The sequence below is a fragment of the Benincasa hispida genome, chromosome 3 (genome assembly GCF_009727055.1).
Source record: "Benincasa hispida cultivar B227 chromosome 3, ASM972705v1, whole genome shotgun sequence".
Taxonomy (NCBI): domain Eukaryota; kingdom Viridiplantae; phylum Streptophyta; class Magnoliopsida; order Cucurbitales; family Cucurbitaceae; genus Benincasa; species Benincasa hispida.
In genome coordinates, this window is record NC_052351.1 from 19,269,064 (window position 1) to 19,341,152 (window position 72,089).

The window sequence follows — 72,089 nt, forward strand, 5'->3', positions numbered from 1 at the left end:
TGCTTATGCCAATCTAATCTCGCTCTCTCGAGTCTAGATTCTAACCTAGCTCTCTCGAGTCATTAGGTTATTTCTTTAAACTCTCTCTCAAGTAGCTCTAACGGGGTGTTGGGCACAACATAAAACAAGACAACTACATGTGTTGAAGATCCTAAGTCATGTTAACTTAGTTCTTCTCAACCCATTCAATTAGTTTAGCTACTCATGCATGCTAAGAGAGTGAACAGATGTAAAAGGAGAACTTCCATTGTATAAATATAAAGTTGAAGTACAAAATAACAATGCAAGGAAAGAATAAAGAGCCTGGTAGAAATCTCTTGCTTCCCAGGCTTTTTACACTATCTCTCTACTCGTGTTCAAAAGATATTCTCGCTCTTTGATAGTCGGCCCGCTCTCTACTTTTACGTTTCAAGGTTATCTCTCGAGTTTCCCTGAGCGATCTTCCGTTCACTTTTACGCTTTAAGAACTTAGCACTATGATAACATGCATTTCTGTCTGTTATCATAGGTCTATAGTATAAGGATTAAGGTGGGATACCTGATCCTTGTGACACTACGGATATGGCCCACTTTGTAGAGGTTTGCAAGTGTTATAAACTATACAGATGGTAGATCCTGACCATTCATGTGGAGACGTGCAAGCGGGGATGTCCTATACAAAGAGTTTGTATAAGACCTGAACCACGAGATGACTAGACTCTGTATATAACGTCGTTGATACTAGAGATTTGCATCTCACCTAAATGACCATAGGTGACACGACCTTAATCCTGAGTGTTTTGGAAACTCCTGCCTTTGAAGGTGGTCCTTTGATTAGTATGGGTGAGAGTGGCTAGATTGCCAACTCAATATGCCTACCTTTTTTGGGACTTGTCTGATCTGGGAGTTGGGAACTCAATCTACAAGATGGAATTCACTTCTTTCCCAAAGTAGGGATAAGTAGAGAGATTTCTCCCTTAAGGGATGATTCCAGGGCTTGAACATAATGGCCACAGCTTCTCTTTGGAAGAGAAGACTCAGTCATAGTAGGACTAGAACTTATGTTCATTAGAGGGATCAGTGGTACTTAAGGAGATAGATGTAACTACAGGGGCATAACGGTTATTGGCCCAGTTGTACTTACGAGCGATCTGTGAAGGGTTGTCGCACTACTGATCGGTCTTTAGTGGAGTGCCTGACAGTTAACGACCATGACTAAAGAGTTTAGTCAGGTATTCACGTACCATTGGAGCTTCGAGCTACAGGTCCATGAGATTCCCTTAGTAGCTCAATGGATTTAGTTAAGGATCAGTTCTTGGTGTTGATTTGAAATGTTCAAATTGACAAGAGGTATTTTGATTAAATATGATATAATCGGTATGATGTATAAGATACATCTAGTGGAGGATTGATGTAAATGAGATTTACATTAAGTACCATGGAAAAGAAAAAGAACTACAGTTTATATGTTTCATGAGATGAAATATTAAAACTATAGGTTATATAAGTTGGTTATCATTTATATTTATAATAATATTAATTATTGGATAATTAATTCTTTTTCTTTAAGAACCAATTGAGTGGGTGGTTATTGAATTCATGGTAATCATAAGTTTAAAAGGAATGGTTTTCCTAATTTTAGGATTTTTTACAAACTGTTGAAGTTTTCATAAAAAGTTTTGGAGATTTCTCTCTCGCGCAAAAAGGGATCTCATAATAGTCGTCAAGTAAATACATATTTACTCAGCGACGGCTAGAGCTAGCTAAACAATTGTGCAGTGGTGAGCTAAACGATTGTGCAGTATTTACTAACGATCACATAGTTTTGCTAGAAGATCGCTTGCCCAAAATAAACGATCGTGTAGAGTCTGTAGGTGACAGACCGAGCTAAGCAATGAGCTAAACGATTGCATAGCTTTTGCTAGATGATCGCTTAGCTTTTTTAAACAATTGGGCATCGACCTATACGATAGGACTCTGCCATCTCCAACTTGCCCAGTCGCATACACGATCAGTGTTTCCTCCTTTTTCTGCCTCATACCAAGTCCGAACAGAATCCACCCTCTGGATTCTCATACGAGAATACCAAGGTAGCCTTTTTGGTGGTGTCAGACTCAATTCGACACCATGGAGGTGCTTTAGAGGCCGTTCATGTTGTTGTTGAGGAGTTTGTGGCCGAGGCGATCGTTGAGGACGAGCGCGAAGTGTTCGTGTTGTGTTTGTTGCTGTGTTGCAGTCATGTAGATCGAGCGTTCAGGGTTGTTATTGTTCGAGCAGTCGTGTGCAACAGAGCGTGGAGACGCATCTTCAAATGTGCATAGAGTTTGCTCTTTGTTCATCTGAGTTATTCATGTTGTATTTCTGAATTAATTTTATAACCGCTTGTTTGAAGTCGACTGTAAATGTATTGTTCATTCATGATTGTGATTTGGAATAATCTTATTTCCACTACTCATGGAAATCTCGAATCTGATTTTCTTCACCCACTATATCGAGGCAGTCTCAATTCTTAAGATGGTTGACTAGATACACCGACATCAACAACTCTTATTGATCTATCAGTCAGTTCAACAACTCTTGTTGAACTCTCAGTAGTCTCACCAAAAATCTCATGTAAAACAAGCTTGCTTTATAGTTTATGATCCTTGATGTGGTCTTCTTCCAAGAAGATAGCATTTTTCGACACAAACACCTTATTCTCACTTGGATCATAGAATTATCCACCCCTCATTTCCTTAGGGTAGCCTACAAAGAGGCAAACTTTCAAACGTGGTTCCAACTTTTTAAGGTTAGCCACAAGCACGTGGGCCAAACATCCCCAAATCCTAAAGTGGCGTAAACTACCTTTACGGCCTCTCCATAGCTCAAAAGGTGTTTCAGAAACACTTTTCGAGGGAACGTTGTTCAAAATATAACATGCAATTTCCACGAAAAATATCCAAAACAAGTCTGGAAGATTAGCATAACTCATCATAGACCGAACCATGTCCAACAGGGTTCTGTTTGTCCTTTCTGATACACCATTCTGCTGAGGTGTACTTAGGGCCGAGAGTTAGGACGTGATTCCATGTTCTATCATATAGTTCTAGAATTTGAGGTCTATATACTCTCCACCACGATTAGACCATAGTGTTTTTATCTTCTTACCTAAAACATTTTCAATTTCAGCCTTATACTCCTTGAACTTTTCAAGAGTGTCAGACTTATGTTGCATTAGGTATAGATACCCGTATCTTGAATAATCATCTATGAAAGAAATGACATATTTATACCCACCTCGAGCTTTAACACTCTTCGGACTACAAAGATCTGAATGTATAAGCTCCAAGGTTTCCTTGGCTCTATAATCTTTTCCAGTAAAAGGTCGTTTGGTCATCTTGCCTTCAAGGCATAATTCACATACTGGCAAGGAGTTTCCTTCTAAATCTTTTAGAAGTCCAAATTTCACCAACTTTTCAATCTTATTGAGGTTGATGTGACCTAACTTAAGATGCCAAATATGAGCGTTTTCCTTAGGAGAAACCTCTGGTCTTTTTGCAGTTGTCGTTGTTCTGAACATTTCAATACTAAGCAAGGCTTTTATGACTAACGGGCTTAGTACATATAAGTTATTTTCCATTGAACCAAAATCAACCTCCATACCATTCTTGAAAATAAATACTTTACTCTCAGAAAAGGAGACAGTATAACCCTGTTCAATCGGACAAGAAACCGAAATTAAGTTCCTCTTGATATGAGGAGCTACAAAAACATTATCCAGTAACAATAACGTTTCTTGTCTAAAAATAACTTCAGCCTACCTACAGCAACAGCTTAAACAACCTCACCAGTACCGACTCGAAGAGTCAACTCTCCATCTTCCAACGTTTTTCAGAAACTAAATCCCTTGTAGGAAGAACTGACGTGATTAGTAGCACCTGAATCAAGTATCCAGGCAGAATCATCATTCTCTACCAAACACATCTCCAAGACAAATAAATCACATTTACTGTCTTTAGACTTCTTCCTCTCCTGGAGAGTAGTGAGATCAGTGTTAGAACTTATATAAGCTCCAAGTTCCATTTTAGAGAACAATTCTCATCGATGAACTTCATCTGAGTCAGCAATAATTGCTTTCTCTTTTAGTCCATTGACATTCAAGAAAAATTGGAGATTATCTTGAGAACTGACACTACTTGTTTCTTTGTCATCTATCCCTTTTTTATCAAAAAGTGAGAACTAACGTTCAAACAATTCTTGCAACGAGTCTATGATCTGACGTGCAATGACCATGTTCTCAACCATTTTGGCTAATGCATCAAGTATGCTAGCCAAAATGTTAAGTCAAGCCAATGAATTAGCCTTCATCCACACCTCATATGCATTACCAATATTTTGCAGTGCATCAATGGTCGGGACTTAAGGACACTCCTCAACCATGACAATCTTGAGGTCGTTTACCACGAAATATGTTTTAAGAGACTCTTTCCAATGTATGTAATCAGTCAAGAGGAAACTAATGAAAAATCATACATTTTGCTGAAAAAACAAACACGTTGATCTACATTAGATTTTAGCAAATACTCTTTAAAACAAAATCCAATTTGGTTTAGCAAAATCTAAATGAACCTCGTGTAACATTTAGTTTTACAATGATGCTCTAGTGGTTTAGGACAAAAGCCACCGAAAGGTGGTAAATTTATCCCTCCTCTGAATGAAGACACTTTCAACCAGTCATTAATACCAAAACTCTTGTTCCTATAACAACTAGCCATCATTGATTTGGTCAAGAAAGCATTAACTTGCTTAATAATTTCCCATAAGTGTGACCTTTCATTTTAGATCCTAGAGTTTCGCCCCAAGCAGCCAATTCGAAGGGAAAAATCTGATTGAGGCAAAAACTAAAGCGAACCTATCCATTTCTGGAGTTCACCTTGACATTGACCAACCGCACAAACCATCCGAAGGGGGACACTCCCAAGGCGCCACGAGGTCGTGCTAGAAGATCTCACGGTGCAAACCAATGAAGAAGACCGCAGGACATATTGACACACATCCTTCACCCATTTACTATAAATACTCTCTCGGTCCACCTTGATATTGACTCATGCAAACACCATCGGAAGGGGGATGCTCCCAGGGCACCAGAGGCCAAGCATGAATCTCACGACGTGAATATTCAAGGAGAAATGTGAGTGGAGTTAAGATATCGTATATATCTTTTCCTCCCACTAAGTATTTTATAACCTAGGATGTAATTTACTTAGAAAAAACACGGCTAACAATTTTAACTAAGTGACATTTAGATTTGCCCAAAAGTAACTCTTACTTTGGAAAGCTGAACAACTTTTGATCATCATTCATTAAACTCTTTAACGAAGTCTTTGATCAACTGTTGCATGCTTGCAACAAATATATCTAATTTACCTTTCCAAATAGTTTCCCAGGTAGGGGTGTTCTGTTTCTGTCAGCTTAAATACCCCAACCTAGATAGAACTCGCCTTAGACAAAAGATCCCTTATAGATAGATTTAATACAAATTTAATCCTTATGGAAATTAATTTAATCCTATTAAACCGATTCAAAAGATTAAACTTAGGTATTTAATCCCATTATAACCATGAACTTAGGTTTATCTCAATCAAATTTTAAAACCCTTTTCAAACATGAGTTCACCTAAGTTCGCATGCAACTCTTTCTTATTGATTTTAGTTCTAATTTCCATTATAACACATATAACAGGAAATAACTAAAACCAACCACATTGCAAAGCAACACATACAAGGCATTCATAACTCTTATAAATAAGCCTAAGTATCATGCTTCATGCATTGTTCATTCATTACTACTGGTATATAACACTTATATAACAAAGCAATGAACCAAGCATACATGCTCTCATACACCCTTATACTATAACGCTTATAATATAAAGATGATGCATGAATATGCTTAATGCATGCATAAATATAACTCTTATATTTCATGATGCATGAGCACGCTTTCTTGTAATTTCATCATGCCATTAACTATATTATAACACTTATAATATATGATGCATAAATAAAATGCATAACCTGAGGTGGGTTTTAAATCTATATGTCATACATTATGGCATATAAACAAACATACATCTCATGTACATAAAGTAAAAGTTGATGAACCGGGATAATTAACCTCAAATCCTCAAGAAAAAGCTAACTATTACAAAGAACAATGAGTCTACCGGTTCAAACAGGAGAATCGGGTCTTGAACCGTTCGGGCGAAGATCACATCTCCTTAATCGTGTAACAAATCTTTGTGATCGTTTAGCCACACTATAGAAGTATAAATGATCGTTGCTAACCTTTGACTATGCGATGAAGCATGAAGGTCACGCAATTGTGCAGTGCGCATCGTGCAATGCAAGCCTTAAACGATCAAGTAGATGACAACAATGCGGTGAAGCATAATCGTTTAAACGATCGCTGAGCAAACGCAAGGTATCGTATACCGGGTGATCGTGTAGTCAGTGATTATGCGATGAAGCATGCTGAACTACACGATCATTTAGTGCACGTGCCTTTTATTAAACGATGAGCATCAAATACTCTATGCGATCGTTTACCTCAAACGTCCAAACGATCGAGCAACCAATGCTACATAATAGAGTACTCTTTACCCCATCGTTTAGCATTAACTATGCGATCGTTTTGTAAATACTATACGATCGGGCAGAACTTTTCTACATGATCGTTTAGCTTGGGCTAGACAATGCGACCAACTTTTGGTTTTCTTCCTCGATGAGAACTGCATCTCCATGCTTCGAAACTTCATCACGAACGACTCAAACAACTTCAAACACTTTGAATACATACTCGATTACTTGTTAATTATGCAGAAAAACACATGGGCCCTTACAAATTAACACTTTGTAAACTTAAAGAAAGCTTTAAACAGAGGCAATCATCCCATAAACATCCATCAACACATCCACAAACACATTTAACTCTTAAACGTATTACAGAAAAAACTTAAAACCCACCACGACTGTAAAAGAAGTTCAATACAACAATAGAATTTGAAATATCAAAACAACCTGGCTTTGATATCAATTGATGGAAATCACAAACAGAGATCTCCATGAGCAGTGGAAGTGGATCATTCCAAATTCATTCAGATTGAACACAACGATTACAGTCTTAAACGGAAACATACAGATTATGTATATACAAAAATGATAGCGTGCTATAAGAGATTCAAGGGATAGAGTATGCGTATCTTTGAAGAACCATTCTTCAAGTATCCCTCGATCAGTCTCCAATGCATCCAAACAGCACTCGAACGCAACAAACAAAACACGGCCAATAGCACAAACAACAGAATGCTCCTCGAACCCAATCGAGTCCAACTCGATTCATGAACTGAGTTAGAATACTACCACAAGTGTTACCTTGATATTCTCGGTGTGAGAATCCAAGAGTTGTGGTTTCTATATGATCCTGGATTGAGGAAGATAGGAGGTATGCGGTCGAGTAGATGATCGAGTAAGTGGGAGATATGAACACCGTCTATCGCATAGACGATGTACTCGATCATTTAGATAATGGAAGCCTATTGCATAGACTTTGCTACTCGATCGTGTAGCAACGATCAGCGAGTAACAATCGTATAGTCAACTCTTTACACGATCGTTTAGATTCTCAATAGCTATCGCTTAGTAAAAACTATTTTTACTTGATAGCCTATTCCGTGAGAATTTTCATAATGGAACTGAACAACTAATTTTGGAAAACAATTTTCCTTTTATCTCATGGTTACCATAAAACTTCTAATAACCTCCCACTCAATCGGTTATTAGAGAAAAATAATTAACTATTATATAATTAATATATTATAAATAAATATGATAACCAACTTATCATATTATATTTATAATGTATAGTTTTAATATTCCATCTATATGAAGCATATAAACCATAGTTCTTTTTCTATTTTATGGTACTTAATATAAATCATATTTATATTAATTCCTTCAATTAATGTATATAATACATCACATCAATTATATCACATTTAATTGAATTTTCTCTTATTAATTTGAACACTTCAAACTAACCCAAAATATGATTCTAACCTTAAACTCATTAAGCTACCAAGGGGACCTCATAGACCTGCAGCTTGAAGCTCCAACGGTACGCGAATAACTGACTAAACTCTTTAGTCACGAGATCCACCATCCATTAACTATCGAGTACTCCACTAAAGACCGACGGCTGCACTCTTCTCACTACATATATATTTCTGTGTCCATATGACCAATCAACAGTGCGATAACCCTTAACAAATCGCTCGTAAGTACAGTCTGACCAATTTACCGTTTTGCCCCTATAGTTACATCTAACTCTTTAAGTACCACTGATTCCTCTAATGAACAATAAGTCATAGTCCTACTATGACTGAGTCTTCTCTTCTAAAGAGAGGGTGTGGCCACTATGTTCAAGACCCGGAATAAGCCCTAAGGGAGCAATTTATCTACTTACCCTTGCTTCGGGGAATGAATGAATTTCATCTTATGTAACTGAGTTCCCAGCTCCTTAATCAGAAGAATCCCCAAAAAGGTAGGCTAGTTGAGTTGGCAATCTGGCCACTCTCACCCATACTAATCAAAGAACCGCTCTCATAGGCAGAAGTTCCCAAAACACTCAGGATTAAGGTCATGTCACCTATGGTCATTTTAGTGAAAGGTAAGTCTCAGTTATCAATGACGTTATATAAAGAGAATAACTATCTCGTGGTCCAAGCTTAGACAAACTCTTTGTATAGGACACTCCCGCTAGCATGTCTCCAAAGGAATGGTCAGGATCAAACCATTTGTAACACTTTATAATACTTGTAAATATCTATAAAGCGGGTCTATCTGTAGTGCCACCAGGATAAGGTATCCTTCATTTATCCTTATACTACAAACCATTTAGGATATTACTTAGGCATGGTCCACTTGTATGTCTCACATACATGCTTAACTTACATGAAATAACCACAGATCTAAGTTTATTGGATATGAGTAAATGCAAATAAAATAATATTTATTTTATAAATAACAATGTGTGTACAACGAGACCACCGAGAGAATTAGGGCACCAATCCCAACAGGTTCCTATTATGTACATGAAGGACAACCGTTAACAACCTAAGTTATCTTCTCTTCAACCTTTGAATACTGAGTGGAAAACTCGCAGAACAGCTATCCTCTAGGATGTTGACCACTACCTGGGGAAAAGAAAACATTAGAAACGGTGAGCTACTAGACTTTAAAACGTACTATTGAGCATCAATTAAACACCAACTTCTGTAAAACATCAAGGTTTAAAACAATTACTCTCATTATATGAAAACATATAATGCATTCAAACCCTGAAAATTCATCATCAAATTTTACATTGGAAATCCTCTTCATTTAACCTTAGTTGAGAGAGAACCCTTTTGCTAATTTCTTAATGCCAATCCTTAACTGATGTAGAGTAATCTCAATACAATCAGCGTCAATAGTAACTTTCCTACATGCACGTGGTATTAGCCTGAATACCACCATACCTTAGGTATCAAGGGTTCTAGATACCTTCATACCTTTATTATCGAGTTTTCTCATGGTAACATCATAACTCATTCTTTGAAAAAGTAAACTCGACCCTTGAACATCATGCATTCCAGTAAAACAAGTCTTAAATGCATGCTTCATGAAAGATGTTCGTAAGTTAAGGAATGCTAGTTAACGCATGCTTCATAAATCTCATTGTTCAAGAAAATATTAGACTATGCGTCCACACATCAGTCTTCATACTAATGCATGCGTTGGAGTACTACTTTAAAGAAAACATGTTATGCGTTAGAAAATTCATTGCAAGGCTAATAACTCATGTGCAGAACTTTGTTAAGAAAACATCATGAAAACTAGCTCAACAGTAAATCATGCATTGAAAACTCATATGAGAAAACTTTCATAAAACTTTGTCACTCACTGTCTAAGGCTACTTCCTCAAAGGGTGATAGGCTTCTCCTATCTGTGTTTGCCATGTAACAACAGTAAATACCCTTGGTTAAATCTATTAGCTATCTCTTGAGCTTAACGTACATTCTTAAGTTAACATCATCCTTAGATAACCCTAACAGCTTCTATCGTATAGCATACTTTATCAAAGCACGATAAGGACAATTTGCGCTCCCTCGTGAGTGGCAATGCGCTCACAGCGCTCACTTAGGCTCTAGGACACGCCCACGATACCTATGAGTTAAGTTCCAACTGACATTCTCCTTAGCACGTCCAGTCGATGTCTCTTTCCCTCACAACCTTGTGCTCACCTTATACGCACACTTCTCAGCCAATGCTTGCTCGTGCATAACTTCAGTCTGCCTACAGCAATAGCTAAAACAAGCTCACTAGTACTGACTCGAAGAGTCATCTCTCCCTGTGGTAACGTTTGCCAGGAACTGAATCCTTGGTAAGAGAAACTGACATGATTGGTAGCACCTGAATCAAGGATTCAGGCAGAATCATCATTATCTACCAGACACGTCTCCAAGACCAATAAATCATATATACTGTCTTGTCTCCTCTTTTGGAGAGTAGTGGGATCGAGGTTGTTTGCCACAAAATTTGTTTCACATGATTCTTTCCACTATAAGTAGTCGGTTATTTTAAAAGCTTTAAACAGAAATACTAACGAGTTACTGAAAAGAAAAAACACATTGACTTACGTTAGGTTTTAAGCAAATACCCGTTGTAAAACAAAACAAAATCTAATAAGGTTTTAGTTTGAACCCCATGTGACATCTAGTTTTGCAATGATGCTTCAAAGGTTTAGGACAAAAGTCGCCGAAGGGAGGTCAATTATCCCTCTTCTGAATTGAGAAGTTCTCAACCAGTCATTAATACAAGAACAACTCTTGCTCCTATAACGACTAGCCATCATTGATTTGGCCAAGAGATTATTAACTTACTTAACAATCTCCTGTAAGTGTGACTCACCATTTTAGGCCCTAAAGGTCCGTCCTAAAAGGCCAATCCGAAGGGAAAATACGATTGGAGCAAAACCTAAAGCGACCCTATCTATTTCTGGAGTTCACTTGATCTTGACCAACGGCACAAAACCCATCCGAAGGGGGACACTCAAAGGCGACACGAGGGAGTACAGAATAATCTCACGGTGTAAACCAATGACATAGACATAGGATGTTTTGACACACACCCTTCACCCACTTACTATAAAACTCTCTCCGTCCATCTTGATATTGATTCATGCAAACACCATCCGAAGGGGGATGCTCTCAAGGCACCACGAGGCCAATCATGAATCTCACAGTGTGAATATTAAAGGGCAAACGTGAGTGGAATCATAGACATATCAGATACGCCTCATCCTCTCACTGAGTATTTTATAACCTAGGGTTTAGCTTACTTAGTAAAACACGACTAAGGATTTAAATTAAGTGACTTTTAGGTTTGCCCAAGAGTAACTTTTACATTGGATAATTGAACAACTTTTGATCATCATCCATTAAACTCTTTAACGGAATCTTTGACCAAATCGTCGCATGCTTGTTGAAAATCTATCTAATTCACCTTTCCAGGTAGGTTCCCAGGTAGGGGTGTTATGTTTCCGTCAACTTAAGAACCCCAGCCTAGCCAGAACCCGCCTTAGACAAAAGGTCTCTTATAGATAGGTTTAGAAAAAATTTAATCTTTTATTTCAACCAATTTAATCTTATTAAACCGATTTTAAAAGAATAATCTAGGTTACTAAACTCTTTAGAACCACTTGAACTTAGATTTATCTCAATCCAATTTTAAAACCCTTTTAAAAAACTTGAGTTCACCCTAAGTCCGCATGCAACTTTTAATTATTTATTTTAGGTCTAATTTCCTTTATAACACTTATAAACGGAAACAACCACAATGCTAAGCTAACACATGCAAGGCATTCATAACGCTTATGAATAGCCTAAGATCATGCTCAATGCATTGTCCATTCATTGCTACTTCTTTTATATAACACCTATACAAAACAGCAACGAAGCAAGCAAAACATGCTTCCATTCACCCTTAGACTATAATATTTATAATAAAAGGATAACGCATGATAATGCTCACTGCATGCAAAATATAACTCTTATATTTCATGATGCATCGCATGCTTTCAAGTAATTTCTTCATACTCGATTATAACAATTATAATACATGATGCATAAATAATTGCACAACCTAAGGTGGGTTTTGAACTATATGTCAAACACTTTGGCATATCAGCACCATACATCATATGCATAATAAACCAATGTTGATGAACCAGGTGAAATTGCCTTAACCATACAAAAATAAAGCTAACTATTACAAAGACATGGAGTCTCCGGTTCAAATAGGCGAATCGGGATTTGAACCGCTTGGACAAATCATCGCATTTCCAACCATCATGTACTAAGCACCCCGTTATCGTCTACATGATAAAACAAATGCTTTGCTCTATCGCTTACAAGTGCTCCCAGAGTTAAACGATCGTTTAGCATTTACTACACAATCGTTTAGAAAAATATAAACGATCGTTTAGCTATTACTACACGATCGCGTACCTTTATTAAGCGATGAAGCTTGAGGTACACGATTGCTTAGTGCGCTCCGCACAATGCCCGCCTTTTGCGATTGTCTAAACGATTATGATGCTACGAAGCACCATCTCCTAAGCGATTGCTTAGCTAGCACCTCCGTATCGTATACGCACGATCGTGTAGGTAGTAACTAAGCGATGAAAGCTTGCTAACTAACTGATCGTCTCACGCCTCGGTACTAAACGATGAGTATCACATAACTCCCACTACAATCTTCTACCTTCAGTGCCTACGCGATCAGGTAACCAACACTACACATAGAGTATGATTTATCCCATCGCTTAGCATTAGCTAAACGATCGTTTAGAAAATACTACACGATCGTCTAGAAAAATCTAAACGATCGCTTAGTTAAATCCCAATGATCGTTTACCTGAGGCTACACAATATAACCAATGCTTGGTCTTCTTCTTTGTTAAGAACCGCATCTCCATGCTTTGAAGCTTCATCACGAATGATTCGACTAACTCAAACTCTTTGAATTACAGACTCGATTGCAAAGTTAATTATGCCCAGAAACACAGGCCCCTTACAATTAACACTATGTAATTACAGAAAGATTTAACTAAAAGGCAATTATACCCGAAACATTCATCAACTTAACCACAAATGCAGAAAAAAATTAACCGCAAATGCAAAAACCCATCGCGACTGTCAAATGAAGTTTGAAACAGAGTTGTAATTTGGAATATCAGAACAACCTGGCTCTAATACCAATCGAAGGAAATCGAATTCGAGATTTCCATAAGCAGTGAAAAATAAATCATTCCAAATTACAATCATGAATGAACTTTGCAAATTACAGTCATAAACAAAACAAACAGTTATGCAATCAATACAGAAATTACAGTATGAACAATCAAATAAATAAGATGAATGCTACGAACGTTTGTCGACTCGTCTCCACACTCCTTGCTCATGAACGCTCAAACACATAAACCTTGAGCGCTCGAACAACACGACCGCAACACTACACGAATACTTCACACTCGTCCTCAACAATTGCCTCGATCATGAACCCCCAGTAACACGAATGGCCTCTACAGAACCTCGACGGTGTCGAGTTGAGTATGACACTACCAAGAAGGTTACCTTGGTATTCTCGATATGAGAATCCAGAGGGTGGGCTCTATGTGAACTTGGAATGAGATAGACAAAGGAGGAATGAACAATTGTGTACACGATTGGGCAAGTGGGAGAAGACAGAAAACTATCGCATAGGTGATGCCCAATCGTTTAGCTAAAGCTAAGCGATCGTCTAGCAAAAGCTAAGTGATTGTTTAGCTCATCTCTTAGTACTGTGTCTGTCGCCTACAAAATACTACACGATTGTTTACTTCGCTCAAGCTATCGCTTAGTAAATCGATATTTACTTGACAAGCTCCCGTTTCTTTAGATTCTTTTTGCTAGAGAGATCTCAAAACAATTTTTGCCAAAACTTTTAAAAAACTTACTAAAATTAGGAAAACAATTTTTCTTTTATCTCACGGTTACCATGAACCACCAATAACCTTCCACTTAATTGGTTATTAGAGAAAAATATTTAATTATCCAATAATTAATATTATTATAAATATAAATGATAACCAACTTATCACACTATATTTATAACCATCTCATGAAACATATAAACCATAGTTCTTTTTCTATTCCATGGTACTTAATGTAAATCTCATTCACATTAATCCTCCACTAGATGTATCTCATACATCATACCGAATATATCATATATAATCAAAATATCTCTTGTTAATTTGAACATTTCAAATCAACACCAAGAACTGATCCTCAACTGAATCCATTGAGCTACCAAGGGGACCTTATGAACCTGTAGCTCGAAGCTCTAATGGTACGTGAATAACTGACTAAACTCTTTAGTCACATGATCCATCATCCATTAACTGTCAGACATTCCACTAAAGACCGATAGCTAAACTCTCCTTACCACAGATATATTATGTGTCCTTCTTAACGAATCAGAAGTGCGACAACCCTTCACAAACTGCTAGTAAGAGCAGCTCGGCCAATAACCATTATACCCCTGTAGTTACATCTAACTCCTTAAGTACCACTGATCTCTCTAATGAACATAAGTCATAGTCTTACTATGACTGAGTTCTCTCTTCCAAAGAGAAGTTGTGGTCACTATGTTCAAGCCTCGGAATCAGCCCTTAAGGGAACAATCTCTCTACATATCCCTGCTTCAGGAAAGAAGTGAATTCCATCTTGTGGAATGAGTTCCCAACTCCCAGATCAGACAAGTCCCCAAAAAGGTAGGCATGTTGAGTTGGCAATCTGGCCACTCTCACCCATACTAATCAAAGGACCGCCCTCAAAGGCAGGAGTTCCCAAAACACTCAGGATTGAGGTCGTGTCACCTATAGTCATTTAGGTGAGATGCAAGTCTCTAGTATCAACGGCATTATATACAGAGTCTAGTCATCTCATGGTCCAGATCTTATACAAGCTCTTTGTATAGGAACCCCCACTCGCACGTCTTCACATGAATGATCAGGATCTACCATCTTTAGTAGTTTACAACACTTGCAAACCTCTACAAAGCGAGTCATATCCGTAGTGTCACCAGGATCAGGTATTCCATCTTAATCCTTATACTACAGACCTATTTAGGTTATCACTTAAGACATGATCCACTTATATATCACATATACATGCTTAAGTTCACATAAGATAACCAAGGAGCTTTGTTTATTGGATATTAGTAAATGCCATAATTAAATAACACTTATTTTATTCATTAAACAATGTGTATCTTTACAAAACAACGAGACTTCATGAGAATTAGGACACCAATCCCAACAAGTCTTACTCGTCAACTACTCTCTTATCCCTCAGATGCAACTGTCTGCTTATTCAAACATCAAATTTTCAGATTCAGCTTATAGCCTTAATAACTTGAATTTCAGATGTTATTTTGCAAAATTTCCTTCTAACAACTTGTTCACAAACATCTTAACTTTCTTATTTCAAGATTTGAGCCTCTGATTCTCTTGTCAAGTTCAGAATTTATCAAATTTCTCCATCTACTCGAGAAACTTGAAAGGTTGGAACACTTAAGGAAATCTTCAAACTCAGCAAAAATTCGTGAGAATTTCCTTCTAGCAGCCCTGAACCGCCTTAGACACTACTCAAGTTTCACTTTGGCAGTAGCTTCTCTTCTTTGGTGCGGGTAATTTGCTCAAACTAAGCTCCTCATTTCAAACCTTCTTTTATACCCAAAGTTGCATGGTTGGATGGTTTATTACAATGACAACCGATCCATTAAAGCTTGTTTAGGACCTCTATTCCGGCCATTTAGCCCACTAACCAAGTGACTCAGTTGGGCACTTCAATCCTTTAACAACGCATCCCGACCAATGCAGAGGTTGAAATGGCATCACATAGGCTAGTCTTCCTCGCATAGACCCCTCTCTCAGCCAACGCATTTCCAACCCTTTTCTCTTGCTCTCACGATGTAAACACTTGCGTTGACACTTGATTCATACAAACATCTCCCAACTTCTCTAGTAACACTTTAGCACCTATCTAACCAATGCATAAGTTGCGTCTTGTGGCCCACCTAGCCCTTCCCTCAACACCCCTCTTACACTTCCTTAGACAAGCTTGGCTACTCGCATCCCACATGCCTTAGCCTTCACTAAGTTCTTCATATCCCTCAATGCAAGCTTCACACTTAGCCAATTTTCTCTGTTGTAACCTTGAACGCATGGCATGGCAAAACCATCTTCATGCTTCATAATTTCTTTCTACACTTAGTATAAATTTCATTCGAAATGCGTAGCCCCCTTTACAAGCAACATACATAAAATAGAATTAACCATGCATCAATACATTAACTTAGACCTACATACATAGTAGAATAGGGTTTATAGTGATTGGTTGAGAATGTCTCAATCCAATGAATGAATTGTTGACCACCCTTCGATGACGCTTGTTCTAATTCACTTGAGTATTATAGCAATAGAAATAATTAATTAATATGAATGAGATTCATATTAAATCTATAGGGTTCTTTTTTAATTTCTATGTTGAACTTGAATGGATAGTTGATTGCATATTATCAAATAACATATTTTATATATTTCAAAGTTTTGTCTATTTCTCTCACGTGTTTTAATTTTTGATTACAGATATAAGTCAAATTAATAGAGAAAAATGCTACTTGAAAATGTCATTAACACTAACTGGCAATGTAATTTTTTAAAGTTTGTATTTGAATTGGGAAACGTTCTCAAAATACTATTGTCAATTTCATTATATGATTGATGAATCATAAATTGAGAGAACTTATATTTATCTTCTAACAAACATATTAGATGTCAAACTTAGAGGATAAATGATCGGACAATAACATATGATGTTGAAGTCAATATAAGTTTAATTTAGATAATTATCTAAATACTCTTAAGATTAGTACTATAATAGTCCACGAAAATATAACTTCTATGACTGAAGCTAATAAGGAAATTGTTTCCAAATTAGCTTGAGAAGTCGTACTATGGGGAAGTTTAAAAATATCTTAAAATGAAAGAATATAAGAATAAAAGTAAATTTGATTTACTGAGTTCTTGGTGGAGAATAAAGATTCACACCAAGATAGATGGTTATGGATTCACCATAAAAAAATTTCTTCAGTAAAATTAAATTGTATTTCTTGGAAAATACATAATTATGTAGAATAGCTTTTACAAGTCGACACTAGGAAGCTCATCTCAATTAAAATAGTGGGAGATATTATTATGTCATTACTTTTTGTGCTGAAAATGGTGTTTTTATCGCCATATGAGGAATTCAATTTCTCCTAACTTTATTACTACATAATTCATAGTTTATGAATTGTTTTAGTAATAAAGCATATTTTCAAAAGTTGTTTGAAAATATGTTCAGTTTTAAATAAGTACAATTTGTGTGTTAAAAGTTAACACGTCTAACTACAATACTGAAAGATTAAGAATTTATGAATCCATAACAAAAAGACAAATTCTTTTCTCCTTAAAGATACTTTTCTTTGGCGTTTAAAATTGATTATGATTAATTTTAATTACTATTAAAAGTAATTCACTAAAGGTTAGAGTTAAGCTACTTTGCCTGTTTAAAGATCTTGTCTTTCATGCAAGAGAACCATTAAACCTTATTAGATCAAGATAAATGACCAAAGAACTTGTTAAACTTACATATTCTAATCTGAGTGGTTTGAAGAATGTAAAAGTCATCTTAACATCATAAATATGTCGTCAATGTGATTGATGAATGTTTTGTGTATAAGTTTCTTAATCTAATGCAACTTAAGCTTCATTCTCTTTGAAATGTCCAAAAGAAATTAGACTAAAGTTTAAATCAATTAGGTATGTCTATCAAGACATTATGATCATATCATTAAAGTTTGTACAGGAGTCTATTGTACTGCACCTAATTGAAAAAGATGGGATTAGATCCGAACTCAAGCATTATATACAATTTTAGGTAAAATTGTCAAGTAATAGGAGAAATTTGACCCTGCTAGGCTTGGTCAAATTAATGATGAGCTTTGTTAGACATAGTCACATCATTTAAAAGTTAGACAATGTTGCCAAGCTCTGTTTAGGATATGCAATAGAGATTGCATTTTGAACATTATTTCTTCCAAAACTGTTTGAGAAACAATTTTAGATTATAGAAGTGTTGTAAAACTAGTTTACGACAGTTCATAATTTGGGTATTTAAATATACTTGTATCAAAACAAACCCAATAAGTACATAAATATTCAAAGATATGCCTAAATGTAGGTTGTCTTTTAGGAGTTACAAAATGATCTTTTGTACAATTTCAAATAAAAGATGTATTTGTGTAATACTATTTTATTAGGAATGACTAATAAAATGCTATAAACATGTAAAAAGGTTAAATAGTGTTAACGAACTGATTCCAAGTAAAACCATTTGATTGTTAATGTTAATCATTTAATTACATTTGAGAGTCAAATGAATTCTAATTGTTAACTAGATAAGTCTACATTGTAATGAGAGAGTTATGAGATGACTCAACCTCTACAAAGACTTACTTGAAGTCAATATTGCCATGTTAGATGACAAGATGAAGACTTATTAACCTCAAAAGTAGCGGGAGAGTTATGAAATGAGTCAACCTTCACAGTGACTTAATGGAAGTCAAAGTTGTTGTAGAAAATAACATGGTATTTAAGTGGGTTTTATTGGGTTTTTGGAAATTTAAAGGCCCAATGGCATTCTTGTAAATAATGAGCAGTGGTATTTTTGTAATATCTCTTTTCTTCTCCACTTAGGGCACATTAGCGTGACTTTTTGAAAAGAGAAAAAAGGGAACCGCCTAGGAATTTTTCGGTGCAGCAGCAGCCGTATGAAGGACGAGAAGCCGCCTGGGACGAAGATTGGAGTTTGGATTTCGTCCGACCGTGGGTGGTTCGTTTGGCGTGTGTCCGCGACGTGCTCACATGGTTTTAGTCCGCGGCGTGCTCGCGTGGTTTTAGTCCGCAGCGTGCTCGCGTGGTTCAGTGGCTGGTTCTCGTGTGGTTTAAGTCAGTTCCGGTCTGGTGCGTGCCAAGTTCAGGTGTCGCTATCCGGTCTGAGAAGTTCGCTGTGGAGGCTGTTTCTGGCAGAGGTGAGAGATACACGCGGGTCTGCATATGGTTCGCCGGTCAAAGGCGGGTAGCACACTATTTTGGGCTGTTTTGTAGCGGGTTGTTCTCAGTTTTCAGAGACGACGTTGTGTGCGGATCTCTCCCGGTATTAGTGGATACTGAAATTATAGATTGGTGAATTCGTTGATTATCTGTAATTTGTAAAATTCCTTTATTGCTCATTAATAAATTAATTCAAGTTGGTTCTCAAAGTGGATGTAGACCAAACTAGTCAAACCACTATATATCTTGGTATTCTTTACTGCTTTCGATTTATTTTTGCTGATTATTTGCGTTATGTTTGGCCATCTAAGTTAAGTTCAGAAACTCTCACAAGTGGTATCAGAGCTCTAGTTGATCCAAAAAGGTTGTGTGGTAGTGTGTGCTGACATATTCTTTGTTCAGGATTTTTTTTGTTGGAATTAATTTAACAGATGGCTTCGATATCTACACGGTTCGAAGTTGTTAAATTTGATGGGAAAGGTGATTTCGGGTTATGGAGAAAAAAGATTAGAGATATTCTGGTACAACAAAAGGTAGCCAAAATCTTAGACGAAGATAACCTTCCACCAACAATTACAGAAGCTGGAAAAAGAGATATGGATGAGATGACCTATTTGACGATAATTCTGTATCTGTCAGATGGAGTGCTTAGGCTAGTAGATGAGGCTACTACTACAGCGGAGTTGTGGAAGAAACTGAAAAGCCTTTATTAAGTCCTTGTCAAATAAATTATATCTAAAGGAGAAATTCTTTGGATATAAGATGGACTCAAGTAAAGACTTTGAAGAGAACCTAGATGAATTTCAGAAGATTATAGTTGATCTCAACAGTATCGGTGAGAAGATGTCGAATGAAAATCAAGCAGTTATTCTTCTGAATTCTTTGCCAGAATCGTATCGAGAATTTAAGGCAGCTATTAAATATGGACAGGATTCATTGTCCATGGATATAGTGTTGGATGCCTTGAGAACGAGAAACCTCAAGATTAAAAAGGAACGCAAGGATGGAGAGTTACTCATAGCCAGAGGCAAAAATGAGAAAAGAACGGAAAAGGAAAAGAGTCGAGATCCAGATCGAAATCAAATGGGAAAAGCAAAAAGTGTTTCCTATGTCATAAAGAAGGACACTTTAGAAAGAATTACCCTTTGAATAAGAGCAAGAAAGCATCAAGTAGCAAGCATACAGGGGATTCTAGTGCAGCAAATATTACTGATGGGTATGATTCAGCAGAGGTTTTGATGGTGTCCAGGAAGGACATTCAGAATGCTTGGATCATGGATTCAGGGTGCACGTTTCATATGACTCCTAATCGGGATTTCTTGATTGACTTTCAGGAAAATGATGGGGATCAGTTCTGCTTGATGATAATGGTATTTGTGATGTAAAAGGAATTGGGTCAGTTCGAATTGCAACACATGATGGTATGATCAGAATTCTTACAAATGTAAGGTATGTTCCAGAACTCAAACGAAATCTAATTTCTCTTGGCGAATTAGATAGAGCAGGTTATTCTTATAAATCTGAGAATGGAGTTCTAAAGGTTATCAAGGGTTCTTTGGTTAAGCTGAAGGGGACCTTGAGGAATGGTCTTTATGTGTTGGAAGGCACTACAGTTTCAGGTAGAGCCGCTATTGCATCTGGAAAAGAAATAGATAAATCTATGTTATGGCATAATAGATTGGCTCATGTGAGTGAAAGAAGTCTACAAGCTCTTTCACAACAAGGTTTGCTTGGATGAGTTAAAGATATTGAACTCCCATTTTGTGAACATTGCATAATGGGAAAGTCTACCAGAGTGAAGTTTGGGAAAGGGAAGAATTCTACTAAAGGAATTTTATATTATATTCATTCAGATTTGTGGGGTCCTACAAAGGTACCTTCTATGGGAGGTTCGAGATACTTTATGTCAATCATTGATGATTTTTCAAGAAAGGTGTGGATGTATCCACTAAGACAGAAGGATGAAGCTTTTGGAAAATTTCTTGAATGGAAAAAGCAGGTTGAGAACCAGACAGGCAGGAAGGTAAAATATCTGAGGACAAACAATGGTTTAGAATTTGTGAATCACAAATTTGATAAATTTTGCAAATCTAAGGGAATTACGAGGTATTTCATTGTTACGTACACTCCATAGCAGAATGGTTTAGCTGAGAGGTTCAACAGAACAATTATGGAGCGTACAAGATGTCTCTTGACAAATGTTTCATTACCCTTGAAATTTTGGGGGGAAGCTGCCCAAACAGCTTGTTATCTTATTAATAGGAGTCCGTCTTCCGCTTTAGGCCTAAAGACTCCTCAGGAGATATGGACAGAAAAAGCCCCAAGCTTGGATCATCTCAGAGTGTTTGGATGTTCAGCTTATACTCATGTTAAGGAAGGGAAGTTGAACAAGAGGGCACTGAAATGTATGTTTATTGGCTATCCTCAGGGTGTTAAAGGATATAAACTTTGATGCTTGGAAAAGGGTAGAAATAAATGCATTATCAACAAAGATGTGACCTTTAATGAAACAGAGATACCATTTCTTGTCAAAGAGTAGCAGAAATAGCAGACAGTTGATCAGGTTGAGGTAGAGGTTAGAATTGATTCTAAAGCACAACCATCAGTTAGTTCAGGTGATTCTAGTGATCAGTCATCCAGTTCTGATGGTAGACAGCCTCAACTGCAGAGAACTTTGATTGATGAGGGAGCTTTTGGTGAAGAAAGCTCAAGTGGCAGTGACCTACAGAACTATCAGCTTGCACGTGACAAGCCTCAGCAGGTGAGGCAAGCTTCTACAAGGTATGGTTATGCTGATTTAGTTGCTTATCCTCTTACATGTGCAACTGTCAGTATTGAAGCAGAGCCTCTTACTTTTGAGGAGGCAATTGTATCTGATTCAAAGGAACAATGGAAGGATGCTATGGAAGCAGAGTTGTTCTCGTTGCAGAAGAATCAGACATGGTCATTAGTTCTAAAGCCTCCTAATCAGAAACTCATTCAGTCAAAGTGGATTTATAAAATCAAGCCAGGTACAAGAGGTGACAGCAAGCCTAGGTATAAGGCTAGACTAGTAGCCAAGGGCTACACTCAAAAGGAGAGAGTTGACTTTCATGAGATTTTCTCTCTGGTGGTGAGGCATTCGTCCATTCGATTAATTTTATCTATTGTTGTTCACTTTGATATGCTTGTTGAACAGATGGACGTCACCACAACTTTCCTTCATAGTGAATTGGAGGAAATGATCTACATGGCTTAACCTAAGGGCTATGAGGTGAAAGGAAAGAAATACATGGTTTGTCGTCTTCACAGATTCATCTATGGACTGAAGCAATCATCGAGACAATGGTACATCAGGTTTGAAACCTTTATTCTGAAGTAGGGGTTTCAAGGAGCTCATATGATGCATGCGTGTATTGGAAACTATCTCAGAAAGGTACATATACTTAACTACTTCTGTATGTAGATGATATGATTCTGGTGTCTAAAGATTATTCTGAAATCTGTGATCTCAAGAAACGATTGAGTAGTGAATTTGAGGTGAAAGATTTAGGTGAACTGAAAAGGATCCTAGGCATGGATGTGAAAAGAGATAGGGAGAAAGGTTTGTTAACAATTTCGCAGGAGAGTTATGTGCATAAACTGCTTGAGAAGTATAATATGTCTGGTTGTAAGGCAGTTTCAACACCCTTAGCATCTCATTTTAGGTTTTCTTCATCTCAGTGTCCTATTACTGAACAAAAAAGGTTAGAGATGGCAAATATTCCCTATTGTAATGTTGTTGGAAGTATTATGTATTTGATGATTTTTACTAGGCCTGACTTAGGATATGTATGAGTATGATAAGTAGGTTATGTCAAATCCTGGGAAGGAGCATTGGAATACATTTAAATGGGTGCTTTGATATTTGAAAGGCAGTGCTAGTGTATCATTTTGTTTTAGCAGTGATTGTGATAAATCAACACTGTTGGAAGGCTTCACAGATGTAGATTATGCTGCAGACCTTGACAAAAGAAGGTCTCTATCAAGTCACATTTTTCGTTTGTTTGGTAATGTAGTCAGTTGGAAGGTTGCTCTACAGTCAGTTGTTGCCTTGTCTACTACTGAATCAGACTATATTTCAGTGGGTGAAGCTGTGAAAGAGGCGGTGTGGTTGAAAATGATAGTTGATGAGTTATTGTCGCAGGAGTTCATTCCTATCGTCTATTGTGATAGCCAGAGTACTATTCATCTTGCGAAGAATCCATCTCATCACGAACGGTCTAAGCATATCGATGTCAAATTTCATTTTATCGGAGAAGTTGTGGCCCAAAAAGATGTTGAACTGGTCAAGGTTCATACAATTGAGAATTTGTTAGATATGTTAACCAAGGTTCTTCCAGCCTATAGGTTTAAATACCTATTAGATGGGCTGAATATTAAATCTGGATGATAGGAAGATTGGAGAATCAGCTTGACACTTAAATATTCTTGTTATGAGGGAGATTTGTAGAAAATAACAAGGTATTTAAGTGGATTTTATTGGGTTTTTGGAAATGTAAAGGCCCAATGGCATTCTTGTAAATAATAAGCAGTGGCATTTTTGTAATATCTCTTTTCTTCTCCACTTTGGGCACATTAGCGTGACTTTTTGAAAAGAGAAAAAAGAGAGCCGCCTGGGAATTTTTCGGTGCAGCAGCAGCCGTCTGAAGAACGATGAGCCGCCTGGGACGAAGATTGGAGTTCGGATTTCGTCGACCGTGGGTGGTTCGTTCGGCATGTGTCCGCGGCGTGCTCACGTGGTTTCAATCCGCGGCGTGCTCGCGTGGTTTTAGTCAGCGGCCGGTTCTCGCATGGTTCAGCGGGCAGTTCTCATGTGGTTTAAGTCAATTCCGGTCTGGTGGGTGCCGAGTTCGGGTGTCGTGGTCCGGTCTGAGAAGTTCGCCGTGGAGGCTGTTTCTGGCAAAGGTGAGAGATACACGCGGGTCTACACGTGATTCGCCAGTCAGATGCGGGTAGCACACTATTTTGGGCGGTTTTGCAGCAGGTTGTTCTCAGTTTTCAGAGGCAACGTTGTGTGCGGATCTCTCTCGGTATCAGTGGATACTGAAATTACAGATTGGTGAATTCGTTGATTATCTGTAATTTGTAAAATTCCTTTATTGCTCATTAATAAATTAATTCAAACTGGTTCTCAAAGTGGATGTAGACCAAACTGGTCGAACCACTATATATCTTGGTGTTCTTTACTACTTTCGATTTATTTCTACTGATTGTTTGTATTATGTTTGGCCATCTAAGTTAGGTTCAGAAACTCTCACAGTTGTCATATTAGATGACAAGAATTGAAGGGTGTTGACAAGAAGGCAATATGTCAAAGTCATTAATAATGAAAACTCATAAGATATGAATTGATCTAAAAAAGAGACTTAGAAGTGTAGCATAATATGAAGATATAGATCTTCAATGTAAGATTCATGGCAAAGGGTGAAAACCATAGCCACAACTAGTGAGAGAAATTAAACTCTGAGTCAATTTTCTCACTTGTTGCTTTAATAAAGTCTTTATGTATTATTTAATTCATTATTTGCATATGAGATATGTAAAAATAAATTAATTCTTTTATGAAAAGAAGTTCAATGCATCTATACAAATAAAAAAAAATCAAAGAATGAATTGCACAAAGTTTATAGAATTGTACATGTTCATTTAAGAAATGAATTACACAATTAAAATATTTGAATATAAAGGATTTGATAAAAGTATCGTAATTTGTAACTTTGAAAAAATAATAATGTTCTTGTACCGACAAGAAAATTATTATTAAATGCTAGGTGGGCAATTTTTCATAATTAATATTGTTGTCTTATTACACATAAGTAAAATTTCAATATAAAAGTTTTGTAGCCCACTATTTTTGTTCAGCCTTTTTAATTAATTTGAATTAAAATGCATATTTGCATATTTGCACATTTTTACATGTTATTTATTAATTAAATCTTAATTTTATCCAATGTTTATTGGTGAAGATTTCATGACATTTTGGTTTGATTAAAAAAACTAATTTAGTTAGGGTAAAAATAAATAAAATAAAATTTGAGATTTGAGATTTGGTTGCCTAAAGTTTCTTTTCCTTTTAAAGATCAGACAAGTCTGGTAAAATTTCAAAATTAAAATAAAATTTCAGAAAAAGAAAAAAAAAAAACAAATGGAGTAAAGTTTGGGGTTTTATAAACCCATCTTCCTCACAAAAACCCTAGAAGAAAGGAGGAAGAGGTCGAGAATCCCTTCCCCAAAATTTTCGAAATTAAAGAACACCAGGAAATGTTTTAACTTAGTTGGAGGTCGCTCTTAGTAGGGATTTTGTCCCAATGATTTGCATCTCTAACAACGAGCGGCTCTTTGTGTTCTGGACTCGAAATCTTCTGCCTTTTTCTTCCTCAAACATCTAAACAAAAAGGAGGAAGATGTGTTAATAGCTTTCTATTTCTTTTGCTTTTGTTTCTTCTTCTACCTTTGTTATTTTCTTTTTATTTTCGCATATTCTATCATGTCATCAGTTATCTATTTTTACATGCATTTGTTTTAGATCTCTCATTACTATCTGTTTTATTATTTATTATTATTATCTTTCTATTTTATTCATTCTCTTCATCTTTCATGAGTTTTTCTGTTTTTGCTGTTTTATTTAAAAAAAACAAAATAGGTGAGGTAAAAAAGGGTGGAGATTTAAAAAAAAAAAAAAAAAAAAAAAAAAAAAAAAAAAGCAATACCTTGATTGGGAAGTGAGAGTTCTCATTTTAGGGATGTTTGACTCACCAACATGAGTTNAAAAAAAAAAAAAAAAAAAAAAAAAAAAAAGCAATACCTTGATTGGGAAGTGAGAGTTCTCATTTTAGGGATGTTTGACTCACCAACATGAGTTGAGTTGAGTTGAGTTGGTATAACATACCAACTCATTGTTTGGCCCACCAACTTTAAATGTTGGTATTTTACCAACTCACTCAAACTCTCTCTTCTACTCATGTTTTCAATAGTCCTACCCATCGGTCATGGTCACATTTCGAGAACTAACTCCAGGCTCCAACGACCATCTTCGATGACCAACCCCATGCTTCGACAACCATCTTCGATGACAATTCCGGCAATGAAATTCAAACTCCGACAACCACCTCCAATGACAGCTCCGGCGACCAACCTCAAGCTACGACAACCTTCGTGCAACCAACTTCGACAGCCAATTCTGGCCTCTGACAACCACCTCCGGTGACTCAACTCCGACGACCACCTTCACGCTACCAACTCCGACGACCAATTGGCTCCAACAACAAACTCCGATAACCAACTTCGGCTACAAACTTCGATGAAAATCACCTTCGATGATCACATTTGAACAAGCAACTCCGACAACCAACTCAGAGCTTTAACAACCACCTTCGATGACAAAATCCGACAACCAACTCTAATACCACCTTCATGCGACTAACTTCGGGGTTCGACAGTCACCTCTGACTACAATCTCCAGCGAAAATCATTTTTGATTACTAACTTTGATGACCACTTTCACCCGACTAACTCCGAGATTCAAAAACTACCTCTGATGACAAACTTCGACAACCAACTCCAATACACCTTCATGCAACCCAACTTCAGACTTCAACAACCACATCCGACTATAGACTCCAGCAAAAATCATCTTCCATAATCAACTTCGGCTATCACTTCCAACTACTATAAGACTAATGACTGTTAAAGTATGTTGTAGGGTTGTTAATTATATAAAAAAAATATTATTTTATCTATATTAAATGCAATATTTATACATAAAAAATTGTAATATATATATATATATATATATATATATATATATTTATTTAANATATTTATTTAATTGAATTCACATATCAAATGAGTGTTAAGAATATTTAGACGAAAAGTATGTATGTAGTTGAAATGTATATAACATACAACAAAAAAAACCTTTTGGAACATTTTCCAACAAAAATTAGTGAAAATAGAGATTTGTTCTATGATGATTCTCCAAATTTAGAGGAAATGAAAGTGAAATTGTTGAAAAAATATGGTGGTATTCCATTAGTTGTTACGATGATGTGGGAGATTTAACTAAAAAAATTCATGACATAATAAAAATATAGAGCAACAATAGGAAGAAGAAGAAAAAGAAGAAGATGATAATAAAATTCATAAAGAAAAATTAGCTAGAATCAAAAGTTTTGATTTCACTTTAGTTTCTCATTTTATTTAAACTTATTTTTACAAGAAATGTAATAGTTAATTGTTGTTCATTACCCCAAAAGAATGGAAGAAAGAAAGAAAAATTTTAAAAATTAAAAGAAAAAATTGTAATCCATATTTTATTCAAATAAAGATGGGTGGAATTATTGAATAAATTTTTTAAAAAAAACTACATAAGATATACAGATATATGAACTTTATACCCAAATACAGACATATGAACTTAGACCAAATAACTCTGTACTCCAACACAGTCATATAAACTCTAAACATTTTATCACAGCTCTACACCTTAAACAATCTCTTTGTTGTTTTGTAGAAGCAGAGTGCCAAAAAAAAAAAGGGTCTGAGAACTAAAAAGTTGAATTTAATTTCCTTCTCTCTCATTGACGTGACAGTTGGTAGTCTTTGCGGCCTACTGACGCATCCCATCACTCTCTTTTCTTTTCTTTTCTTTTCTTTTTTTTTTAATTTTCTTTTGTTGGTTTATTTAGTTTTGTTTAAATAATATTTGTTATCCTTAACTTCTATTTATTTATGTCTCCATTTCACTTCTTTTCATCTGTTCTATTTTACTTGTTTACATTTCTTTTTTTTTTAGTATATTTTAATGTATTATTCTATTTAATTAAAATATGAGATATTAATTTTGCTGTCAATTTAATATGTGCACCTTAACCTGTAAATTGCATCGTTATTAACCTTTTTATTTTGAAAAAAATTTCAACCACGGAGTTTAAAAAATTTGGAAACCCGATTTATGAAGAAGTCGATTATTTGGTAATTTGAGATCAAATTTCGATATATTTTATTAAATATTTAATATCTTTATAAATATCATTGCTTATTCGTTATTGCTTTAAATGTATTATTAAGTTGTCTATTTTATCAATGTAACCTTACATATTTATATTTAAATCAATGTTGTTTTTTTAGTAAAATTTTTCTAGCATTTACAACATGCTGACGTTTATTTTTAAATCTTTAAAATTAACTTCTTTTGTGTTTTTTTCTATGAGTTTTAATCTCATTTTTTTAAAAAAATTGTTTTCAAGAGCATTTATTCTAAAATTTTCTATGACGAAATCTAGAAGTATTTGAGAATTCGATCTTCTAGATTCTTGAGGTGACGGTTCATAATCTTTGGGATTTCGAGATTTTGAATTCAAGATAAAGCGAATTTAAATAAAATAATCCCTTTTAAAAAATTATTAAAAAGTCATCCTACGACGGATTTTGAGAAATTGTAATAATTTCGAGGTGAGAAAATGTGAAAAAAATTTCTTCGATTGTAACATAGCCCAATTGATATAATTTTTTTACTTATTTTGTGAGATCATTACTCTAAATATTGGAAAAATAATGTGTAAAATAAGACATTATTTTAAAAATCTTATTTCTCTAAATGAATTTCTTTAAAGAATATTTTGCAATTCAAGGTTTTAAAATTTGGCCACCATTTTCTAATGGAGGTGCTAACACCTTCCCCATACACAAATGACTTCCGTATTCAATTCTTGTTTTTACAGACCATTTTTATTTATTTTTATTTAATTTTTTTTAACTTTATTTTGGTGTAGTATTGGTGGTGACTCTTTTTTTCTTTTAAAATTAACCTTTTCGAGGACATCGATCGTTCCGCATCGTCTCAGCCACGTGGCGACAAGTTTGACTACCTAACCAATCACAAATGAATAATTTGAAATGGTATTGTATATTAGATGTCCAAATAGAGTTTTTAAGGACATAATATTAAATTTGTCTCAAGCATCTTACATTTACAAAAATTGTTTGTTAAATGTTCAATGCAATAATAGAATAATAGTGTATCGTTCTAAAGTGAAGTGGATAAAGTTAAGGAAATGTTTCTTAAGACATCTCAAGTGTTGAGGATATATGGTTAATTATCTTCTTTAAGTAGGAGAGAATTAATAAATGAGACTAAATTAACATTTAATATACAGTTGGTTAGTTATATTGGTTAAATCAATGGTAATGCCATTGAATATAAAAATTAAAATTTTCTCAAAATATCTATAGATAATGAGATATTTGTATATGGAGTTTAAGATTTAATCAATGACAAGATGCACTTATTTATTCTAATTGGTAGATCTTATAGGGATTTAAAGAAAACCATGTTAAGATTTATTCTAATTGGTAGAGCATGGTCTACTAGGCAATTATTTTTCTTGTGAAACAATAGTTTGCGTGGCCATAACATATCCTTAAAAATTTGGAAGTTGTTTCAGATATTAATTAGTCTATCACACTTTATGAGATAATAGTGGTGTAAAGACAGAAACTAAGGATATTAGGAAACACCAAGGGTAAAGACAATTTCAGAGAAACCGTCTAGGTAGCAACCAATATGGTTTTATGACACACACACACACACACATATATATAAACTCTCTAGGCTAAAGTGTGTGTCCAGGACTACGAGACATGTCACTTATGCACTAGGGCAAGTGGGAGAACATATTGGATATAGAGTATGCCCTAGGATATATGTCTCACTCACTGGCTTATCGTCTTTAGTGCAAATGGGATATTATTGGGATTTATGTCTTAGAGTCTCATAGTTAATTAGTTATATGATATAATAATTAATTATTTTATATATGCAATAATTAGTTATCCATTACGGAAAAAATCCAAGGTTATTTCATGAGACTTAAAACAGTATGTAATGGATATACAAGTGGATCATGTTTCAAGTAATAATTTAAAGAGTCTATAGTATATGGATTAAGGTTGAGTGTCTTATCTTGGTAACACTGTGGATAACCCATTATGTAATTGTTACAAATGTTGTAAGTGTTACAAATGATTTATCCAAATCGTTCATATCTCATACGAGTGGTGTACCCTATAAAATGAGTTTGTATAATATCGGACTGCAAAATACTTAATCTCTCATTGTAATGCCATTAATTAAAGAGATCAATATTTCATAGGATAATCATGTAATTTGATCTCAATCCTAGGTGAATTATGGACTCCTGTCTATGAGGGCAGTCCTTTGATTTGTAGGGAGTAGCCCGAATCGTCGACTTAATAAGCCTATCATTTTCAGGATTTGTCTGAATAGGGAGTTGGGAACATAATTACACAAGATGGAATTCACTTCTTCCCGCCTTGGTAAATAAATGAGTAGTTCACTTAAGTGCTAATTTCAGGTCTTGAACAAAGGATACTCATTCTTTCAGTGGGCTAAGAGGGACTAGTTTATGGTAGGACCATAAATAGATTGTTATTAAAGGGATCAGTGGTACTTAAGAAATAAGAGGTAATTACAAGGATGAAACTATAACTTGATCCAACTGTAATTACAAACTTCTTGTGAATGATAATGATTAAATCCGTAGATGTAGAAATATTCTAACTTGATCCAATTGTAATTACAAACTTCTCGTGAATGATTGACTTAATGTAATGGTTAATTCCGTAGATGCAGAAATATTCTAACTTGATCCAATTGTAATTACGAACTTCTCGTGAATGATTGACTTAATGTAATGGTTAAATCCGTAGATGCAGAAATATTCTACAGTGCGAAGGGTGTAGTTGTGGGTTTTTAGTGGAATGAATCACAGTTAATGAATGATCATTAACATAATTAAAAATTTTAATTAGTTAATGTCGAATCATCAAGCTTCTAATCTGTAGGTCCATTAAGTTCCCTACTAGCTCACAACGGGTAAACAAGGACCAGTTTTGAAAGAATTTGAATTGTTCAAATATATAGATACATTATAATGTAAAGTTAATTTTAAATGCGATTCAAAAATTAAACTTTGAAATAATAAGGAGATTTATTATTTGAATATGATTCAAATAATCAATATGAATATGATATTAATAAATATGAATGAGATTCATATTAAAACTATAGTTTACGAGAGATATGTGCATTTGAATATGATTTAAATGTACATTTAATTGTGAGATATTTAATTAAAATATTAATTAATTAATTTGATTAATTATTTGTTTTAACTAAAATTAAAGGAAGTGGAAGTTATATTTAATTGATTTTCACTTCAAGTATTAAGAGGTGAGGAAGTTTATTTCATAGGCATTGGTTATTGTAAAGAAGTAATTTTTTTTCACTCTCAAGAACTCTCTCTCTCTCAACTTTTTCAAGAAATTGTCAGAGAAGAGTTCTTCGTGAAAACTCTCATTTACAAAACAACATTCCCCCTCTCTTCTAAAAAGTTGGTTCTCACAAACCGATCTTTGTTAAGAGAATAACATGGAATCACTGGTGGCATCTTCATACTATTCATGGAAGATTGGTTCGTTGAGGAATTATGAAGATATGAAGAAGTTTGAAGAATGATTCTTCAAAGGTATGTTTCTTTTTCCCTCTAATTTCATGTTTAAATTACTATGCATTGACTTATGTTTCTTCTTTTCTATGTTGTAAATTTAAAATAAAATCGAAACAAAATGATCACTCGTTTCCACTGTGGGATTCGAACTGTAAACGTTAAAGAACATAACAAATTTAACAATATATTGAAAAAGAAACTGTAATAAAACAACAAAGTTTATAAGTACTTGCAATAGATAAAAACCATCCATAATAAGATAACGATAAAAACAATTTTCCAAAAACGGATGATTTAGTTAGAATTATGAGAAAATATAATATAAATATAAAAAGTCGGTTAGGAAATTATTTGAAAGATCTAAAATAATTTTTCAAAATAAAAAATTATTTAGATACAATTTCGAATTAAAATCACGAAATTTTATGTTCGATTTTTTGCATGAAAAAATAAACTTAGTTCATGGTGAAAATCTAAAAAAAAATAATAGAGCTCTCATTTAAATAAATTTGAAAAATTAATTACAGTATAATTAAGACGATGTATAATTGATTATAGTGGAATTAAAATAGCTGATGGAACATTTTCAGATTTCTAAAAAAAGAAACTCATGTGTGACACACGTCTTTTACTATAATTCAAAATCTTTCGCTATTTTTTTGAAGGAAAGTTTAATTAGTGATATAAGATTGAATTCCCCCATGGTTATTGATTGAAAATTGAAGATATATATATGAATTTAATCATAACGTTATTATTAGTGTAGGTTAGTGTACCCATGTGGACTCCATTGAAGCCCATCTCATTGCCACCATCATGATGAAACATGTGACGAGGAATCTTTGAGTTGAACTATAGTGCTCAATCCTAATTAACTAGCAACGTGGTTGTGTTATTATTAGCTAATAACTAGTAACTTCAGTTTCTCTTCAAAATCTTTAATCATACTTGTTTAGGTGATTGTTCTGATACCAATTTGTTAGGATACTGATTCTTGGAAATCTTTATTCTGTAACGTGTTGATACAATCTTTCAGGAAAAGAATTAAATGATGAACAACTTTTTTATTAAACGATAAGACTCAATCGAGACCAAACGGTCGCTTACAATGATCACTCGATCGCTTACCCAACACTAAACGATCGTTTATAATTTCTACACGATCGCTTAGTCTTACTAAACGATCGCTTACTAAATCCTCCGCAATTGCTCACAAACCCCTACACGATCACTTACCCAATTACTATACGACCGCCTACCAAATGCTACACGATCGCTTAGTTTAGCTACATGATCACCTAGTAGAAGTAGACGATAAGCGACACACTACGATGACTTCTCCACAACAACGTCTCCCGAACTCCCACTCTCGAGAGCTTCTCTTCCTCACTTCTGAATATTCAAAATTCCCTACTTCTCTTTCCGTTTCCTTCTTCTTTTAAACCTTCATTTCTCCCAACGGAATTGGATGACATTCTTAACTGATTCAACCACCTCTCTTCTATTCTTTCTTTCTTGATATTGCCACATAATTGGGGTCCTATCACTAGTACGACTCTTTTAAGTATTTAAAAAGATGGTGAGAAACTTTTTAACACTGAAACTGATTTGTATGCAATATTACCTTAACTCAACTTTGACACCAGCTCAGTATAAGCATAAAAACAAATGTTGGACATGGAACTACATCAACCATTTTATTGGATCAATACACAACCATATGCATATTTTAATATCCAAATGATCTCACCAATATTATTATAGGCTAGGTAGTTTAACCTTCATTAAAAAATCCAAATGGATTGTTATAATTGGATCATTTGAAAGACTTATAATGAAGTTGTTTTGTGTCAAAATTATCTTTATGTAAAATTTTATTTTAATGAAATTAATCAATTTACGTATATTTTTTATTGAATCAAGTGTGATAATTGCAACACTCATGTAAGTTTAGAGTTAAAATAGATAGAAATTTCGAACAAGTTTATGATGAAAATTATTTTTAAAAAAAACGAAATGAACGAAATGGGATGTTGTTTGAATAATAGGAGTTGTTGAGTGTTGACTTGGTGTAGACCTAATAAAGCCAAAGCGTATGAGATTCAGTCCAACTACTGCTCTCTCTCAAGCACGGGCCGTCGTTTTGCCAAGTATGAACGCGTTGACGTTGCTGTCAATCCTCTTCCTGCCGGAGCAACCGCGGCGGCGTAATGTAATTTATCGACTACAAAAGAAATCCATTTCAAATTCATCAAAACGTTACCGAATTTTCTTTACAGTTTTCCTCATTCCGTAGAGACCTTCTCTTCCCGCGACAAAAGGGAACAAAACCTATCCAATCAATAACAACGATAGGAAGAAGCTGAATTCTTACGCTTAATTGTCAATCTCGGTGACAACGGCTACTAGACGCGGTTAGATTCTCTCTCACTTTCCATGAAATTTTCTTTTACTTGTCTCCTCGGAGTTGTGATTTTTTTTTTTTTTTTTTTTTTTTTTTTTCCATTCAATTGGTGGTTTTCGTTTATGAATTGATTCCTTCTCTGCCTTACTTGTCTCATCCTCGAGCTTTCGATCAATTTTACTTTTGTTTCCTATGATGCTTCTGATCGAAATTTACAATGAATTTTCCGCAATCAAAAGTAGTAATTGATTGAACCCTAGCCCTTGTAAAGAAGAAAGAGAATCTGAGGCTTGAATTGCAATTGAAACGGATTACTAAAGTTTTAGTTAGTGATGATTGCTTATAATCATTCTCTTTTACGTTTGTCTAGGTTCTGCAAAGAGAATCATTAAATTCAAGATCTATAGATCGAACAGGGGCTTGTTCTTGCGGCTAGAATCTTCATGCGAACAGCTTTCTGTTGAAGTCGGCTTAACATCGCTTGAGGTAGTGATGAATTTCATTCTATTAACCTTTATTTTGTAATTACGAATTGAGTTTGACGCAATATTTCTCTGCTTCATTTCTATGTATGTTTGCTTTCATCTTGCGACCTTGGAATGCTGAACTGCTTTATGCATCTTTAAATTGAGTTTCTAGTTTGAAATGATGTCTAACCTATGACGTTGTGACTCCTCGCTTTAATGGCTTGCAGTAATTTGTCCAGAAATTGGAGGCCCATAGATGATAAACTATTCACCATAATTAAATGTGTGCTGAAGTATCGGTAGGAGAGTGCTGGATCAAATATAGGGTTGGTGAAAAATTCCAGACAAATTAAGCTTGAAGTCAGACCAGCAGATTCTGATGGAAATTCTGGCCCATGGAAAGTTGAAAGAGAATGCTGAACAAGTCCAAACCACAGGAGAAGCTGAACATGTTGATGATATCATAACTCACAGACATAAGCACATAGTTACACTAGAGAAATCCCGTAGCTGTGGCTCAGTTCCAATAGTAGACACTAATATAATACCAAATTACTTTTGGAAGGAGGCACAAATTTCAAATTTATCCATGATAAGCAACAACAAGAAATTGATTGATTCTATGAAGCTAGAGAACGTGAAACTAGTTGTTACTCCGGAGAAGTTGAATTTAGGTGATAGGAACCATCTTCCCACTCATTTTCGTTCTCAATTAGTCAAATCCGCAGATGGTGTGGCTCAAAATGGGGACAAGTTGGATTTTGGAGGGTTGCCAGTCACAAGCTCAGAAAATCATCCTAATGTCACATCAGATGGAAAATCTCAAGTTCATGATATTGTTTTCTCTGACTGTAATGTCAAGCCTACTTTTTCACAAGTTATATCTAGAAATTCAAGTGACACCAATTTGCCAGTGTCATTAATTGGATCAGCAGGTCGCACTAGGGATACTTCTGAACAGCCGCACAAACTTCCTGAAAATGTTAGTTCTTCTGTGAATGAGCACAAATCTGATCTTGGAAGTGTTGAAGCCGGAATCCAGAAGTTGGTTGGGGACTTGGATAGCAATTCACTTGAAACTGTTAGAACAGCAATAGCTGAACTCCGAAGTCTTGCCAGGCATAATACTGAAAACCGGATTATGATTGCTGAACATGGAGCAATCACCTTTTTGGTCAAATTGATGTATTCTACAGATGCAATAATCCAAGAGCATGCTGTTACGACACTTCTCAATCTATCAATCCATAGCGACCACAAAATCACCATTGCTGAGGCCAATGTAATTGAACCTCTGATTCACGTCCTTTATACAGGAAGCCCTGAGGCAAGGGAGAACTCAGCTGCCACTTTCTTTAGCCTTGCTATGGTTGTGGAAAACAGGGTAAAGATTGGGAGGTCTGGGGCCATTGGGCCTCTGGTTGAACTACTAGGTAATGGGACTCCTAGGGGAAGGAAGGATGCAACAACTGCATTGTTTTATCTGTCTATGCTTCCAGAGAACAAGGTCAAGATTGTGCAAGCTGGGGCTGTTAAGCATCTCGTGGAGTTGATGGATCCCTCAGTTGGAACGGTTGACAAGACAGTTGCTGTTCTAGCAAATCTTGCTACAATTCAGGAGGGAAAGGTTGAAATTGGGAAAGAGGGTGGGATCCCTGTGTTGGTCGAGGCTATTGAATTGGGTTCTGCCAGAGGAAAAGAAAATGCAGCAGCTGCACTGTTACGGGTCTGCTCGACCTCTAATAAATTTTGCATAATGGCTCTCCAAGAAGGAGTTATCCCACCCTTAGTTGCACTGTCACATTCTGGAACTCGGAGGGCCAAGGATAAGGTACTCACGGTGATAGATTCTGTCCTACTACAATTCCAATTTTGAAAAAGATTATTAATTCGAAAATAAAATTATTATTTCAGGCTCAGGAACTGCTTAACCTCCTCAGAAGGCATGTGCGTAGTAATTGTTGAAAAACACTAATTTTGAGACTCAGGTTCTGCTTAACATCTTCAGAAAGTATGTGAATAGTAACGTTGAAAACCACTAATCTTGAAGTATGCGTAACATTTCGGGACATTAACCTTGGATGATGCTGCTGTTGAAAGGGGGCATGTAAATTTTCATGCCACAATAATGTTACATAAGGTACCTGCCTATAATATTTTCTCCATTTGTAAATAAATTAGGTAAATGCAGTAAAGTTGATTCAGAAAAATGAAGTAGAAAGGCCAGAAGTAATGTCCAACTAATGTCTCGATTTGATTGTTTCATATTGAAAAAATTTCATCTAGTTATGTTGGAAAAAGACTTCTACTTGTAATTCTGATCTTTTGGGTTGCAGACGAATCATCTGTGTCACTTTTAACTCCCCGTCTGCTAGGCAGCTTGTCTCCTCATTGGCTACTGAATGAATTAATATCTCTGGCTGATTGGTCTTTTAGTGCCCAACGATTGGTGTTCACTATTAATTAGTATCTCTCGTGAAGGATTCAGATTATGCCATATGGATGGATCATTTCTTTAAGAAAATCAAATTTTTCTTATGGAAACTTAGTCTTACAGCTGTTAATACTATTGATCATCTACAACGTCATCTGTATTATATATCTATATCTTCATCTTGGTACCTAATGTGTCGAGGCCATTTTAAGTCCCTTGCTCATCTGTTTCTCCATTGATATTATTTTGGAAGCTTCTGGTTGATCGTTGGCATATTCTAATAGCATGTTGACATCATTGCATCTCTTTTGGTGGGGTATCCTTTTATGGTACTAAGATGACAGTTTGGTTGGCCATTTTGCAAGCTTTCTTTCGGACATCATGAGGAGAGCGCAATAGTCATCTTTTTAGAGTTTTTTTTTTTTCATCTTTGGATAGTCTTGGATCTGGTTCTTTCTACAACTTTGTGTTGGCGCAAAAATAGTTTCTAATTAGAAACTTCTTTTGTATCACCTATAGGTGCTTTGGGGTTTTCCCTCATTTCATTCCTTCAATGAAATGTTTTTTTTATCTAAAAAGAAAACTGTTAGGTCTCGTTTGGTAACCATTTTGTCTTTGTTTTTGAAATTTATACCTATAGACACTACTTCCACATCTAAATTTTTCTTTTGTTTTCTACTTTTTACCAATGATTTAAAAAACTAAGCCAAAATTCGAAAACTAAAAAAAGTAGCATTTTTAAAGTTGTTATTGTTTTTGGAATTTAGCTAAGAATTCAATTATTGTACAAGAAAGATGTAAGAAATAGGGAGAAAATAGACTTAATTTTCAAAAACCAAAAACAAAATAGTTATCAAAGAGCCCTTAATTAACATATAATTTTAGTCAATTACTTCATTGTAATTTCCCATAACTTACTGTGTACTCATTATATGTGTTCATCAATAGAGAATCAACTGAATTGATAAAATTGATGCTATCTTGTTTTTGGTGGGTTGCTGATGGTTGCTGTGCCTTTAATATCAAGGAACTAAGATGAGCAACCAAAACTAATCCCTCAGCATCCTCAAACAGTAGCAGATCCTCCATTATTGATGCCATATCATTCAATATAAACTCAGTAAGACGAATTATATTTGGTTCCTAGTTGGGAGGGACTAGATGCTTTATCAGGAGTGAACACTTGGATGTAGATCCATTAGGCTGACTGCTTTTTCACTAGGCTTGTAACTTCTGGAGTAGTATTGTTTGATTTTAATCCCTTTTAGTCTGAGCGATGAACTTAAAATAATTGCTTTATGTGTGAAGTTCAGAAATTAAAATAGTTTATTTAGAAGTATGGTCATGAAGCTAAAACTAGATTGTGAATTAAATTTAAACATGTTCTTCTCATTTAGCTTAATTGTTTGCTAAACAATTAAAACTAGATATACTTTATTTATGTTTAGTTAAATTCATATGAAAGATCATTGATGCTACGAACTCCATGTTTCTTGCAATCAATCTCATTGAATTGACTCAATAAATTTCTTTTTGGGGGTTTCATATATATGACAAAATGTGAATCGTTAAGTCTACTTGGTCTTTATTTTAAATTCTTTTAAAGAAACCTATTTGAAAAATGCAATACTTACACATTTTACAATGGATACTAAAAGAAAAAGGAAAAAAAAAAAAAAAAAAAAAAACTAGAAACGAAATTACCACCAAATAGAATTTAGATTTTCTGAGTAACCAAAAACAAAACGTTCTTATTCACAATTCCCAATCTTCACTATTCTGTCATATGGTGTATACATATGAATACTTTTAGATCATATAGTACAAAGGTCAAAGTACATAGGTCAAAGTGATAAAACTTGAGAGCAATTTGCATATTTTTTTTAAAAAAAACCATTCTATTATGTTTTGTGGTGTGTACATACAAATATTTTCAAAAAATCGTTATTTATGGGTCAAAATGAACATAACAGTTTGTACTCATTTAAAAATAAATAAATATACACAAGTTGGAAAAAAAAGTCGTTCTTCCTGCGAGTTGCCAAAGAAATATCCTATTAAAATTTGATGAACTCTAGCTCGTTTCTTAAATTAAAAGAGAAAAATTGAAGATGATGACAAAACCTTGAGAGCCATCCGCATCTTAGAAAAATCACCCTTGTGGTTTGGTGGGGGTCGTTGGGGGTCTTAAGATTAACGACGGCAATTTATCCATTTATTAATTAATCAACGAACACTCCCAATTATATATTTGTAATGGTTTCCTCGATAAAAAGAAAAGGAATTTCAGAAGGAGAAGAAGGCAAACTCCAATTTCAGGAAGTCAGCATCATTCCTCCTTACTCTCAGGACTTTGTTTTAATTTGGGTAATTCTTATTCTTCTCTAATTTCTTCTTCTTTATCAAGTTTTTTTTTTTTAAGTTTTTCCCTCTTTTGTTTTCTCTCTTGGCCCCTTCGAAGTATGGTCTTCATATCTCGAATCTTATCTATGGTGATATGATCGAGTCGTCGAACGTTTTTTCTGCTTATCTTTTGCAACCCAAGAAAATTGAGTCCAAGAACTTCTGCCACTATCATCTGTTTCCCCTTCAGCTCGAATAAAGAAGAAAAAACTGCCACATGCGAACAAAATTGTGCTGCTAATGACCTTTTCTTAGATTTTAGTCTTTCATATGATTTTGGTAAGATGGGTTTGGCCTACTTGATTTTATTTAGATATTATTACCATAGGAGGTAGTAGTTCAAGAAATACTTTAAGTAAGTTGGAGTTGTCAATAGCTGCACTTATTTGCTAGCACTTCTGATGGTTTCCATGCTATTATGGATAAGTACTCTTGTTTTAATTGCATGCTTCATGTTTTCCCCTCATCATGTGAATTGTGAATGATATTCTGGCTTTCAAATTCAGAAAGCTTGGTTGTTAGTGTTATTCTCTCTCTCTGGTGTAGAATCTTACTATTTTTGAAATAGGTGTGAGTAAGATTGATTTGGGTCTTTGCTTGTCAGAAGAAAGCATAACAAAAAAGCTGAAATGATGACAAAAGTGATCAAGGAATGGCTTCTAATATTCTCAACTTTATATTTTCTTGACTGGGCCATTGTTTGATGATTTATGGGGACTTTTGGAAAACAACTGTTCTGAAATATTATTAAAAGTTGAAGAACTGGATATTTTTCATGCTTATACTTGAGGAAGTTGTTAACTGTTGAATAGTTTCATATGGGGTCTGTACTGTTCAATTGATGGGTGTGAGAACTGATAAATTTGCAGCAACTACCTAGTGAACTATATAGTTTGTAAGTGATGAGTCCATAATGTTTTCTTGAATGGTTTATTCGTGCAATCATTTACTTCCATTTCCTTGTGGATTCTTCAGACACTGCTTGGATATTGGACCTGCCTCTGATCAGTCTGTTACAGAAATTCGGTCCACCAGGTGTCAGTGGGCTAATAGCTCGCACTAAGAAATTCTTGAGAGGTAAAATCTGAGCCATCTACTGACTTGACTTTGATCGTACTGCTGACAGAAATAAAGCTAAAAGTCAAATACTATGCCAGGAACCATCTGAAAGGATGGTTCATGGAATAGTTTCTTCTCCTGTACTGGAGGCTAGATCTGATCACACTGACATAAAAGCAAAAGTTCAAAAGCTGGTTGAGGACTTGACGAGTGATTCACTTGAAACTTTAAGAACTAGTACAGCTGAAATGCGGTTGCTCACCAAGATTAATGCGAATAATCGGAGGGTGATTGCAGACTATGGGGCAATTAAAGTTTTGGTCAATCTGCTAAATTCTACAGACACTAAGATTCAAGAGAATGCTGTTACAGCACTTGTTAACTTATCAATCGACTATAATTGCAAAACTATCATTGTTCAAGCTAATGCAATTGAGCCTTTGATTCATGTTCTTCAAACTGGAAGCCCGGAGGCAAAGGAGAACTCAGCTGCTACTCTTGGTAGTCTTTCCGTGATTGATGATAACCAGGTCAACATTGGTAGGTCCAGGGCAATAGGGCATCTGGTTGACTTGTTGAGGGATGGTACTCCTCGGGGAATGAGAGATGCAGCTACCGCACTGTTTAATTTGTCATTGCTTTCCGAAAACAAGGCAAAAATTGTGGAGGCTGGATCAATCAAGCATCTTGTGAAGTTGATGGACCCAGCTGCCGGAATGGTTGAGAAGGCAGTGGTTGTTCTGGCAAATCTTGCATCAATAGATGAAGGAAGAATCGAAATTGTATGTGAGGGTGGTATTGCTTTGTTGGTTGACACTATTGAGTTAGGTTCTGCCAGGGCAAAAGAGTATGCAGCTGCAGCATTATTGTGGCTTTGTGCAACCACTAGTAGATTTTGCATCATGGCAATCCAAGAGGGAGCTATCCCACCATTAGTGGCACTGTCACATTCAGGCACAGCACGGGCCAAGGAAAAGGTACATGACTGCACTGAATTGTGTTTTCCTAAAATTCCAAATTTTCAATAGATTTTTAAAAGGAAAATTTGGCTACTTGCAGGCTCGGGCACTACTTAGCTGCTTCAGTAGAAATAAGCTCGCATCACAATGCTAGAGGACTGGAAGTGACCCATTCTTAGACATGGTTTGGCTTTGGCACTTACAGCTTTGTTCATGGTGTATTTAGGTGTAAAAAGGATAAAAAGGGGAAAAAACGAAAAATATAATAGGGGTTGGATGGTTTTTTATTGATTCATGTTGAATAATCAACCTCGTTCTGATATTCAGAAAATTGATCAATGAAATGTTCTTGTTTCTGATAAAAGAAAAAGATAGCAGAGGATTTATGATCTTTTTTTTTTGGGGTATGTGCATGTGGTGTTTCTTTTTCCTTCTCGTTTTGCCCTCAAAAAATGGTTATATGAAATGAACACGAGCTAATTTCCTTGTGAATTTTGATGCTTGCCAAATAGATCTCCCAGTGCTGATGACGATGAACATCAGAAACGAAAAACTTTTTTTTACTTGCTTTTTGAGAGAGAACTTCATCTAATTTTTGGGAACTCTTCTCTGTTTAATTTTGTGCCTCTGTATGTGGACAGAGTGCTTGATTGATGGAAATTTTAGAGCCTTCTGTGCTTATAAATACTCTTTTCTCACTTCAAACATTTGTTAAACACTTACAAAGTCATTCCAAACCGAGAATTAATATGTTTCAATGAATTTATTTGGTCATGTCACTGACACCCACTCACATTTAAGAAACTGCAGGGAAGAAAGGAAATTAGATTCAAGTGATTGAGAAGTGAAAACATGATAGATTTCAAAGGAGGGAAAATAAATGAAAAATGAAATTAAGGGCATTTAGATTTTCCCTTGGAGTTCAACTTGTCTCTATAACAAGGGCATTCTGACTTGTTTCCATAGGTTCCAGAGGGCACACAATTGCACTGTTGGCAGCAGATTCCACAATACTTCAAGCACCTGTCCTTCACCCCTGCATTCAAGCATCTTACCCCACATTTTGAATCACAAACACCTTCCAAAAGAAGAAAACAAATAGAAAGAAAAAAGTCAAAACAATAAACCAGTTAATCACTTGAACAAGGTGGAATGAATAAAAAAGTTGTATATTCATTGCCAACAGAATTTATATATTAATGGTAAATCATTTATCTTACTTGGAGCATAGGTTGTAGAGGAATCAGCAATGGCATATTGGAGGAGGAAAGAGCTCAGAATCAATGAAAGAAGAACCAAAATGACAGAAGCAGATTTCATCTTTCTCCTTCTGTTTTAAGGTTAGTGTTCTACTGACATTTCAATAATTTCTATCTGATATTTATAGACTTGGTTTGTGGAGTGGAGGGGAATGACAGAAAGGAAAAGGTCTCTGTAAAGAATGTTTTATTAATTGAAAAGTGGGGTATGAATCAATAGGATGACCCATGAGGGAAAGGCATGGCAAAATGCTTATAAGAATGGTTTACAGCCCAACTAGAGTGTAAAGATGTATGGTTTAGGTATGTTTGGGGGCATGAGCTGTCTGCACTCCTTAATTTTCTTTTGTTTATATTTCTTAGGAAGGATACCAACAACTTCTTTTTGTGTCCCTATGCATGTATTGTATGGGGTTGGGAATAATGGAAATGTGTTTTTTTTTATGTATTGCGTATTGATCTGAACTTGTATTAGTTAGAGGTTCCATACAATAGTTTTCATCTTTCACAGTGAAACATTTGAATTTACGGTCAAATTTTGAAAAACCAAAAAAAAAAATTCTTAAAAATTATTTTTTAATTTTCAAAACTCGAGTTGGATTGTGATAAAATCCTTAAATACAGATAATGTAATATTTATAAACTTAGTTTTAAGAAAACCACAACCATATCAAACAAGGTTTGAGTTAATATATTAGCCAATGGTTAGCATGTTGCTAATTTCAATGGGTCCGTTCTCTAACTTAGCAGCTCATTTTGGGTTGGATTAGTTGTGTTAGATCGTGTGGAGTGGGTAGATTTTTTAAATGGTTTTATGTATGGAAATATTCATTACTAGTCCCATATCAATTAATTAAAAAAATTATTAAATTACAACAGTCTCTATATTGTAGTTTGTGTCTATTTAGTTCATAAACTTTCACAATAACAAATTTAGTCTGTCTGTGAACTTTCAATTACCAATTCAAGAACCTAAGTTTAGGATTTCATTAGACATAGATTTCAGATTTATATATAATAGATCAATTAATTTTTAAAAATGTTGAACTTGTTAGGAACTTATTCGAAAAAAAATGAAAGTTTCGAAATCAATTAAACACTTTTGAAAGTTTGCATATCAAATAGACACAAACTTCAAAGTTAGGGATTAAACTTGTAATATAGCCTTAAAAAAAATATACTCGAATATCACATTAATATTTGTGAGAAGAAAATTTGGTGGAAAATATATTTTTACATAGAAGAATAGAAATATGGGAGATGAAACTGTGTATTCCCTGGAACTTTTTCTTCCCTCCCCTCCATCTTTTAATTGAGAAATACAGAACGGGACTTAATCAATTATTGTACTTTATATACATTTCAATTGAGTGGGAGAAAGGTGGATCATGGATGAAACTACGTACATATAAGATTATGATACTTTATATTATATCATCAATTGAAAATTAAATTGATTTTGATGATCTATGATGATTATTAGAAATATAGCTACATCACTTCAAGCTCTTTTTAGCTGCTTAGAAGTTCGATAGAGGTGGGGTTCCTTCCTTTTGTACTTCTTATACTATATTCTCAACATTATTTAATCTAAGTTTAAGAGTGAGTTTGAGATTATTTTTTTATTATAGTTTAATTGGTTGAGAGATATTAGCAACTTCTCTTTAAAGTATTAAGAAAAAGTGGGTTTGAGATTAATTTTGATAGTAGTGTTTTTAGGTGGAGCATTTTTTTTTAATGCTTTTAGGAGAAGCTCAATGAAAGTGTTTATTCTAGTAGGCACTTCAAGCGTTCTAAAATACTCTGACGTATTTTTTTTTTCAAAATAAATTTAAAACTTCTAGACTATAGCTACATGGTATGAGTTTTTTTTTTTTTTTTTTTAATAATAATTATTGTTCTCAATATTTTTAGAGAGAATAATTATCTTAATCATTAATTAGACTATATATACACACACATATAGGCAACTAAGAAACCCTAATCTAGGAAATATAAAATTACGATAAAGAACAACTAATCATAATTACAATATAAATACATATTATAACACTCCCCCACAAGTTGGAGCAAATATGTCAATTATGCCTAGCTTGTTGCATTAATAGCTTATTCTTGCTCTGTTTACTGATATCTCCTAATTGTTCTCCAATCTTCACATATCTTGTAGATATCAACCCTTCTTGAATTTTCTTGCGAATAAAATGACAATCCACTTCAATATGTTTAGTTTGTTGATGTCACTGGTAAATAGTTCAACTTTCCAACTAATCTTCTATATCTCTTAGGATCTTTAAACACTTCTTCTTCCTTAACAAATTGTAAATTTGGTATCATCGGAGTACTACATGATTTGATTCCTAGTTTACCTATCTCAGACAACAAATCAAGTACGTACTTTCGCTGGGACATGTAAATTTCTTTCTTGCTTCTCATTACTTTAATACCCAAAAAATACTTCAGTGGCCCCAAACTTTAGTATGAAATTGATCCTAGAGAAAAGTCTTGAGAGAGGATATACCTGATACATCATTTCTAGTGATAACGATATCATCAACATATACAACAAGCAAAGTAATACCATTTTCAGATTGTCAATAGAATATAGAATGATCGAACATACTTTTCTTCATACCAAAATGATGAAAAGTAAAAAGAGAAGGAAGAAGAAAATCACACATAGGTATACGTGGAAAACCCTAATACATGGAGAAAAAGTCACGATACAGAGTTTTTCTTATTATAATTTTGATACACAAGATACATAGAGACTACATGCTTAAATAGGAAAAAAAAAAGGAAAAAGAAAGAAACCCTAGGGTATAGTGAAAAGACAAAACTACGCCTAGGGCTAACACCCTAATTTCACCACCCCCCTTAAGTTGGGGCGTAGATATCAATGAGACCCAACTTACTAATACATAAGTCGAAAAATGTATGGGAAGCCCTTTCGTGAGAACATCTACAATCTGCTGACTGGAAGGAATATAGGGAACACATATGTTGCCAATGTCAAGTCGTTCCTTGATGAAATGTCTATCAATCTCCACATGTTTTGTTTTGTCATGTTGTACGAGGTTATTTGTGATACTTATTGCGGCTTTGTTATCATAGTAGAGTTTCATAGGACCATCATGACCTTGACCGAGATCACTTAGGACCTTTTCCAGCCAAATTTCCTCACATATCCCAAGACTCGTGGCCTTGTATTCAACTTCGATACTACTTCTGGCAATAACCCCTTGTTTCTTACTCCTCCACGTCATCAGGTTACCCCACACGAAGGTATAGTATCCCGATGTCGACTTCTGTCTACTACCGAGCCTGCCCAGTCGACATTTGTGTATGCCTCGATGCATCATTTGTCGGACTTCCTAAACATCAACCCTCTGCTCGGAGAGGTTTTCAAATACCTTAGAATGCGCTCTACTGCTCTCATATGTTCTTCATAAGGAGACTGCATGAATTGACTAACTACACTGACTGAATATGCAATATCTGGTCTGGTATGGGAGAGATAGATTAACTTCCCAACAAGTTGCTGATATCTCTTCTTGTCAACAGGAGCACTGTTACTCAAGTTACTGAGTCTAGCATTAGCTTCCATAGAAGTATCTACTGGTTTATAGCTCGTCATACCTATCTCCTTAAGTAAATCCAGAGTGTATTTTCGCTGAAACACCGAAATACCTTCTTTCGATCTAGACACTTCCATTCCGAGAAAGTATACCAACCTCTCGAGATATTTGATTTCAAATTCCTCGGCCATTTTTCTCTTCAATCTGTCAATTTCTAGAGCATCATCACCGGAAATAACAATGTCATCTACATACACAATCAAAACTGCAATTTTTTCGGATACTGATTTCTTTGTAAAGAGGGTATGATCTAAGTGTCCCTGATTGTACCCTTGTGACTTCACAAAAGTAGTGAACCTGCCAAATCAGGCTCTCGGAGACTGTTTCAACCCATACAAGGACTTCCGCAGTTTACATACCCAGTGATTGAACTGTTTCTCGAACCTTGGAGGTGGACTCATGTACACTTCTTCTTCTAATTCCCCATTAAGGAAGGAATTCTTCACGTCAAACTGGTGGAGAGGTCAATCTTTATTAACCGCAACTAAGAGAAGAACCTGAACTGTGTTTAATTTTGCTACTAGAGAAAAAGTCTCGGAATAATCTATTCTGAAGGTCTGAGTGAAGCCCCTTGCAACTAACCAGGCCTTGTATCTGTCAATTGTTCCATCATGTTTATATTTAATGGTAAACACCCACTTGCACCCAATTGCTTTGTGTCCCTTAGGAAGAATGACCTAGTCCCACGTGTTATTTTTCTCAAGTGCCCCCATTTCTTCCATGACTGCAGCTCTCCATTCGGGAATCTCCATTACTACATTTGCTTGGTATTGTAATTGTGCCTAGGCTTGTAGTGAGGGCTTTAAATACAGGAGACAAGTTGTTATAAGACAAGTAACTCTGCAGAGGATACTTCGTGCATGATCTTGTACCCTTCCTTAAGGTAATAGGAAGATCAAGAGAGGCATTATGATCTTTCTTCTCCTTTTTTCCCCTACTGAATTTAGCATTCTGTTCATATGTCTTATCTTCTAAGGGATCTTCTCCAAGGTCAACAACATTCTCTGTTGGGACCGGTTCTTCACAGTTACCACCACTTGTATCAATTACATTCTCGGTACAGTCCTTAGTACTGTCACTATCTTTCCTGTCTTTACTTACGTCACTTTCAACACAAGCATCATTGTTAGCATTAATGTTACCATTATCAGGTATATGAGTACTCGTATCTGGAACTGATACCCGTTCTGACTCATGGACAGGAGTTAGAAAAGTAACATGCGGCGGTATTTCCTTTCTGAGATTCCTCCTATAGTACATGATCCATGGGATTTGTTCGGTGGGCAGAATGGGTTCGTTGACACTTATTTTAGGATTCAGTTCAGGTAAGATTGACAGACTCGGACCCCGGTGAGTCTCTTCACTTGTACTCTCCCCCTGAAGAGGACTAAGGGGAAAGAAGGGATGATCTTCGAAGAAGATCACATCCATGGAGACAAAATACTTTCGAGAAGAAGGATGGTAACATTTGTACCCACATTGATGCAATGGGTATCCCGCAAAGACACACTTTTGGGCCCGGGGGGTAAATTTGGTTCGATTAGGGCCATGAGTATGGACAAACACAACGCACCTAAACACCCGAAGCGGAACATCAGGGATGAGTCGGTTATCAGGATAAGACTCTCTGAAACAGTCTAAAGGGGTTTGGAATTTTAAGACCCAGGAAGGCATTCGGTTTAGCAAATGAGCTGCTGTTAGAACCACATCTCCTTACAAATAGGACGAAAGAGAAGTTGAAAACATAAGAGACTGAGAAACTTTGATCAGATGACTGTTTTTTCGCTCGACTATCCCATTTTTTTAGGAGTATGCGCACACAAACTCTGATGGACAATGCCTATAGAGACTAGGAATTCCCTAAGGGAGTTATTAAAAAATTTCCGACTATTTTTATTATGAAAGATAGCGATCTTTGCATTAAACTGGGTTTCTATAGAACTGTAGAACTGTTTAAAAACAGATGCGACTTCAGATTTGTTGGTAAGAAGGAAGACCCAAGTTAATCTAGTGTGTCCTCGATGAAGGTTACAAACCACCGTTTGCCCGTGGCAGTAGTAACAGGTGACAGACCCCACACATCAGAATTTAAATTAGAAAGATTAACATTGCGAAATATATGAGGAAACAAATATTTCATATAATGAAAACTAAGATGTCCAAGACGATAGTGCCATAACATATAATCAGTTTCAGAGGTAGAAAAACAAGAAAAAAGTAAACTAGTCCTATCATATATCCTAAAAGAAGCATCTTCAGTGAGGAAATAGAGCCCTCCATCATGTCGGACAATGTCAATTTTCGTCCCTGAGTTCAGGTCCTGAAAAACAATAGCATCAGGTGAGAAAGTAACTCGGCATCTCAGATCCCTTATAATTTTACTAACAGATAACAGATTATAAGATATTTTAGGCACACGCAACACATCCTGAATAATCAACCCCTTAAAGAGTGACAAGCTGCCTTTCACGGCTATAGGGGCGAAGGACCCATTAGTAATACTAACAAGACCAAAGGATTGAATTATACCTAATTGGGCAATCACACGTACACCTACTGTACTAGAGCTAGTCTGATTAGTTTCTTGGTTCTGAGGTTGAGGCCTAATTGGGCAATCACACTTACACCTACTGTAATAGAGCTGTCTCTTATACACATCTAGATGTGTATAAGAGACAGCTATAGGGGCGAAGGACCCATTAGTAATACTAACAAGACCAAAGGATTGAATTATACCTAATTGGGCAATCACACGTACACCTACTGTACTAGAGCTAGTCTGATTAGTTTCTTGGTTCTGAGGTTGAGAACCTCCGGTTGTTGATTCACTAGCCAGTGCTCGTTCAGGCCCTGACTGATGTCTTTTACCATTCGGCGAACAGTCATGCAGCTTCCAGCATTGATCTTTAGTGTGCCAGGGCTTCTTACAATGTTCACATACCAGTGCTAGCTTACCGTTTTGCTTATCATTAGCAGAACTCGATGCTTTAAAATCAGCTGAATCAGTTGACGAGTCCAGTGGATTATTCATAGCACTCGACCTATCCTTCTCAAGGTGAACTTCAGAACAAACTTCCATCAGAGATGGTATCGGACGAGTTCCCAGTATCCGACTCCTTACCGCGTCAAACTTAGAATTCAATCCTACTAGAAAATCATAAATTTGATCGATCTCCTCAGACTGGTAATGTAAAACTCCCCCACATAGGCAATTCCAGACCATCTCTCGGTATAGATCCATTTCTTTCCAGATAAGAGGTAGCTTGTTGAAATACACTGTAACATCCATTATTCCCTGCTTGCATTCATGGACTTGTTTCCGTAAGGTGTAAATCCTGGAAACATTTTGCCGTTTGGAGTACAGTTTCTATATGGCCTCCCAAATATCCCAAGCAGAGGCTGCATACAGTATGGGTTTGCCAATTTGAGGCTCTATGCTCCCTACTAAAATAGATCGCAGTAAGGAGTCTTCTCCTTTCCATATACGTTCTTGAGGGTCATCTGGTCTCGGTTTCGGTATCTCTCATGTCAGATATCTGAATTTATGCCAACCCTCGAGGGCCATTTTTATGGATTGAGACCACGAAAAATAATTGTGACCATTTAATTTTTCCTCTACAATACAGTTAGCAATATTTCCTATTGCACTGGAAAATAAATTTGTTGTAGATAAAGCAAGGAAAGAGGTTACCGGGCTTCCTGAGTAAACTGGAAGGCTAGAGGGAATTTCTGACCACCCATTAGAGGTAGCCCTGAGCACCTCTCCGAGAGTAGCCATCTATTGTTGTACTGACTCATTCTTTTGTTTGATCTGGAGTTGAAGTTGACAAACTGTTCCTGAATATAATCAAAGTTTTATTGAGGATGATCCACCCATCTCCAATTTGTCACCACTGGTAGGTCTAAGACTGAATTCACCACTCGGCTGGTAGGAGGAAACTGTTGGAAACGAAACCTTTGCAGGCGCGGCTGGGAAGATAGGATGGCTCGGGTCTGGAGCAGTTCGACTGGATGGGATTGTAGGGCTGGAGCCAACTGCTCTGGCGGCTTGTGCGTGGACATCTGTGCCGGAGCCGAGCGGCAGCTAAGGTCGAATAGGTTGCTGCACTCGACTGGAATCAACCCAGAAAGCGTCTCTTGGTTGGGTTTCTTCGATCGGTTGGCCGCCGCTCGTGGGTTAATTGGCGCAAGTGGGTTGATCAGTGCAAACAGGATTGTAAGGTTGATGGTTGCTACTTGCAGAATGGTAGGTGCGAACCCATCTAATTTTCGGCCAGTTTCCAATCTATCCTGTCTGATGGTCGACCCAATCAGTCGGCTGGGTTGGTTGATTTTTTACCCAGTCGGCTACCTGTCCTCCGGGTTGGGCTGCTCTAATCGTTTGATGAAGGTGTGGTAACATGGTCTGGAAGTATTGTTCTATGGCTATTTGTACAACGGTTGCAATATCTGTGGCACCAAGCGGCACTTGTGATTCCCCTATTTGATTTTCCTCGATGGTGGCCAGGGTTTCATTTCCTTGCTCTGATACCATGATGAAAAGTAAAAAGAGAAGGAAGAAGAAAAGCATACACAGATATACGTGGAAAACTCTATTACAGACATAAAAAACCACGATACAGAGTTTTTCTTATTATAATTTTGATACATAAGATACATAGAGACTACATGCTTAAATAGAAAAAAAAAAAAAAAAAAAAAAAAAGGAACCGTAGGGTATAGTGAAAAGACAAAACTACCCCTAGGGCTAACACCCTAATTTCAACACAAAACATTCAAGTGCTTGACTAAATTTACCAAATCATGCACGAGGACTTTGTTTTAGTCCATACAAAGATTTTCAAAGGTGACACACCTTATCACTCTCCCCCTGAGCAACAAACTTAGATGGTTGCTCCATATAGACTTCCTCTTGAAGATCACCATAAAGAAAAGCATTCTTAAGTCAAGTTGATGCAAAGGCCAATTGTGAGTAGCAGCCATCGATATAAATAGTCGAATGGAAGTTAATTTGGCAACAGGAGAAAATGTATAAGAATAATCAGTCTCATAGATTTGAGCATAACCTTTGACAATAAGAGGAGATTTCAATCGAGCCACTGTTCCATCAGGATTGACCTTTATAGCAAACAACCATTTACACCCAATAGCCTTCTTTCCAGCTGGACGCAAAATAAGATCCGAAGTACCATTATCATCCGAAGCAGTCATCTCCTCAATCATTGCACTACGCCACCTGGGATGAGATAAAATTTCATGAACAGAGTTAGGGATAGAGAGAATCAAGAGATGTAATAAAAAAAATAAATGGGAGAAGACAACTGGTTATACAAAACAAACAAAGAAATAAGGTAAGTACAAGTGCATTTACCTTTCTGAAGGGCAATGGGAAGATCATCACTTGGTCCTGGATCAGATGTCAAAGAAGCTAGTGGTGGAGGACATGGGTCTGAAGGTGACTGTAGAGGACGCCTAGAGTAGACTCGAGTAACCGAAGGGTCAGAAGGAAGAAACACAGAGGAAGATAGAGGAGAAGATGATGTAGAAGAGGTAATCTCATAGATAAAAAGATCATCATCATCTCTCTGACACGGTTTAGATGGTGATGAACTAAAGGGTATATCTTTGAAAAATGTAATATCAAGAGATATGAGATACCTGTTTGGAATAGGACAATAACAACGATAATCCTTTTGAACACGTGAATAGCCTAGGAAAATGCATTTCAAATATTTAAGATCTAATTTGGTATGATTTGGACGAATATCTCGAACAAAACAAACATAACCAAAGATCTTAAGGCAATAGGAAACAAAGATTTTGTAAGGAAAAGAGTACGATAAGAAATCTCTCCATTGAGGACAGAAGAAGACATTCTATTAATCAAGAAGCAAGCAGTGGACCCAACATTAGCCCAAAATTGTTTTGGAATATGCATTTGAAAGGATAAGGCGTGAGCTATTTCAAGGAGGTGTATGTTCTTTCTTTCAGCAACTCCATTTTGAGATGGAGTGTCTGCACAAGAGGATTGATGAATAATGCCATGACTACATAAGTAAGATGCAAGTATATGAGAGAAATATTCACCAACATTCACATTAAAATGATTTCGAATCTCAGCATGAAAAGCACAAAAATGAGACAATAACTCAGAACGATTTTTCACTAAATATAACCAAGTCACACAAGAATAATCAACAACAAAAGTACAAAGTAACGAAAACCTGTTTGGGACACGACTGGACAAGGACCCCAATATCATAATGGACTAACTCAAAAGGAGCATTGGCTCGTTTATGGACTCTAGGACTAGAACTAAGAAAATGAAATTTAGAAACCTGACACAAATCACAATTCAAAGACGACAAGGAACAAAACTCTGGATAAAGTTTCTTCAACACGAACAATATGGTGGATGACCCAAAGGACAATGAACTTCAAACGGGGATGTAACTCCAGAGCAAGCCACAACTTTCGGTATCTGATCGTAAAAAAGTGTAAAAGCTCCCCGACTCATGTCCTCTACCAATAATCTTCTCCGTCATACGATCCTGGAATAAGCAATAACCAGAAAAAAGTGAGACAAGACAATTAAGGTCACGAATAAGTTGGCTAATAGAAATTAAATTAAAAGATAACTGAGGAAAATGTAATATAGAGGACAAAGAAAGTGATGGAGTGAGAGAAATGGTGTCGGATCCAAGAATATAGAAGGTTGATCCATCTGCCAAAGTGACAGATGGAGATGAGACAGGGGACAAAGGCATAGAAAATAAGTTAGAATTACTTATCATATGAGCGGTGGCACCAAAGTCTATGACCCATTTGGTAGATGATATAAGAAGACATTTCGTATTACCTGTCTCGACAATGGTGGCAATAGGATTTGATGAAGAAGATTCCTGGAAGGATTCTTGGAATACTTGAAATTTAGCAAAGTCATCAGCAAAGATGGTAATAGATTTCTCAACCATATCATTGGTAGAAGCTATTTGAGCATGTTGAGATCATTAAGTCTTGTACAATAACTTTTAACAATCACGTTTCATATATCCTGGCTTACGAAAATAGTGATAGACGATCTCCTGATAATCTGATCTTCGATTATCATAACTAGGCTTCTAAAAATTGTTAGTTATCCCTAAAGTACCCCAAGAGTTATTATTATTCTTATTCATAAGAGCACTATTAGGTTGAGAAACAGGAAAATCGAATTGGGAACTCTCAATACGAAGAACACGGTTGAAGGCTTCCTCTATTGACGAAATTTCAGAATCAGAAAGAATCTGTGTTTTAGTCATTTCAAACTCAAGTAAAAATCCATTAAAAAATATCATAACAACCATCTTTTCTCGCTGAGCTTGTTGAACTTTGACATCGGGGCTAAACGACAATAGTAAAGCAAGTTCAGCAACTGTCTTTTTAAGTCTTGTAAAGTAACTTGTAACAGATTCTACTTTTTGTTCAGCTCGAAAAAATTGTATACAAACATCAAACATTCGATGAAGTCGGACATAGTAATATAGAAATTCTAAGAATTCTAAGAGTTCCTTCATAGAATCACGATGATCTACCAAACCAACAACCTCACTTTCAATAGAATTCTTAATCTGAAGATAAAGTCGAGCGTCATCGTGAAGTCAAGCCTTTTTCTTATCATCTTTTGGTGGCTCCTCAGTCACATGGTCATCCATATCTATACTAAACAAATAAAATTGAATCATCCGACGCCGATCATAATAGTTAGATCCATTTAACTTATGTTTAGTTATCTTCGATGCTAGAGGAATTACATTAGATACTACCATATGCTACTTCATCTATTATGGGTTAACAAACAGTTTGTAGATCTCACGAGTGGAAAGAGCAGAACAACTCCAAATTGAAACAAAAACAGCAACAAACCCTAATCACAAAAAGGGTATCTTTTCAAATAACTCACGGTCGAGTAGATTTCAATGGAACCAAATGCACAAAACAATCAGAAAAGTTGAACCAAGAAGAATCCAACAGACGTAACGCGGAACGGTGGGCCCACATGCTCCCAGGTGTCGATGTGTTGTGAAGGATGAACCTGTTTATGGCGGCGCATGAACCTCACGCGTGGCCTTTCCTGGCGACTGATGACTGCAAACTAGAGTGGACGATGACGACGCTTATGGGTGGTGTAGACAAACGACCACTCAAACTTGATGACTCAACTCAAACTCTAATCTTGTGAGAAGCGTAAACCCTAATGTAGACGTCAAACGAATATTTTAAACCCTAGATTGCTCTGATACCATGTTTTCAATACTTTTGGAGAGAATAGTTATCTTATTCATTAATTGGGCTGAAGATATATATATAAGCAACTAAAAAACCCTAATTTAGAGATATAAAATTACAATAAAGGACAACTCATTAGAATTACAATATAAATACATATTATAATTAACCAAAACACTTTTCATATTATCAAAAAAATCATTGCACATTTAACTTATTGATATTTGTGTTTTGAATATGACCAAAGTTCTATATTAGCTAGATAATAGAAAGGCTATTAATATAATAAGTTAGACATTGTCTAAAAAAAATGAAACAAATGCGAGAAATCTCTATTGACATGAGGCATTTTTGGTGAAACCAACAACAAAACAATGAGGATTATGTCCAAAATGGAATATCATATCATTGTGAATATCTGTTTCCTTTTAACAAGAGGTATTAGTGTTCGTAGATAGAGTTTGTCTAAATAAGTTTAACAAACTCTGTAGAGCTATATCAAGCTTGCAATTCATTCTTTAAAAAAAAAAAGAAAAAAAGAAAAAAAAAAGTGATCTAGGTAAGAGAAAAATCATAGAGGTGAACAAGGGACAAAGTGGACAAAGGACATGTTTTCACCATTTAACATGAAGTGTTGAGCATTTAGCTCTAAAATAGACCAATATAATATCATTGTGAAGATATATAAAGGATCTCTCTTATTCTTAATCAGAGAATCAACATTGTTTGAGCTTACAATAGAATCTTTCTGGTATTTTCCAAAATCAAATTTGATGTTAATAATTTAGGTTGTTGATCATTTGAATGAACTCTTGGAAGAAAAAAAAAAAGAAAAGAAAAAGGGAGGAGATTATGTTGAAGTTGAAGGTTAGAGGGCAATTGGATTCTTTCCTTAGTATGGAAGTTGGACAAATCTTTTATTACATTATATCTTTTGTTTGTGGCTTTGTACTGCTTTGCTTTGGTTCTAGGAATATCTTTTTCTTAATCATGGAAAAAGCTTGCAAAAGCATGGCCAAATGACCACACTCCCAATTTTCTTCTTTCCTTAAAAGTTAAAGTTGCCGATGGAGTTGTCACTTACAATTTAACTATAATATATTTTAGTTTCTAATATCAAGTTGAGACGTCGTAATTGAAATTGTTAAAATCATATAATCTTGATTTTTGAAGCATTCACAATTTCATTTCAATTCATCTTCATTAGATTTCTATTTCAATGCCAATTTAAGGGTGTGAACCTTTTCTCTTTTTTTTTAATTCGTTTGGAAATAAAGCACGCATATTTAGTTACATTTTCTCAAAATTGTTATTATTTGGTACTCTACGCATACACTTAAAATGATTATACATGACAAACACAATGAAATAATAATACCTTCAAATTTGCATGGTCGATCGGAGGGCGATGAGTACATATCAATTTGTGAGATTAATGTAACAGTTGTATTAAATTACATTCAAAATTCTATTAATGAGATTTTTAGTACAAATATGAACTTTCAATTTATGAAGAGTACATGTCAAGCATGCCGAGCTATTCTTTGCCGCTGAGCACATAACCTCATATTAAGTATAACAAACTTGCATTTAATAAAAGAAAAGATAAGAAGACACGCATGTTCAAAATTATTTATGAATTATACAAATATAAACTACGTAGCTACTGCTACAACTGCCACCACCGACGTGAATTTTATTTTTGGTAATTTCAAACTAAAAAATATGTTTTAGATGCACCACCAAACATCGTATCCTTCAAAATCCCCATGGACCAAACTAAAGCAGTCCCTTTCACTCTTTAAATCTTAACAAAAAATAATAAATAAATAAATAGAAATAATACCTCACTTCCTGTCGGTGGACTACTATTACAAACATTTCATTTAAAAAAAACATATTTTATTCATATATTTCATCAAATGTCTTCAATCAAAGAATATGGCTTGTAATTGAAAAGTAACCCCACGTGATTTTCGCTCAATTTTTTTTTTTTTTTTTTTTTTTTTATCGACTCCAGATCTATGTACATATCGTGTTAGAGTGTTGCTTTTTAATTGGTCGGAGCTTTTAGTTACACATTAGGGTGAAAATTTGAGTGTTGTAATTATTGATGAAATTGATTGGTAATTTAACATAAATTCATTGTCGTTGAATTATGTAAATCATTGGCTTAATGTAGTGATACAAAAATTATGTAGGAGAAGAGAAATCAAAGAGAATAATTAATTACAGAACACAAAAGGACCCAACAAATGTAATAAAAAAAGATTTTCCCCTATCAAGTAATCCACAGAAAGAATTACAACAAATCATATAATACTCCGATCCAAAATGTTCATCATATCAAAGCAAACACACCCCAGTGCTCAATTTTCTAAAACAAATTTCATCAATCAATTCAATCAATAAAGCACCCCTCTTATGATATGGAGTACAATGGGGGAAAATTTTAACCAAAAATAAAAATAAAGAGATTAAATATAAATAAATGAAGCACGATCACATCTCTCTCTATCTCTCTCCTCTCTCTCTCTAAAAGATGAAGCTGACGGCGACGACAGCCCATCCTACAGCCAAACTTCCGGCCACCTTCTGCAGGTTCCTCAATGCTTCAGCTCCACTCTGCAACAAATTGAATAATTTAATTATGAATTGGATTAATTAATATTAATAATTAAAAATAATCATATGGTTTAAAAAAAGCTGAAGTCAATTAAATTTTTTAACGTGTTTCCCTCAGTGTGATCTGAGAAAACTGGACTGACATTTTTTAATGTCGAGGGCAGTGTGATCTGACATATCTGTTTCTTTTTTATTAACTTGGGTTAGTCTCTTAACTCAACCATGGTAATTATCTCAACTGGAAGCCACTAACGCGATGGATCCACGCGTGTCGGTGGCGCGTGGCATTAAGCTCATTCACTCTGCTATCAAGCAAGTGCAAATGCAGCCATGGCAAAACCCTAAGACCGCTAATCATACACTAATTCTATCAAAATTATAGCGATATCTTGGCTATGGATATGTATAATGACGGTTTGATGATGGAATGTTGCAGATCTTCAGCAGAATGATAATGCAGGTAAATGTTTAGACAGTAATGGAGGAGATTTGGATCGGAATTAAATTACCTTGTCCTCAAGTGAAGGGCTAGGTGAAGGACCTTCCTCGCTTCCTCCAGGGGCTTCAGAAGGAGGTGCAGGTGGACCGAGCAACGCCGGAGAAGGAGCTGGTGCTTTGTGCTTCTTCGATTTTTTCTTGCTAGGCGCCGGCGCCGGAACCTCAACGGGAGGCGATGCGACTGGAGCAGGAGGAGAACTTTCGGGAGCGGGAGGAGATTGCGTTGGAGTTGGCACTGGAGGAGAGCTCACTGGTACGGGGACTGGTGGAGAACTCACTGGAACTGGAACAGGTGGTGAGCTCGCTGGAACGGTGGCAGCTGGTGGAGAGCTAGGTGGAACGGAAGCAGCCGGTGGAGAGCTAGCAGGAACGGAGGCAGTCGGAGGAGTGCTGGCTGGTGGAGAGGCTACTGGAGCGACGGCAGGTGGCGCCGATGCAGGCGGCGTGGAGACCGGTGCTGGAGTGGCCGGTTTTGAGGAGCGGCGGCGGGAGATGAGTTTGTCGGTGGAGATACAGGAGATGCGGCTGGAGGTGGATACTTGGCTACTGCAGGCGGGGTGGCGCCCGAGTGGTAGTCGGAGCTGCAGCTGGAGACTGCCACCGACACCAGCGACGACGGCGCAGATCAGAACGAGTGCGATTACAGATTGTCTCCCCATTTCTACCGTGGAGCGTGTGTAGAAGAAGATGAAGTGAATGTTTCGGAGGCCGAGGTGTAATAGTGTATATATACACCAGTAAATGACGCCCCAAAGAGTATTTCTTTTTTCTTTTAATTAAAAAAGAAAAGAAAAAAATAAAAATAAAAATAAAAGACAAAAGGGGCCCACTATTAATGGGCCTGTACTAGCCGTTGGGAGAGAGAAAAGGGCCCACGAACGGAATCAAACAAAAGAACGGTATAATATGGGAGATTTAAACAGACTGTCCAAAGCCCATGGGGTTTTTTTTTTCCTCTTAATTTATATAGAAGTGAGAATTTGTTCACTTCAACATTATTAATCTCTGGTTTTTTTGAGTGGATAAATACATATAAGTATTTAAGTAATTGAGTTTAATATTAAAATTATGCTACATTTAATCTAGTTGAGTTGTGTTTAAACGAGTGGAGTTAAATTTAAGTGGGAGAATTGAATTGGAATAAAGGAGGATTTAGGTGGAAAAGGGAGTAAGGTAAATGGGGGATTAATTACGCGCTTTAGGATTAAGGATCCAATAATTTGGGTTTTTTTTTTTTTTTTAAAAAAAAAGGAGATTTTGGTAGAATGAGGGGAAACTGGATACAGCTGGATGATTGAAAGTGGGGCCGGAGCCATTTTGGACAATCCAATAACAGTTGTCCACGTGAACTGTCGCGGCAATTATTGCGGGGAAATTTAGCAAGAGGACTTGGCAGTCGTTTGGATTTGTTTTGTTCCACTACCACCGCCTTAGAAAGGCGTGCCTTAACAATTATAACCCTTTCTAATTTTCTTCCCAAAAATCAATCTGAAACTAAAAGCTAACCAAAACTATATTTCTTTTCTTTTCTGTTGAATAATACTTCTGTTTAAAAAATATTTAATTAATAATACTTTTACTTTTACATCTAAAATTAATTATAGATTCCAAATTAATGGATGATGTTTTTTCTTAAGTTTTATGGATATTTATCCAAGATATTGGAGATATCAAATACCATCTTTATTATCAAGGTTGAACCTTATATTTTAGGAAGTTTGGATGCATTTTATTCCCGTTTACAATTTACTGTCATCAATTCACTAGCATAATAACTAAAATATGTGACAACTTCAGCTAACTCGATTCAATTTAAAATTTATTTGAAATAATTTGATGTATGACGTGATAAGAGAAATAGATCTAATCATAAATCAATTGATAGATATATCTGTTAACTTCTTTTTTTAGTACCCATACCTGTTAACAATTTAAAATTTATTTGAAATAATTTGATGTATGACGTGATAAGAGAAATAGATCTAATCATAAATCAATAGATAGATATATCCGTTAACTTCTTTTTTTAGTACCCATACCCGTTAACATTTTAAATTATTGAACTTAGAGGAAGAAAAAAAAGATAAATGTACTTGTGATCCTTGAGGGCCAAATTAAAATTTTATTTATTTTCTCAAATCGTCAAATAACATTGTCAAGTCAATCCATTCATGAACTATTTAGAATTATTTGCAAATGTGAGAGACGATGTTCGGTTAAATTATAATCACAATTAATAACTAGAAATGTCTACAAGACGGGACGGGGATGAGGAAGGCTTTCTCGTCCTTGTCCTCGCCCCCCATTTCAATCTCATTCCTACAAAAAAATCTCTGTGGGGATCAAGGTAGGGATCCCCACGATAAATTCACGAAGATCGAGTTCCTTGCCAACAAAATTTCTCATTTGTATTTTTAAAATTTATTCATATTTTAAACTTGTAATTTCATTCACATCCTTGATAAAATTTTATGTGAGTCATTTTCAATACTTTTTTATTAAAATAATATTATAAAAATTTCGAATAAAACAAGAATATTTCACATGCAAAGATATAATTAAAATATTTACTTCCATAATTTCACAAAAATAAAATTTAAATATTACAAATTTATCCTTTCAACTTAAATACTACAATATTTATGATCTTAAAGTAATAAAAGTTCTAAATATTAACAAAATATATATATATATATATATATATATATATATTTTGAAGTATAAAAACATTGGGATGAAAATTAGAGAGAAAGAAAAAACATGAATTGTTGAAGTAGTTTAAAATAAACTAATTATATTTCATTATAATAAAATAATATATTTGTATATGGTTTTTTCTTGTGGGGACGGGAATGTAATCCTTGTCTCCCATCTCCATTTAGTTATATATGAGAAATTTCTCCACATTCTCTCTCTTATTCTCCATCTAATTAGAGGTTCTTTACCCCTTTCGAGACGGGTCCTTGTGAGGCCCAGACCCTAAGGTAAATCTATTATTAACTATTTAATTTTTTTAAAAAATTAAGTCTATAAACACTACTTCTAACAATTGATTTTTTTGCTTTGTTATCTACTTTTTAAGAATATTTTAAGAAACCAATCCAAATTTTAACAATAAGAAAAACTATTTCTGTTCTTTTTTTTGTTGAATACACATGAATTATGTCTATGCTCCACAACCATACTATAAAATCAAAATTTCACCTCCTTTTCCTTTTTTTTTTTAAAAAAAACCTATTTTATAATGACTTTCAAAAGCTTGTTTAAGCCCGATATTGAGATATCGTAATAAAATATTGATTTTGATAGATATTACTGTAAAAAGGAAGCTTATAATAAAATTTTCATTAATAATGAAATTATTTTTAGGACGAAACTAACTTATAGATTTTGTTATTAGTAAATTAATAGATGAAATATTTTTTATATTTTATAGATATTGATAAAAGATATTGAAATACCCATTTATCTTTAATAATAACGTTGAACCTTTCATTTGCAAATATTTTAGGAACTTTTGATGCATTTTCTTTGTGATTTTACAATATTTATAAATACCGAAAAAATTATTATCATCAAATCACTAGTATAATAGCTTTAACCTTTTGAAAACTTCAGCTAACTTGAATCGATTAAAGTTTATTTGAAATAATTTGATATATGATGATGTGATAAGAGAAACTAAGTTTGATCATAATTCAATGAATAAAAATATCAATTAACATTGTTTTAAATACAGATCAATTAAACACTTTAAAATGTTGAATTCAAGAAAGAATGAAAAAAAGAAAAAAAAAAAAAAAATTACTTTTGGTCCTCAAGGACCAATTTACAATTTTATTTTATTTGTCAAATCATCAAATACCATTGTCAAATCAATCCCTTTATGTCAATAGATAAGAATTTACCGTAATTCAGATGGGTTAAATTAATTCACGAACTATTTATAAATATTTACAAATTTAAGGGATAGTATTAGATTAAATTATGGTTTCGGTTGATGACTATTTAATTTTGATTTTTTTTAATTAAGTTTATAAATACTACTCTCAACGATTGATTTCTTTGTTGTTATATATTTTATATCAAAAGTTTGAAACCTTATTAAAAAAATTATCTATATTTTTAGAATTTGGCTAAAATTTCAGATATATAGTTATGAAATATGAAACCATGGTAAATAATTTGTAAGATTAGAAGCACGATTCTTAGAAACAAAATGGTAATCAAGTCAAATCTAAAGTGTATTCCGTAACTTCATAAATCAAATAGATATCAATTTCAAATTAATTGAAAGATCAAAAGTGCCTTTTACAAAAACATTAGTTAATTATTTTGACAAACTACACCTATTAAATTAAGAGAAAAGCAAGCTTTTATTCTTTTGTAGAACAACCTACAAAACAAAAATATTAAAATTGTAAACTAACAATTTTCAAAATTTTTTGTAAAATCGTAAATGAGTCTCTATGTTTCGAAAAAAATTAAAATTTAGTCTCTATAGTTTATAATTAGAATTTAGTCCCTATAATCCTCATAAATAGTCACTAATTTTTTTTAAAAAAATGGAATTTTATTAAAAACCAACCCCAAATGGTTACTAAGTTAATGTGAGACTATTTATAATGTTTTGTTAAACGACTAATTTTCTTCTATCCATAATAGCTAAAATTTTAATTTAATCCCAATTTTATATTTATATATCTTTCCTTTTTTTTATTTTTCTCAGCTTAATTTAGAAAGGAAAACAGTAATTAAGTGAATATATAATTGAATTACATAATTTGGGGGGCAAACAATAATCATATGGCATCTAATATTTCTGATGATGATTGCTCTTAAAGAAACCAAACTAAAATTTAAAGATGAGTACCAAACCAGACCCTCCAACTACATAATTTCATCCATATTGATATCATAAATGTGCCACACTTGTTGGTTAGGAATGTTCTTTCTCACCCTATACTACTTCTTTGGAGCCTTTTTCAAGTCTCTTTTTTAAATACCTTTTCTTCATTTATACTTTTGTATTAACTAAATATTAATAAATGAAACATTATTCGATTAATCTTCTTTACTTGTTCGCAGTAGTGGATCCAAAAAAATGAGTAAAGCTTGAACTTGGATCTAAAATGGACTATAATGTAGATTTATCATTACATTAGAATATAAATTCGAAAGAGCTCTAAACCGAACTAAATTTGTCCCTACTTATTGAAAAGAAAGAAAGATGAATAAATAAAGTTGTCATCTTATTCCAAGTAAAATTATATATATTATTCTAAAAGCAAACAATGTATCTTGGTTTTTCTTTTGCATCAAGTGATTCTATTTTTTTTTTTTTTTGTTTCCATCATGATTTTATTTTTATTTTCGCATCTGTTGATGTTTCTTTTGACACTAATTCTTTTTCTTTTTTTCATTTTTGTCAATTTCTACAAATAGTGTTCTTATTTCGCAATAAACACCTAACAAAAAGCACTCTCAATAATTTGTCAATAATTATTACAAATAGTAAAATTAATAATTATTTGGGAATTATTGGATCATACTATTGAAGGTGGAGCTAATAATACTTCAAACCAATAATTAGAATATATATGGCTCTACTTTTATGTGTTTACGTGATTCTTAACTTAAAGAAAGATGATTGTGTAAATAACCTTGTACACTTTACTCGCCAAATCAAATGCTTAATCATTATTCTAATTGATATGTCTTAATATTTATTGAATAAATTCAATAACTATTATATCAATTTCATGGAATAGAATATTAGTTTTGTGTAATTACTATTTCGTGCTGTTCACGTAATTTTTTGTTTTATTTAAAATTTACATCAAATGGTAAAAAATTATAATACTTATTTACTAACCGAACAGAGTAATTTCTAATAACCCAACACCAATGAGTTTTTTAGTAGCGAAGAATTTTTTTTTCCTTCCTTTTTTGAGGAGGATAGTGGCAAAGAGGTAAAAAGATGTGTTGAATGAGAAATTTTGGACCAATCATAAGTTGTCACGTCATTTACTAAATTAATGACGAACCTAATTAGGAGTTAACATATGTCCCGAATTGAAGATGAAGATAAATTTCGATAAACATGGCTTTATCCGTTGAATAATTTGGCCTAAATTGATATTATTATTTGGGTCAAAGTCCAACTAAGCCCAAAAATATGTTGAATTTGACCCAAATGTTCAATCCAATTAATTATACCCAAAAGCCAGACCCATTGACCAACCAAGCCCAAGTCCATCTAATTGGGCCCAAAGGCTAGACCCATGGATCAACCAAGTCCAAGCACAAGAAGCTCACCGAAGAGCCCTATAAATAGATAACTCTCTTCATTTGTAGAGGTCAACAATTCTGTAGAAAACTTAGAGAGAATTCTCTACAATCAGAAGACTTTTGACTCCTGAAGCTAACCACACTGAAAATTCTAAAAACTGAAGTCCTTTGAAAATACAAGCATTTTAACCATGCTTGAGGACTGAAGTTCTTTAAAGATACAAGTATTCTGAAGTCATTTGAAGATACAAGCATTTTGAACACACTTGAAGACTGAAGTTCTTTGAAGATACAAACATTCTGAACACGCTTGAAGACTGAAGTCCTTTGAAAATACAAACATTCTTCCAAGACTCGAAGCTCAAGAATATCCACCCACCCCACTTCTATACATCAAACGTACGTATTCAATCAAGAGAGAATCAAATGATCATGCACTAGAGATCGAACCACATCGCATCAAATCAACATCAACATCAACACAAACTCAAGTTCAACTCCACGAAACAAGTTTCTCCGGAAGCCTCGTGCGAACACTAATCCTCCAAGAAGATCAACAAGCCCAAAGGTCGATCATCCAAGAAGATCAACAAGCCCCAAGGTCGATCATTCAAAAAAATCTACCCGCTTAAAGACTATTGTTTATTTTGAAAGTATCAAAATATTATGTATTAAAGATTGTACTAACTTTCTACAAAATTAATACAAATACAAAGTTCAAATTCCATGAAATAAATTTATATTGAAATCTCGTGTGAATAAGATGTTCTTTTTTCTTTAAAAAAATGACTCAAATAAAATTCTCATTCAAATTTCATTTTGCCAATTCGAGTATGGTTTGGTGATTAAAAAAATCAATTGTCATTCAAATATCATTTTTTCAAGTATATTTTGTCAATTCGAGTATAATATATCATTAAAAAAATATTATTAGGGATGCACATAGGTTGGGTTGGATTGGATAGGTTGATGGTCTATTTTAAACTAACTCGAAAATCTGGGTTGGTTGGGTTGTCAACTCAACTCGAATAAAATCTCCAATCCAACCCTTAAAATTTGGGTTTTGGTTAAGTTGTCGGGTTATAATTTTTTTATTAATTTAAAATACCTAAATACTAATAACTAAAATCTCATAAATCCAAATGATAAATACTAAATATCTATGATATTTATTATAAACTTTAAACAAAGATGAATATCATAAAAATTTTAAAAGAAAAATATTAAAAATTCACAAATTTATCGATCCAAATATAATTTGGATTGGGTTGGCTCAATTTTTTTTTTTTTTTGTGCAATCTAAGATCCAACCCAACACTTACAAGTTTGGTTGGATAATCCAAGTTGTTGAGACTGTTGGGTATTTGAACACCCCTAATTATTATTATTATTATTATTATATTTTCAGTTTTTAAATATTTATTTTGATTTACTTTGGAGCAATACTTAAATGCAATTAGGGTGCACTTAAACCTCACGCTCCCATCTTATAGTTACAAAAAATTATTTTTTAATTATCTTGTTTTAAAAAATATATTGATACGTGTCAACTTTTAATGGTTGTACCTAAGTTTTTTTCCTCAACTTTGTTATTGTTTTTTATTGGTAGGGTAGCTTAGGACTTAGGTAGGGCTGCATTTTTTTTTTTTTTAAACTCGTACGAAATATGCTATTTGGAACGCTTACCAAAGTAACATTTCCACTGCAGCCACGTGCCTCCAGTAGTTTCCTCATATAATATTTAAAATGTTGTTTTAAAAATTAAAAATAAAAAATGGAAATTTATTTTAAGAAGGAGTACGACCATGTTTTTTTCTCTCTATATTTTGAAAAAAAAAAATGTCAGTCTAAAAAAATCCTGTTTAAGAAAATATATAACTATAAAAAAATATCTCTTCGAAATTGATATTGTACGATAACATCACAAAATTTAAATCATGTACTTGCGGAAAAAAAAAACAAAAGAACAAAGATAAAAAAATAAACGTTAACTAGTTAAAAAATCAGTTTTCAAAATGATCATTAGGTCATGTGTTGTTAGGATAAACATAATAAATCAACGATAATGTGAAAAGTAAGTCCGGTTTGATTTCATTTATTGTTGTTACCAGTGTTTCATACAGTCCGGTTTGATTTCATTTATTGTTGTTACCAGTGTTTCATACTCCTACTAACATGTGAAACTTACTTTCAAATTTGTATTAAGAAAACGCAAATTAATCGGTAAACATGATCATAGTTATTTGGAAATTAGTTTAAAATGGTTCCTTAAGCTCCTTTGACTCTTAGTTAACTAATATCACGATGGGAAAAACTTTATTAACTTTTTCTTTGTAGATCGGTGTTGATGCCAAATTCTAGATAGAGGAAATGCATCGGACCTTTACGTGACATGTATAGTGAATTTGTTTGAAGGAAAAATGAATATAGCCTGTAAAAGAGAAAATCTACACAACGATGTAGCACTTGCCACACATTTTCTAATGTTTAAAGAGTGAAAGTTTGGAAGTTTGAGAGCAGGACTTCTACTACCTCATATGAAGTTATAATGATGTATTTATAAAGAAAGTTGACCTAGGTTGTTCCCTAGGATTTCGGAGTCACCTCAGGATAATTAGATAACCTACTAGGACAAGGGACATGCCCAGTTTCATGCTTGGGTAGGATTTCGCCCTTGGCCGAGGTTGAACATCATCCTTAGACCATATTATGTGCCTAAAATGTTCTTTTAGGTCGGGACTGAAGGGATCGAATCTCGTAGCTGAAGTATGTGAATGCTTGTGTTTTTAATTTATATAAGGAGCAAACAGAAACTTATAGAGAAACGTAAACACATTCTAATTAAGCATGCTTTAAAACAGTGAAAAAATCAAGGAGAAGAAGATTACCTTTGAGGATAATTCTTCAATATTTGCTATTTCCTCCACGTACGAACTCACACGAACTCCAAACTTCTCCCTCAAACAAGATCCTATAGAACACTATCACTAATGTTACCTTGCTATTATCTGGCAAGAACTGGATGGTAGGATCCAACTTCTAGAGAAGGGAAGATGAATTTTACAGAAGAATTTTTTTTTTTTTTTTTTTTTTCTGTAGAAAACTTTTTGAGAGAGAGCTTTTATGAGAATGTTGAGATTCCAAGAAAATAATTTCTTCTATCTAAATTCTCTAATAAGTGAAAAAGAGGAAATTAATTGGAGGAGGAGTTATACCTCCCCTTCATTAACTCATTAGATAATTCCCCATGTGAGTTATCTTATTTAATTAATTTATTTAATTGAAAATTAAATTAATTTTTGTTGGGTTGTATGTCCTAAAACTCGCAGTTTGTAAAGTTAAACATATTCTATTATCAATAAAAATGTTATTCAACATTACTTCAATAAAGTTGTTATTGAATCTATAAATTAAACTTATAAAGTCTAAATCCAATAAATTAAGATTCATGACTATTATATAAATACTTGAACTTTATGTGGACATAAAAGTGATAGAGTTAGAAAACATGCAACGGAAGAAAAACGGATCATTAAACATTCTAATCATCAATTTTGGCTTTAAATTAAGCATGCTCGTAAACTAAAAAGAGAGTTTCATACTAATCTTTGAAGAACTTCTTGAATCACGATTCTAACTGCAAATCTTCTTCAAATCTTGTAGTAGATCACTACAAAATCTTTCCTACTATTCTCTAGGTGCCTTAAGTTGTGGGACTCAAAACAAGCTTGAATTAAGGAAACAAAGGAGATGAGCTTCTGGTTTTGCAGTTGAAACCCAGATTTCAACCTTTGAAATTTTCAGCTAATTCACCTCTGAATCATATCCGAATTCCATTCCAATCTGATGGTTTTAATGTATGAATGATATATCACGCAGTGGAAGACTGCAAAATCATTAAGCACTTAAACTACGTTTAATTTGAGTTTTAAGCATGTTGTACATATGATATTCAAAATAGGGTTTAAAACACATATTACCTTTGAAGATTCCTCCAAAAAATCAGCTGAAAAACACCAAGCTATCGGTTGAATCACTGAGAGGACTACCTCAAGATCTTCTCTATTATGCTCAAGCTGGAATGTGCGGTGGAAACACTTGAACTAGTTGAATTGATGAAGAACGAGCACAGGGTTTTCAGAGTTATCAATTCAAAAATTATCTTTCTAATCTCTCGCTGATCTACATGCATGAGCTCCAATATATAGGTAAAAACCATGCAAATTTATCAAGTTGCATGTTGGGCAACTCTAGCTTGAAGACTAGTAATGGATGTTGGTGATTCTCCAATAAATATGATTAATGGATTTTTTCCAAAAAATGGAAAAATACACTAACTAAGAATGTTTTTAAAAAATATTTTTTTATTTTAATTTAGTTTTAAAAAATTAATTAAAAATAATTAGTTAGATAAAACTAATTTTAAATTGATTTTTATTAAACTTTTTAATTAAAAAAATATTAATTTAATATCTAAATATTAAATTAATACAATATCACCAATAAATCAATTTTAATTGTTTTTTTAATTTCGTTTAATTTTAATTAAAATAAACGTTTATAATTGTATCATATACAATCAATCGAAAACCCTAAATTCATACATCAATACTCAATTTGTTATTCCAATCTAATGAGCTAGTAAAGAGACCTAATGGACCTACAGATCATGAGCTCCAACGATCTGTAATTAATTCGTTAAAACTTTTTAATCGAATTAATTACTATTCATTAACTATCAAGACACGCCAATAGCTCTATAGTTGCACTCTTCTCACTGTAAATATATTTATGTCCATATAAACTATAATCAGTAAGTCGATCCTTCACAAGTTGTTCGTATTTATAGCTGGATCAAAATTATCGTTTTACCCCTGCAAATACATCTTGTTCCTTAAGTTCCCACTGACCCTCTAATGAACAATTCGATTCATAATACACCTATGAATCAAGTTCTTCTCTATCATGAGAAGGCGAGACCCCGATTGTTCAAGACTTGGAATCAGTACTTAAGAGAACAACCTATTTGCTAACCTTAAAATGGGTAGGAGTGAATTCCATCTCGCAAGGCTATGTCCCCAACTATTCATCTGGTCTTATCCCCAAAATGAAAGGCTTATTGAGCAGTGTTGTTGGACTACTCTTACCCATGTAGATCAAATGATAATCCTGAATAAACAGGAGTTCATAACTAGCTTAGGATTAAGATCGAGTTATCCTAGGTTACTTAAGTATGAAATAGTCAATTTTAACTGTAAACGGTCGTTGTAAAGTAAAGTGACTATTTCGTGGTCCAATCTATATGCAAACTCATTGCATAGGATTCTCCCACTCACATGTCTCTACATGAATGATCTGTGGATCATATCATTTGTATTACTATACAAAATGGGCCGCATCCAATAGTGTTACTAGGATGAGATACCCAATTTCATCCATATACTCATTAGACCATTTAGGTTATATACTATTAACTTGATCTTGTTTATGTCACCATATAAAGTTAAAGTATTCATACTATAACCATGGATATACTTATTAGATTTTCATAATAGAATGCAAAATCAACAATTTTATTGACTAAAATATTCAATAATATTTTATTGATAAATAGAATGTTTAACATAATCTGTGAGTTCTAGGACATTCCCAACATTTAATACATGACTCTCATTCAAACACCTCTCTTGCATGAATTACAACTCCAACTTGAATTAATTGAGCTGAAGTATAATGGATTAATGACTAAGCTAATTGGAGAAGAAGTGGGAAAATCCCAACTTTTCCATTTCCAATTTTCTTCTTTTCTTTTTAATTTGAAATTCTTTTTCAAATTAAAACTTAATTTCAGTTTTTAATTTATATTTAAAATTGAAATTATATTAATTTTAGAAAAAATAATTCAAAATTAATTTTTCTAATAAAATTAATAATTAATAATTAATCAAACAATTTAATTAATTTTTCTAATTAATTTAAATATCAAATATTTAAATTAATTTGTCACCAATTTCATTAGTCTTCGGCCTATCTCCTTTGGCAATCCTTACTTGATAGTACGGTAGCAGCATCCGGAGCAAGAACTGGTAGTCTCCCATGGTCCAGGGGCCATGAATCCCTATATATGAATTTAATATTTAAATCAAATTTAAATATTAATCGATTCTCCAATTCTGTTTAATTCCAAAATTAAACATGTAAATTATATCATATATAATTACTAATTCCCTTAATTCTAATTTGAATGTTTCAAATCAACTTATCACGCTACTCTAAGGCTAATCCGTTTGTGAGCTAGTAGGGGGACCTAGTAGATCTACAGATCATGGGCTCCAACAATCCGAGATTAATTGGTTAAACTCTTAACATCGAATTAACCTCCATTTGTTAACTACTGGATCACTCCACTAAAGCCCAGAGTTGCACTGCCCCTCACTGTAGATATATTGTGTCAACTTAATATAACCATGATTAGTAATTTAACCTTTCATAGGTTGTTCGTAATAACGGCTGAGTCAAATGGCTGTTTTACCCCCGAGATTACTTTTTGTTTCTTAAGTCCCATTGATCCTCTAATGAACAACATGTTTATGATCTGATCATAAAACCAAATTCCTCTCGAACCAATGAGAGGATGGGGCCCTTTGTTCAAGACCCGAAGTCGAACACTTAAGGGAACAACCTTTCTACTATCCCTAAAAGCAGGTAAGAGTGAATTCCATCTTGCAACCTATGTCCCCATCTATCTACTTGATGTTACCCCTGAAATGGGAGGCTTATTGAGCTGGGCTGTTGAGCCAACCCTCACCCATGCAAATCTAAGGATAATCTTGAATAAATAGGAGTTCATAGTTAGCTCAGGATTCAGGTTAAATTACCTAGTTGTGAAATAGTCAGTCTTAAACAGTAAACAACGTTATAAAGTAAAAGTGACTTATTTCATGGTCCGACCTTATGCAAACTCATTGGACAGGACGACCTAACTCCTCATGTCAACACATGTACGAATTAGGATCACATCGTCTGTAGCACTTTACAACTCCTTGTATTAACTATAGAGTGAGCCGCATCCAATAGTGTTACCAGAATAAGGCACCCAACCTTATTCATATGCTATAGATCATTTTGACTATTTACTTGAATCTGATCCACTTTTATGTCTTCACATAAAGTTCAAGTACTTATTTAATAGTCATGGATCTTTTTAGTTTATTGGATTTATTTCTAAAATGAAATAAGTAATTCATATATTCAATAACAACTTTATTGAATTTGCAGAATAAGTTTATTGTTTACAAACCACGAGCTTTAGGACATAAAACCCAACAAAAAGTGGATCAGATTCGAGTAAATAGTCAAAATGATCTACAACATACGAATAAGGTTGGGTACTTATTCTGGTAACACTATTGGATGCGGCCCACTCTGTAGTTATTACAATTTGTTGTAAGATGCTACAAATAAACTGATTTCTTCATGTATTGATATGAGGAGTGGGAGCGTCCTATGTTATGAGTTTGCGTAAGACCGAACTAAGAAATAAGTCACTCTTACTTGATAACGTTGTTTACTGTTTAAGACTGACTATTTTGTTTAGATGACCTAGGTAACTCGATCTTAATCCTGAGCTAACTATGAACTCCTATTTATTCGAGATTATCCTTAAATTTGCATAGGTGAGGGTTGGCTCAACAGCGCCGGCTCAATAAGCCTCCCATTTCAGGGGTAAGATTGGGTAGATAGTTGGGGACATAGGGTGCAATATGGAATTCACGCCTACCCGATTTAGAGATAGGAGAAAGGTTGTTCTCTTAAGTACTGAACCCAGGTTATGAACAAGGGGCCCCACCCTCTCATTGACCCGAGAGGGATCCAGTTTGTGATTGGATTACAAACCAATTGTTCATTAGAGGATTAGTGGAACTTAAGGAGCAAGATGTAATATCGAAGGTAAAACAACATATTGACCCGGC

General features: G+C 34.7%; 5 protein-coding genes across 12 annotated transcripts; 2 read left to right on the forward strand and 3 right to left on the reverse strand.

The window, feature by feature from the left end:
* The first annotated feature begins 33,907 nt into the window (after window positions 1-33,907).
* LOC120072530 (U-box domain-containing protein 4-like) lies at window positions 33,908-37,685 on the forward strand. Of its 4 annotated transcripts, none has more exons than XR_005480514.1 (5): window positions 33,908-34,225; window positions 34,586-34,701; window positions 34,910-36,513; window positions 36,597-36,822; window positions 37,019-37,685. XR_005480514.1 is itself a non-coding variant. In XM_039024913.1 (5 exons), exons 4-5 carry the CDS (start codon window positions 35,062-35,064, stop codon window positions 36,645-36,647), a joined length of 1,503 nt encoding a protein of 500 aa, XP_038880841.1. In that variant the 5' UTR covers window positions 33,939-34,023; window positions 34,108-34,225; window positions 34,586-34,701; window positions 34,910-35,061; the 3' UTR covers window positions 36,648-37,685. The 4 variants fall into 4 exon arrangements, 3 of the variants coding, with proteins under 3 accessions (XP_038880839.1, XP_038880841.1, XP_038880842.1); XM_039024913.1 differs by having other exon boundaries at window positions 33,939-34,023; window positions 34,108-34,225; window positions 36,597-37,685; XM_039024911.1 differs by having other exon boundaries at window positions 36,597-37,685.
* A 1,506-nt stretch (window positions 37,686-39,191) lies between these two features.
* LOC120072532 (U-box domain-containing protein 4-like) lies at window positions 39,192-43,174 on the forward strand. Of its 5 annotated transcripts, XR_005480515.1 has the most exons (5): window positions 39,193-39,483; window positions 40,495-41,555; window positions 41,638-41,721; window positions 42,504-42,684; window positions 42,769-43,174. XR_005480515.1 is itself a non-coding variant. In XM_039024917.1 (4 exons), exons 2-3 carry the CDS (start codon window positions 40,692-40,694, stop codon window positions 41,689-41,691), a joined length of 918 nt encoding a protein of 305 aa, XP_038880845.1. In that variant the 5' UTR covers window positions 39,192-39,483; window positions 40,495-40,691; the 3' UTR covers window positions 41,692-41,721; window positions 42,769-43,174. The 5 variants fall into 5 exon arrangements, 4 of the variants coding, with proteins under 4 accessions (XP_038880845.1, XP_038880846.1, XP_038880844.1 ...); XM_039024917.1 differs by lacking the exon at window positions 42,504-42,684 and having other exon boundaries at window positions 39,192-39,483; XM_039024918.1 differs by lacking the exons at window positions 42,504-42,684; window positions 42,769-43,174 and having other exon boundaries at window positions 39,192-39,483; window positions 40,495-40,596; window positions 40,677-41,555; window positions 41,638-41,901.
* LOC120072533 (peamaclein-like) lies at window positions 42,085-42,882 on the reverse strand. The gene is made up of 2 exons (XM_039024920.1): window positions 42,758-42,882; window positions 42,085-42,615 (listed from the first exon to the last, which is right to left on the reverse strand). The coding sequence occupies exons 1-2, from the start codon at window positions 42,855-42,857 to the stop codon at window positions 42,431-42,433; spliced, it is 285 nt and encodes a 94-aa protein (XP_038880848.1). The 5' UTR covers window positions 42,858-42,882; the 3' UTR covers window positions 42,085-42,430.
* Window positions 43,175-44,733: 1,559 nt separating the features above from the next.
* LOC120072531 lies at window positions 44,734-54,828 on the reverse strand. Its single transcript, XM_039024915.1, has 2 exons — window positions 49,195-54,828; window positions 44,734-49,061 (listed from the first exon to the last, which is right to left on the reverse strand). Exon 2 carries the CDS (start codon window positions 48,106-48,108, stop codon window positions 47,134-47,136), a length of 975 nt encoding a protein of 324 aa, XP_038880843.1. The 5' UTR covers window positions 48,109-49,061; window positions 49,195-54,828; the 3' UTR covers window positions 44,734-47,133.
* A 2,099-nt stretch (window positions 54,829-56,927) lies between these two features.
* LOC120074556 (lysine-rich arabinogalactan protein 18) lies at window positions 56,928-58,548 on the reverse strand. Its single transcript, XM_039027712.1, has 2 exons — window positions 57,837-58,548; window positions 56,928-57,327 (listed from the first exon to the last, which is right to left on the reverse strand). Exons 1-2 carry the CDS (start codon window positions 58,482-58,484, stop codon window positions 57,238-57,240), a joined length of 738 nt encoding a protein of 245 aa, XP_038883640.1. The 5' UTR covers window positions 58,485-58,548; the 3' UTR covers window positions 56,928-57,237.
* Window positions 58,549-72,089: the final 13,541 nt, after the last annotated feature.

Bases quoted from the DNA above. Each gene is read 5' to 3' on its own strand.
- LOC120072530 (XM_039024911.1), top strand. From the start codon at position 35,062: ATGGAAATTCTGGCCCATGGAAAGTTGAAAGAGAATGCTGAACAAGTC. The intron at 36,514-36,596 runs GTACTCACGGTG...TTATTATTTCAG, and splicing joins CTCGGAGGGCCAAGGATAAG to GCTCAGGAACTGCTTAACCT.
- LOC120072532 (XM_039024917.1), top strand. From the start codon at position 40,692: ATGGTTCATGGAATAGTTTCTTCTCCTGTACTGGAGGCTAGATCTGAT. The intron at 41,556-41,637 runs GTACATGACTGC...GGCTACTTGCAG, and splicing joins CAGCACGGGCCAAGGAAAAG to GCTCGGGCACTACTTAGCTG.
- LOC120072533 (XM_039024920.1), bottom strand. From the start codon at position 42,857: ATGAAATCTGCTTCTGTCATTTTGGTTCTTCTTTCATTGATTCTGAGC. The intron at 42,616-42,757 runs GTAAGATAAATG...TTCTTTTGGAAG, and splicing joins CTCTACAACCTATGCTCCAA to GTGTTTGTGATTCAAAATGT.
- LOC120072531 (XM_039024915.1), bottom strand. From the start codon at position 48,108: ATGCCTTCCTGGGTCTTAAAATTCCAAACCCCTTTAGACTGTTTCAGA.
- LOC120074556 (XM_039027712.1), bottom strand. From the start codon at position 58,484: ATGGGGAGACAATCTGTAATCGCACTCGTTCTGATCTGCGCCGTCGTC. The intron at 57,328-57,836 runs GTAATTTAATTC...AATTTGTTGCAG, and splicing joins GCCCTTCACTTGAGGACAAG to AGTGGAGCTGAAGCATTGAG.